The following is a 72,089-nucleotide window of genomic DNA, read 5'->3' on the forward strand; positions in this document are numbered from 1 at the left end:
AGAATCTTTAAAGACGAATTATTAACTCACTGCCACACTAAGTAAGACACATTTTTTCAAGTCTCATTCATTTTGGAAATATTTCTATTAATAGTGAAATTGATTACTGAGATACAAAGAATAATATGAAATGCTAAAAGACAACTCCATTATCTACCCAACCATAAGTTGTATAGCAATACCAAGAGAAATATTTTACTGAAAAACTGTACCGAATGAAATAAAATATCAATGTAAATGCAAAATGTTGTGCTGAATTATTCAGATTTAATGTATGAATTCTAAAGTTAAATAATTTTGTATGTTAAAATCTGACTATAACATAATGAACAAAGAAATAAAAACAAAATGTGTACACAATTGGTTATTTATCCCCTTTTCTTTTAATTAAATATTTTTCTCTCAGAGACACCTCAATTTTTCCACTTTTTTCCTTAAAGATCCCTTCATTTTAGAAAGGTAGTAGCAATATTCCAAAACCCATGTTTTCTTTAGCAAACGGAAGCTTTCCTTGAATCCCTAAAGAAATATAGATCTTAAACTTGTATCAGATTACCCCCCAAAATTACAAAAATATATATTTATATGTTTGCTGTAGTAATTTGTCTTTGTAATGCTGATGAGGCCCAGAGCTGTCTTCTGTATCTTTGATAAACTTGCCTGCTCCATTATCTGGTTAAGAAAAATCTCATGTAAAATGGCCTATTTGAGAAATGCTGAACTTCTGCATGGGAAGCGGAAAAATCTCTACTTGACATATTTACACAGTCACACAAAATATTGTGTTTCAATATACTAAGGATCAGAATTCAGAGATCGAAGTCACAAATATCCTTGTGGAGCCATGGCTCAGTCTTCAATTATTTGAAACAATTTCACTGAGATTTCCTGCTTTACTGTTTAAGAGCTTTACCAGTTAAAGATTAGGAAATTCCCACCCTTAGGATAGTTTGAACAGCTCTCCTTTTTTTGTTGGGGAGCTTTAATACATTTTTCTAGGGAGAAAGCCCCCAGGAAAGACCCACTAGATAAATACAACATAAGTACTTGCTCATTCTGTTCTACAGTGACAAGCAGCAAATAACAGCTGCAAATCTTCAGTGATAGAGGTTTGATGAAAGACTTCAGCCAAAAAAATCCCCATAAAACATAACAGATCCTTCCACTTACACAAGCTGATATTTGTTTAATATCAAAGTTCTTTTTCATCTCACTGAACATAAATGTTCCTTTAAAATCTACATGCAGCTGACTTGCTAAATTTCTGTCGGGCCAGTGGGAACTCTATTCACAAGACCACATTCTTCATCCTCACCATCTCTTTCTAGAAGAGAACACATAAGGAACATGACCAGCAGGTTTGTACGCAAAAACCTCAGACAGGCTAAAATCAGAATTAAAGAAGTACAGCAGACTACAGTGACTGTGACTTTATACACATACTTTTACTATTTTGGCAGTCTTACTTGGAATCTAGATAGGCAAAAATACCCCAAACCAAACATAACAGCTGGACCCTTCACTGCTGTTTGAAATATTTTCTCTTTGTTTTCACTTATGCGGAGCAAACTCTAAAACAACAGCTATCTTCTTTTTAGCACTTCCTTCCAAAGGCATGAGTTGCTCTTAGATTCATGCTCTTAGAGGTGAGACAATATATTTCTTCCACCCTCCAGTTGTCTTCTCTCAAATGGTAACTGAAAAGTCAAAGATTTTAAAAAACCCTTCTGAGCTACAGACTTCATTTCAGGCCTATGGCACTGTGTTTAATGGTCAAAGGGACGACGTGCAATACATCCTTAAATACACACAATCCACAGTGCTTTATTCTGTAGCCATTTTATTCTACTTTTGGGACTCACTTTCCCTGTTGTGTCAGTCTGTATGTAAATAACCACCTTTATATTGTTTTGTCAATCAAATGAAAATGAATATTGAGGAGGAAAAACGTAATTTGTTCTATTAGGCTGCCGTTTTCTTTGGAATGTCTGCTTTTGTCAGTGTGTTGCACTGATAGTGGATACTGCCTCTAGAAGGTTATGATCTCTTAGGGCACATATCTATTGCTTTCTAAATACCAGCCAGAGCTTGCACGCAACAGCGCTTCTGTGCATCTGCCTTGCCTGGACATATGCCTACATTCAGACTTGAGCTTTAGGCAGTCTTTGGGGCACACTTCAAATAAGAATCATGACTCTGAGTTGGGTTTAAATGTCTACGCAACTCAGAGGTTGAACATTGCCTGATCTACAGGCCTTTAGCCTGCAATACTAACACACCCTTCGAGGCTCTCACAGATGTGGCTGGTGCCATGCAGTCAAGCTTATTTGTAAAAGAGTATTAATATTGCAGTGTAAATTTATCTCCATAGGCTTCCAGAGAGAACGAGTTAGTCATGTTCACATGGTTAACATAGGTGTGGATGCTGCCTTACACTCCAGTTCAAGTAAAGTGCCTAGCAGGTAAGCAGATCTCAGAAACTGTTGTAAGTGTGCAGTTAACCTACCGTATCACATAAATTAAGGAAACGGTCAGAAAATAACTGATTCTGAGAAAACATTAAAAAACAACAACAACACAACAGAAAAGCCCCAACACTCTATTGCAATGGTTTGTGGTAATCTAACACGAATATTAGATTCCTACAGAAAGGGACATTTTCATATCCAGATGTGTTTCACTAGCTGTAAAATGTATGTATGATGTCAATCTCCACTGGTTACTTCACACCCAGATTGTGAAGCTCTTTCCCCTCCAGAAAATGGAATGTATGCAAAAGATTTCCTAGGTTTGAATGACTGACTTCGCTACCAAAGGCAAGAAAATGGATAAACAGCTTTCAAAGGGTCACAGAATATAATGCAATAGAGGGAACTAACTGTGCTCCCAAAGAACTGCTGGGAATTGAGTAGGGGATGGAGCTGGGAGTACTGAGATGAGATGACACAGGGACAGGGTATGGAGTGACAAGATGAAACAAGAGGAAGAAAGCAGGGTTGAGAGCAGAGAGGTTACTCTTGTTCTCTCCTTGTCTTGCTGAAAGGCAGAGGGAAAGCAGCAAAATCTCAGAAGTCTTAGATTCTAGCTGCATTTATTTTTATGCTCAACAGATTCTAGCCGTTCTTTTCCATTCACACATCACCCCTCATGCCATCACCAGCTCTTCATGTTCCCAGTGCAGCACATGTGCTCTGGGAAAGAAAAAAATTCAAGTGTTGAGGTGGAAGTGAGGGAGAGTGAGGGAGAACACTAAGGCCCCTTTCACAGTTGCTGCAGTAGATTGAATCAGCCCCTGAGCTCTTATGCAGATGTCAAGCGCCATGCCATGGTGATGGATTTGCTGCCCATACCACATTTTTCAGGGAAAATGCACATCAGTTGCAGAGGGAAACCCTTGCTAATCATGATGAGTATGGTGTACCCCAATTATCCAAAGGAATGTGGGTGTTCAGATAACTGGTCCCCAAGCATATTCTATAGTGCATACCTGCAATTTGAAGACTGTTTCACAACGTACTCTCAGATCAAGGACAAAGGGTATGTTGAAAAAAAATGCAGAAATTTTAGTGGTAGATAACAATCAACCATTATACTCCAGAAGTCAAGAAATGCTGAATGGAATATAATCTCTCTAAACTCTACCTTGGAAGAAACCTCCAAAACCACAGACCACAGCTCTATCCCTTGTATAGTGGTCAGCTGTACTAATCTAATGCAGACCTTATCCAGTTGTAGAAACCTAGCTAGGGAGTTCAGTTTCTGTGTATATATTTTTCCTTTTTGTGTGGTTTCTCTGAACTTCAGACATTTTTCCAAGTTACAAATCAGACTGAGTCTCATGGAACTCAGTTGTGATGCTCAGGTGCAGATCTGTTTTATGTGAATAGACCTCCTAAAGCTTGCTACCAAATTCCATTCTTCAGAGGTCTGGGAGAGGTGCTCTGTATGCAAAGTGCATGTACTACCTGCTCTGATACTTTTCTCTGCCTGAGACTTAGTTTCTCTTTTTTTTGCAGTTCAGATTCCTGCAACAGCACTGCCAAACATAAAGTCTAAGCCTGTGCTTTTCTTTCAGGCCGTCCTGCAATTTCCTCATTAAAGTACATGCCAAATATACGGCTGTGCTAGGGGAAAGTTTTCTGACTTCTGCAACTATGAGGGTGTGAAGCAGGCAAAAAGTCAATGTGAAATTTCACCAAATGAAGAAGTTGTACCAAAACTGCACCAAAGGAGAAGCAGACAAAAACTGTAATGTGTCCGTTGGTCAGAAATGTCATGCCTGACGTACACAAGGAATAGAGAGCTGGAGATGCAAAAACTAGACAACTCTATTCCTACTGCTTCTGTTTCCAATGACTGTGAAGACTCTTAGGGAATATTATCAAGGACATGAGCAACACTGCAGCTGTCATTTTCCACTCACTTTTGAGGGAGAAAAGGCTTTAGAAATTTTCTGCTGAAGTTAATCTTCACACTACTTTCACAACATGAACGTGCAAGGACCTGATTGATTTTAGCAAAAGATAGCTAAAACCAGAACAATGAAGAGCCTTGAAAAACTGTGTAATGGAAAAAAACTAAGCACTAGAGACTGTGCCCAGTCCTCTGCCCATACTATAAGTCTTCGCTTCCTAGGGAAAACAAACAAACAAACAAACAAACAAACCCATTAATAAGAACAATATTCTGGTGCCAGTTCACAACGCCAAGCACACTCACTACGTTCTCTATTTTATTCATTATACACATGAAATATCAGTGGTGAACTCTTATATTGTGAGTGGATGTTAATGCAAAAATCATAATCTCTTTGTTCTCTGACACTAAGCCTACTATTTTTCACAGCTGTTGACATTCTTTATTATTGACACCTGCAAGAACAGCATCCTCACTCCTACTTGGTTGCATTTAAAAATGATGTTTGCATGAGTTTTTGTAATTATTTCAAGAGCAATATACAGAGATTTTGGGGTCTCATTTATTAAAAAGAAGGGAGGTTAACCCAAAATTCAGGCAATAAAATAGAAAACTCATAGTAGGTAAAAGGGCGTGTGCCCATGTGGGTGGGTTTGAAAAAGTAAGGAAGCCAGAAGGACACAATAAAGAGAGAGAATCCTATTTCTCTGAAGTTGGAAATGAACACCTGTCTCTCAGCAACTGAATCAGGCAGAATTTTTAGGAGCAAATCCAGACCTAGGTCACCCTGTTGCTTCAAAATTAATTCATGGGATACAAAGGGGTACGTTTTCAACACAGGAAGACAGCTGTACTCCTTTAATTTAAATTCTCTGCCCCCAAGACTGAAAAGCATATATATCCTTTGTATTCAGCATCTAAGTACCTGAGTGACAAACAAAAGCTGTTAGATTTGCAGACAGTTTTTGCCAAATACTCAATATTGGGGCAAGAATCAGGCAAGTCTAATAAGAAAAGAGAACTGAATGAAAAATAAATTTATTTAAAAACCAAAAACACACAAATGGTGATTCCCACCTTTTCTGTATCCAAGCACTATTTGAGGAAATTGGTTGTGCTTCACTGAATTCAGTCCTTTATCTCTCTCCCTCGATCCTTTGTGCACTATTCTACCTTTAGAACACACAATTTGGGTGCCTGCAGAAAACACTTGGAATGTTTGGCTTACTGACTCCAGAGTGGGATATGAAGTGAGGTGTCTGATGCCTTCTGTGCTGGACCTTAGTGCCATGGAACATAACCAAAACAGCTGCAGCTCCTGCTAGTCCTTTACTACGGCAGAGTGAGTGTGGCACTGTGTTTTCAGACTTGCCTCATCATGTTTTCTGGATTGTAGGATGGTATTCCCTCTTATTCTGAATTCACAGCCTGAAAACTTTTGTTCTATTCTGAATTCATTAAGTGACCAGGCCTTACACTACCCTTATAGCATGATAGTGTTATCAGAGGTAACACAGTTGATGCTCTTCCTGCTTCAGAATATACTTCATAGGTTAGCACTAATAATGGCAAGATTACGTGTTTCAGTCATGTATGGGCCAATCTGATGCTTTTTTCCACCACTTCTGTCTGGACATGCAGAAAAGTCAAGGAAGCGGACAGAGCCTTGTCTCTTCAGGGGTAATTTCTGCCATTCCCTCTCTGCTAGGAAGTCCACACTCTTAGAAAAGCTCTGTTAGTGAATCACAAAAGCAAAACCAGTGCTGGTTTTAAAAGAAAAAGATTGCTGTTACATTTTATAGACAATTCAGTGCAGCAGTCATGTGTTCCACATCTTTTGAGAATGTCTGCTGGGACTGCTGCAGAAGGAATGAATAACTTGTGAATAATTTCTTGGCTTGGGGGACTGAACCGTGCTGGAAGGACATCAGGTGTCTGAAACAGTGGAGCTATGTTACTCTTGTGCCCTTCTCAGCAAAACGTGTGAACCTAGGCTTCTTGCAGCAAGCAGCTTTGATACCTCACTCAAAATTGATCACAGATAAGGGAGTATTATTAGCTGAATGGGCTGCTAAAGAATCTTTCTGTTGATTCGTGAAGGTCCCCAAAGTGCTACAATCTGACCAGGAGGTAAAGAATGACTACAGAACCTGCTATAGTTAACATGGTAAGCCAGAGAAAACTTTCCAAAAAGTAACCATGGTTAATGACATCTCCAGACTGCCACTTTGTACATCGAGTTTGAATACACAAACCGTATCTAGAATAAGAGTTAGGGCCACCTTGATTAAGCAAAGACTATGACCCTTCCTCTTTTTCCTTTTTTATTTTTTTTTTCCATTCCTCTGTGGAACTGAGCTCGGTAGCTGTCAAGATTCATAAGCAAAAACTGTACAATCTCTAGCAAAGAAGGTGTAAGAGAGATTTTGTTTTACTAATGTGCATCATCAGTTAATCATTTCATGGACTACTACTGCCATCGTGTGTTGATAAATAGTAACATTGATACTATACCAAAGCCTGACATTAAGGGTAGATGTGACTTGTTTATATTTGTAAGCTTAATCCTATGCACATTGTTTTCTTTTCATCTTTAATGAAAGCTGAAGAAATGGGAAACTTTCAAGAGAAAAACACAGAAACATTGTGAGGATTTTTTTTAAAATCAGCCTAGATAATTTTTTGAAAAGGAAAAAAAATCCTTTTTGTAAGCAATACTGCAAACAAATATTTTATCATTTAAAAAAATATTCTACTATTTTTATTATTTTATATTTAAATAAATAGACCAGAAATGCTATCAGAAAAATTTATGTTTCAGGGAATAATACTATACAGATCCTCTAATCAGTAAATATGAAAATTCAGGGTCCTTGGTGACAACTCTTAGAAAAATATGGACCCAGATTCTGGTCTAAATGCGGATTTGCATCACTTACTACGAAACCATAAGCCCGAAAGCCTGTTCTGACACCATCAGTGGATGGAGAGAGGGGCTAAAACAATAAATCCCCACTTCTTCCAAGCTACACAAGCCTTGTGAACTTCCACAGAGACAAATAGCCACAAAAAAATCAAGCCTCGTCTTTGTGTGGTGAGGAGGACACACCACCTCTTTTTCCATAAGTGTATTGTATAACACCTGTCTTCAACCTAGATGTCTTTTATAAAGCTTTTTCTCTCAACCACAGCAGACAAAATCATTTATTTATTCTGTACCCCAGGAAGCCAAGAAAAGGGATGTCACAAATAACACGTGGCTGATGTAAATATAGTATCCATAGAAAATGAATCTTGAGATAGGTCTGCTATCCATCTTGCTATCTTTCACAATAAAAGGACAAGAATTAATTTCAATAGGTGATGTGAAGGACTGGATGCAGGATTTTGAGTCAGGAGAGAGAGAAGGGATTTTTGGCAGTGCTGAGTTTCTGTGCGAAATTATGAAAGTTACTTAGTCCCTCTGCGTCTTCCTCTGCCACATGGCCAGAATAACATTCACTCACTTTTAAGAGGTGCTTTGAGGCAAGCAAAAATTAGGATGGACTAACATTAAAACTAAACCTGGTCTGGGGCCTGGGCTTATGGAGGATGAAGGCGCAGATGTGTGCTGTCCCCTCTGGTGACTGAGGGTGAGGTCACAAAGGCTGGTGCCTTTGTCACAGGCAGCACCCTTGTGTCACAAACATGCCCCACTGGTTCCATCAAGCAGGGTGGCAAGGCAGTCTTTCACTTTGCCCCCAGACCACCTCAGACGAAGACCCTCTGCAGGACAGCAGGATATCAGCATGAAGTGGGCAAATTACAAGCGTCCCTCCCAGGCCTCCCAGTTAAACATCCCCCACAGGGACAGTAATTCTGCCCTCATTTCAGAGCCAGACCCCCACAGAAGAGGAGACCACACCTGGAACAGTCCACCCAGCCATGCCACGCTGTCGGCTTCAGTCAATCCTGGGCAGCATGAGGAGGCACGGCAAGGTGAGGGCAGTGGCAGCAGTCAAGGCCAGCAGCAGCAGGTGCTCGTGGATGATGTGGCCTGCTTGCTCTGGCAGCACAACAGGGCTGGCCGGGGAAGAAGACGACAGCAGCGACGGCAGCGCAGGGGAAAATGGTATTTTAACAGACATGATGAGCTAAGGCAACAGGAGAGAGAGAAAGACCTCACAGAGCCAGACCCCTGTGCATCCTCCTCAAACAGCTCCAGGAGGAAGGGTGGCCAGTGCAGATCTTCTGTGCACAGACTACAGCGTGTGCAGCCTAGGGAGGCACGCTGGCAGGTTCACTGCCGGAGAAGGAAGCAACAACAACAGCAATGCACTGAGCCCCTCCACCAAGACCAGGCAGGTGGGCAGAGCAACGGTGGCCAAGAGCAAGCATTGTTCTGGAATGTGAAGAAGCACTGTTTGGTCACCACATTGCACGTGCCAGCGGCAACACTGCGAGAAGCAGGAAAACGCCTCCGCCCCATGAACATGGCAGGGTACTGCCTGCCAGGGATGTGTGCACCCCACAACACCAGCCAGTACATCATGGACCAGCATGAGTACACATGGAGAAATGAAGAGGAAGCAGCAGTGGTGATGTCCAGAGGAAGTGGTAATCATAGCACTGAAGGTAAGGATCTCCCTCGCACAGCCCAGGAGGATGAAGGCACTTCAACAGAAGAGGAAGAGGAGGAGAGCACACAGCCTGCCCACCAAAACTAGAAGTGCCAACATGATATCTACTGTGAAACCTAAAACGGAGTAGCAGCACAAGGAAAGCAACTGACTTGTAACATCGTCAGCTATTGCCACGGGTTGAGGCTGGGCCGGCCACTAATGAATGACAGACACTCTCTATTAACCCCTCTCCCCTCTCAAAAGGGAAAAGGAGAGAGAACAAGGGAGAGAGACCTTACAATTTGGAAAAGAAAACTAAAACAGCTTTAATGAAACAATAACAATAAAAGAAAAGGTAATAATAAGGAAATAATGAAATATATACAATATGTACAAATATATACAAATAGATACAAAACCAATACCGAACACAACTCCCCTCACCCTGATGACGATATGTCACCACCACGCTGCAGGGCTGGCATTGGGGCAGTCCCAGGAGCTGGACTCAGACACTGGGTTCGGGGATGCATGGATCAGGATTGATGACAGAACAACAGACAGAGCCCTCCTCAGATGTCGGCCATCGAAGAAGAGAGATTGACCCTCATGTTCTCTCAGCGTTATGCTGAATATGATGTATATGGAATATTCTGTTGGTCAGGTTTGGGTCACCTGTCCGGTTCGCTCCTCCCTGCAGGTGAGACCTTTTTATGTGCTTGCAACCCTTTTCTCTTACAGTATCCCAACACGGAGTGTAAGATTCAGCAGTGACCTTGGTCGCTATAAGAACAAGTATAAGCAAGGGCCTTTCTGCAGACCATTCCTTGGTACGAACTATAAACATGAGGCCTTATCACTACTAGAAGCAGTCACTGTCTGGAAAAACATGCTGCTGTTTCAGAGAGTGCAGTTAGTTAGAAGAGACTTAACTGAAAAGTTAAAGCACTAAAACAGGATTAGTTCTGGTTTAGCCCAAACCAGGACAGCTATCAAGAGCAGGCAAGCTCTTGATATTCAGCTCCTTAAATAAATATATATCTGCACTTCTAACCCTGCTGCCTATATCCTAGTGATTCACATACACTGAGATAGGGCTGGCAGAATAAGAACCAGAAAAGGTTAGCATTGCATATGCCAAAGTGGTCAAAACTGCTATCCCAGAGATTTATCTTTTAGAGACCCTGTGTTCCCCTCAGGTATGTATGTCCCATTCAGGAGGGCTTTTAAGTACATTGCTGTGATATACTGAAAACAGAAGGCCTTACTAGATGATTAAAACCAAAAAAAACCCTGCAAGATATATTTTGGCACACATTAGAATGGAGGTTTTTTTTGGACATTAGAAAAAAGAAAGAGTAGTTGGTAGACAAATATACTTTTTGATACAAACAGATGCTACAACCTGCTTGTCCATGGCTTAAGTGTGTATTTGCATTTATATATGTAAGCAAAATAAATGCAGCTCAAAAATAGGAGAAAAAGAACAAAAAAACCCATTTGGGGCACTGCAGCCCAGTCACAGACCATGCACCCTGACCTGTCACAAATGCTTGTAGCATTTTCCCTTTATCAAAGGTTGGGAAGACAAAGAGGTTTGGTGACATGCCCTAGCTTAATTTTTCAAGGTGACTGAAACTATAGCCATGGGAACTATCATAAATATGCTAGTATTTCTATCTCATGTTGAAAGAATCATATATGTCTACTAGCCATCATAACAGAAAAGCAGTAGTCAAAAACTCTTGGCTTAAAAGGCTGCTGATGAGAGAATGATGCTGATGTGGGCTAGGGGTTTAAAAGGAGGAGAAGTCAAAATTGAGTTAATGGGAAAGGCTGTGTTTCTGACCTTTATATTTGCAGACAAACAAAGATAAAATGAGGTGACATAAGCCTTTTCTAACTTTGGTCTAAGTTGAGACAAGGTCTAAAACTCAGCTTGTTGTAGAAGTATTAAATTTTTTGTGTTTCTAGTGAAACAACCCACTAAAAACCAAAAAGAAAAATAAAATCAATATTAAATACAATTTTGCTGTAGATGCCAATATGCTTTCTGTGTAAAACAACTATCTATAAGTATATAGTTGTATACATAAATATACATATTTAAATTTCTTTAATATCTTATGTAGAATTAAGTGGCCATTTAGATCTGTTGATCTTTTTTTTTCCCTTTGGATTCTTTTCTCCAACTAATTGTGTAAAAACCCCAAATTCTCTTACTGAAGTTCACCTCATAATGCTCTAATGGTTTTTCCTCTTTCTCCTTCGCACTCTGCTTCAGCACTAGTTAATAGAAACCCTCACAAAACATTAGAACTCGAACATTTAGCAGTATGCAAATTTCTTATTTGGCAGAAATCCTCATTTTTAGCTCCCATATCTTGACCTAGCTCATGAGATTATATCATGGACTGTAATGCGATAGGATTGTGGAGAGACAGAGGCAGTAAAGCAAGAAGGATTGACATGTCATAAACTAACTAGCAGAAACTGCTACTACCTATTAGACTTCTCAAACCCTTACCCAATTGAAAACCCCGTTACTAAATTTATTCCTAAATCAGTGTAATTTTCAATATTTTTAGTGCCTGAAAGAACGATTTGAAACTTTGCTAATCACGAAGAAAACAATTTGAATAAGTGTAAGGTTTGTAGCCTCATTATAGTATCTGGTTTTGGTATATTTCTGCCTTTGAAAGGCCATAAAAACTTGATAAACCTTTCAGGCTTGTCAAAAGGGATCTAGATAGATTAGAGCATTGGGCTATGATTAATGGGATGAAATTTAACAAGTATAAATGCTGAATTCTGCATCTGGGTCAGACTAACACCAAGCACAAGTATAAGCTGGGAGAGGAGTGGCTGGAGATCAGCCCTGCAGAAAGGGGTCTGGGGGTGCTGGTCGACATCAGGCTCAGCATGAGTCAGCAGTGTGCCCTGGCAGCCCAGAGGGCAAACTGCATCCTGGGGTGCATCAAACACAGCATAACCAGCCGGTCAAAAGTGGTGGTTATCCCGCTGTATTCAGTGTTGGTGCAGCCTCACCCAAGTACCGTGTGCCGTTCTGGGCCCCACAATTTAACATTGATGTGAAGATCCTTGAATGTGTCCAGAGGAGGGCAACAAAGCTGGTGACTTCAGAAGTTCTTGTAATCTGGCAACAAATTCAGAAAAATTCCAAGCTTTGGATATCTGATTGTTTTGTCTATTCCATCTGCTTTTGTGATATAATCAGGAAAAGCAGCTCTATGGTATTGCTCAATAATATGGCAGAGCATGGTTTAAATATTGAATTTCTGACTAAAATGCTTCCAGGGAAAAAAGCATATTGCACTTTTAACAGTTTCATCTTCTGACAACAGAAGCTACAGTTGTTAGACGAGTGCTGCTCATTAATTCCATTTTATGTCAAGAGTGCAAGGAAAATTTTGGTTTTCAATTTACTGGTTTGGATGGAAGAAAGAAAAAAAGAAAGTGGAAGATATTCTTACAACATTAAAGAGCCTGGGCAAATTCTGCTAAAGGGATTATGTAGAATGGTGTCTCAAGAGGGTATGAGCCAGCCATAGGGAACTCACAGTAAAAAACAATAGCTGAGAGAAAATATCAGCTGCTTCTTCCCTCCCCACCTCATTTGTTTTCTTGTTGTTGTTTTTGGTTTTGTTTTTTTTTTAATGTGGGCTAATATAGCAAAATAATCTGCTCTAAAGTGCTTTTGCAGGTAAGAGACTGAAGAAAGACTAAATTTATGGCAACATTTTGAACCGTTCTTGTTTATCAAACTACATTTTGCATTTAAGATAATTTCTCCATACAACCAGTGTCTAATAATTTCAAGCTGACTCTTAAATGTGTCACATCAACAGAATGAGAATGTGAATTATTTATGAATAAGAATAACATTTCTTAAACCTCCCAAATAACACTTCTTAATGCTTCCCAAAATACCTCCTGAAACACGAATTTATTGTGAACTGTGTCTGAATAAGTATTTCTGATGACATCTGAAGGTACATAAAGATCAGCCTGGCATTGACATTTACACTGAAAAGATCATTACATAAAAATCTAAATCACTAATATTTTTACTGTACATAATTAAATATATACTCCATTTTGTAAATGAGGCCAACAGGGTATTGCTATGAATGCCATTAATGGCACTCCGCAGATCTGCCAATATCTCTTTATTGTACATTAATGAAGCAGCAAGACTGTCTTTACCATTTCTTATTTCCTGATAGTGGTGCTGGAAAACAAAATCCTGGTCTTCGTTTCCAGAATGTGACATTGACAGAACTAGTTATGACCTCCTGTTCCTTCTTCCTGGGAGTGTATCATGCAAGCAGCACAACTATGCAGCCTCTCCTCCTTTCCAAGGTCTCACATGCCAGAAACAACAAATCTGACTGAACGGTGTTTCATTTTAGGTATTTCATGTAAATAGTGACCAAAAATAAGTGGAGAACAACCTTGCAGCCACTAATTTAGCATATTACCTCGAAAGATCTGGATTCCTATCTGTGGTCCAGTGTGTCATTTATGGTATAATAAAGTTGTATAGAGTCAAGAGAATGGATTAAAGCAACAATAAGAATGGACACTCAGGTGTCCTGGATCCTGAGTAAGTATTGAAATCATTGAGCTATTAAATAGTGAGGTAACAGTATCATCCCCACCTTCAGAAACTTTGAGAACATCATCTTTGAATCTTTGTTGTGTAACTGTAATAGAAATTGAGCACATACTGTTTCTAGGAGAGGGTTTGGAACAGATGTATTAACATGAAACAGCTATGACTGCATAGGTTATTGACAGGTTCAGAGACATAGTAAGCTAACTCTTGGGAAAGGCTAGAACATCACCAGGCATAATTCAGCTAAGCACAATGTCTCCCTCACAGGCAGTTTATCCTACAGCTCTGATGTCACAGAGACTCCTGAAGTCTCGTTGCTGCTGTTGGCTTGATCTCTTGGATACCCCACTGTGACAAGTGAATGACTCTATATTGGTTGTGAGGATGGGCACCTGAAGGACCCTTCAGGTCTCTTGAGAAAACTGCTAAAGAAAATGGAACAGGACTATTGAGAGAGCCTTTTAAAGAGAACCAGTGGGATGCACTCATGCTTGTTCCACTTTCACGCTACACTCATACAAAAAAAAGCTGTTGAGAGAAAGTCAGACAAAGGTAGGTCTGCAGACATGGTTATAATGGACAAAGTCCAGTGAAGGGCCAGGAAGATTGTTAAGGGATTGGAGCATCTGACACATTGTGAGTTGACAAGAGAGCTGCGACTGCTCAGCTTGGAGAAGGGAAGGCTGAGGGGAATCTTAAGGAAGCGTATAAAAGCCTAATGAGGGGAATAAAGAAGAATGTCAAACTCTTCTCAGTGGTGCCCAGTGAACAGACAAGAAACAATGGGCACAAATTGAAATACAAGCACTTCCATTTAAATATGAGAAATACTGACCACCCCAGTGAGGGTGGTCAGGCGCTAGGACAGATTGCCCAGAAAGGTTGCAGAGTCTCCATCTCTGGATCTTCAGTACCTGACTGGGCATGGTCCTATAGCAGACCTTGTTCTGAGCAGGAGGGTTTGACTCAGCAATCTCCAAAGGGACCTCCCAACCTCAGCCGTCGTCTGATTCTGTAAGCAGTTTATCTCAGTTGTGTGTTTCTCCTTTGGCAACATGAAGTAGCTGTTGATCGTTATTCTAATAAGTGATCTTACTGAAAACACAGGGCCATACCATTAATGATTGTATAATAATGCTCCTTTACATTTCCCATCCTAGTGATCGTGAATAAACTTTTCAAAAAGCAATAAAATTCCTGTAGGGATTATAGTTTAAATGGGAGGTGTGGCTTAGAATATAAATCTGAAACGGAAACATTAAACAGTACTTGTAACTGTTTCTGTATTAAGCCACATAAATTTAAGAAATTGCAAGGTTATAGATATGCTTAAAAGAAATCCAAACAATGTAATTATTTTTTTTTTTTCAATTGAGACATCCACATGATTTATATTCTATTATGTATCCATATTATTGCAAAAATACAAAAATGTAACATCCTTCAAAATGCATGAAATCTAATCTGGGACTGAAAAGGACTAGGCTGATTATCATTCTGTCCTGACTGCTATTATTTTTACATCAGAACAGAGATTTGGGCCCCTTGTTTTGACAGGTCCTTAGGAGATGAGTATATAGTATTTGAAAATTATATAGTTGTTTACAAAGACTGCAATTAAATTACTTTCTGATCCCAGCCTTCTCCATCCAGGAGCTCTTAATCCATGGTAAGCACTTTCTCTAAAGCCAGCTGTCCAGTATTCCATTTCTTATTTGGATCCTTTTCTCAGTCTTCTCCTCTAACATTCCCAGACTAAGCAGCTCAACATTTTCCCTGTTCCCATCTCACTCCCACTGTAATCCTTCATCTACACTAGAAAACTAAAATGCTCAAGGCACTGTTGTGCAGCTCTCTATACCATTAATGTGGAGCCTGGCATCATTTTGGCCTGAATGAACCAGTGCTCTTCCAGGCAATACCTAGAGTTAGCATGGGCTGGAGACCACTCAAAGTCAGCAGTCCGGATGTGGTTATCTTATTTCAGGTGGGAAGGGATCTGAGCTGTATAGAAAAAAGATATTTCCGTGTCAGTTGGCCTCAAGGCTGGAGAGGCCCATTTTATCTATGAATATATAAATGCAGCTTCAGAGTCTTTTTTTTTTTTTTTTTTTTTTTCCCAATCTGTATCTTTCCTTTCCTTGTTTGATCCATCTTTTTTCTCCTTTAGGTTCAAATTAAATATTTTCTCCTTGGTAGAGGCACAAGGTCACATAGAACAGTAGCAAGCTTCCTACTCGGAGATTAGACCCCAACTCCAACTCAGACTGCAATAGATCAGAGCTGCCCAAATACTTTTGAATCCCTTCCAACCCTACACTGGAGTACAGGCTGGTGTATGTGCCGCTGTGGATAGCACCTGTGCGCTTAGAGCAGGTGGAATCCTCAGTCAGTCAAACTGCAAAACCTTCACAAGTCTGCTATAGTCATAACTAAACTGCACCTTCTTTTAAGATTCATAAATGGAAGGAAAATGAGTGACTATTTTTTTCATTCACAACAGAAGAGATGTCCTAAAACAAAACCCATTCTTTAGTTCAACATCAAGTTCCTGTTCTAAAGTACAGGAGCTTGAAAAAGAAGGACCATAAGGATTTTTAAAAGGTACATGACACCTTTTCATAGTCTTGTTCGCAGAAATAGACAAAATAAATTTGATGAAAAGCTTTCCAGAAGTTAAACCTGAAGAAGATATCCAACACGGAAAATTTCAGTCCTATGTTCAATCAGTTACAAACATCAGAAGATGGGGAATTATAGTGAGAATTACCATTAACAATAGACAGTGCTTGAAATTATGAACTAGTGAATTATCAACAAAAACTGCACACATGTGAAGTAATTGTTCCCCCATGAAATTACACCTGAATAAAAACATATTCTGAAGAACACAATGGTATACAAGATGGAATAAACAACTTTGGTCTGTGCCAAGTTTTTCATACCTAAACCTGAGATGGAAATCATCCCACCTAACTTTAGACATCTACAATGTCAGCTGTCCCCTCCAGGGCTTTAAGAACAGGGTCCAGACACAAAAGAAAAGAAAAATGAGCTTCAGCCCTGCAAGTGCAAGAAAAATTCTCTAGGTCACACTGAACTCAGCCCCATGCCTCATCCACAGCATGGCTCGTTTTAGCCCTGAGAGCAAAAGGTGATTTTGAGGCATTACACACTTCAAATTGGAGCAACATTAATGGCAGAGTAATGCATGTATTATGGAGGTATTAACAGGATACATTATTTATGCAACCACTACTGAAGATGCCCATGGAAAATTTTGGTCATCTAGGTAAGAACAAGCCATATAGACCCACGAGTTATGACGTTTTTCAGTCAGAGGACTGTCCAGGCTATGATAGTTATGACAAATCTCAGATCCCAGCACTGCACTGTTTCTTCAAATCTGTGGCTTAAATTACCTACTTCTGTTTTAAAATCCTTTTGAATGTGAAAAATCTGAATGGAAATTCTGAAGTAATTATGGAGCCAGCATGATGACACAACAGAGGAGGGTGCATTAATGAAATTAAATAATTAAATGTGCCGGGTTTTGGTTTTGATTTGTTTTGTGTTTTGTTTTGTTTTGTTTTCCTTTTTCTGTAAATGTACAAACATTCTCCTTCCCAGCCCCCTACATTTTGCCATTGCTTTTCAGAAAAAGTTGTGCCCGAGTCACCGGCAACGGGCTGGCGAGCCGGGGCTGGTCCCGGCCGTCCCCGTCCCCGTCCCCGTCCCCGTCCCCGTCCCCGTCCCCGTCCCCGTCCCCGTCCCTGTCCCCGTCCCGTCCCCATCCCGGCGGCGCTGCGCGCAGGGGAACGCCGGGCCCCGGGGGGCGGGGGGAGGTGAGGGGGGGGGGGGGGGGGGGGGGGCGGTGCGGCCGGCGGCAGCGAGGCGGAGGCGGCGCTGGGGAGCAGATTGTTCCCGCTCCTTCTCCCAGCTCCAGCAGAACCTCTTCTCCCTGCCTCTTCCTCGCAGCTCGGCTGCGGGTCTTTTCCAGCCGCGGCACAATCCCAGGGCGTTCCGAAAGCTGCGGAATAAGGGAGTAGAGGCATTTCAGCATCGTTAGTGTAACAGGTGTTTTTCACGAAGAAAGTGGCAGGCCTTCTGCAGAACAAGGTTTTATTTGTGATTGTAGCTTTTTGTCAGATCCAAGCTTTCATTCCTTGCACTGACACCCTTCTCTGTTCAGAAGAGCTTTTTGAGCCATGTAGCCTGAAAAAAAAAAAAAAACAAAAAAAACAAAAAAACAAAACAACAACAAAAAAAAAAACCCAAACAAACCCCAAACAGATTACAACTTCAAGATATCCTTTAGGTTTCCCTGACAAATGACACCTGGGCACTAAGACACTGCATTATGTGGGCATCAAAGGGACAGTCCTCTTAGGACAAGACCTAAACAGTTTAATAGCCTTAATAGTTTGATATTTAAGAGCCAAAATAGTTCAGGAAAGCATGAATAATGTGCTCACAGCCATGTAAATCCGGGTTTTGTCCCCACTCCAGTCCTGGAATGTTGAATGACGATGATAAGTGAGTTGCCAAACTACTTTGAACTTTGATTTTTCTATGGGTAAAATAGTGATCTTTTACTTGATGTTACCAGATATCTCAGTGTGTTTAACCCATTATTAAACTGCTTAAAATGCTCTAGATGCACACTGCATAAGAAAGACGAGTGTCTTTGTATCCTGTGGTCATCGCAGATCTTATTTGAGGTGGGGACTATTTTTAACTGTTACTAAGAAGAAAGAACTGAAAAACAGGAGAAAAAGCTGATTTCAGCCCCAAAGAGGATTGAAGGTTGTGAGTGGGAGGAGAAAATTTTTAAGCCAGTAAAAACTCCTGGGAAGTGAAAAGCATCAACCCCCTGAATCTCACTGCTGGTGGGAGTAGTAGAAGTAGCTTTCCATCTGCTCAGCTCTAGTATGCAGAGCTAGTCAGAGTCCAACAGAGCATTTTCCTGCTTGAAAACACAGTTTGTCAAAATTGAAACACAGTTCAAGTTCACACTGACAAATGGTCATTGTTTAAAAAATAACAATGTTGGCAGAGGGGAGATTCTGCAAAAAGCAAAATGGAACATATTTTGGTTTTGTTTCCAAATAATTTTTCATTTCTATTAACATGGTTTTGGGAAAACTGAATTATCTATACATGGTAAGACCTGGATCAAGTTACATCATATACCCCAAAAGACTGCTCAAAATGACCATGATATTTCACTGCCATGTTTTCTGGATATACCACGAAGAGTGTATAAAGACTACTTTGGGAATGTTTTAAAGACTTAAAAAAAAATAATCCACTCTGACTTTTTAATGTCATTGCCTTTATAGAATAGCACTTGAGAGCACAAAACCATGCTGAATATGAGGCACAGTGATGATTTTATGTCCATAGGCTGAAAGAAAACAGAGATTTGTTTATAGAGGTGCCTATATTTGATGCAATATGCCACTGAATTTGGCAAAGCTGCACACAAGTAAAAGTGTTACTATTCTAGAACTGAATCTTCTCCCTTTTAGGCTCAGTAAAATAGGGGTGTCTCTACTCTTAAATGTAGAAGAAAACCAACTCATAATCAATTGTCTGAGGAGACAGAGGCATATTGAAATACAACAATGTTTCAGAAAAAGATGGTGCTTGGCCAGAAAACTTGCAAGCTTGTGGACGATTCATGAGGACTTCATGCACTGGAGAGTAAAAAAAAACCCAATAAAAACTATCTGTTCTCCTCAGAAGTCTTTCTTTTCATAATTTTGTTTCTTTTGTAGGTAATCAAGCTCATGCAAACTTTTTAAAGGTTAGCAAATTGTCCAGTTTGTTGTAGATTTTCAGCAGAATGGAAGGTGCAAAAAAATTCTGCTCCTCCTCCTATTTCAGTGACCCCACTGGGAGGCCCTCTAACTGCCTGGGGAACTAAACTGCCTGACTGTTTATATTTTATCTTCTCTCGTCCTTACCGCCCAGCCCATTATAACAGGTAGCTAAGTAACTTGTTAGATAAATTACGACAACCCAAAACATACCAAGCTTAATTCTCAGGCTGTTTTACTAAGGTTGTCATTTAAATCAGTGGAACTCTATCACTTCATACAAGATATACATCTCATCCATGTTATTTAAAATCCAGGGAGATTTATTTTGAACTTGTTTTCACCAACTTTCTCTGCTGCCTTGCCTAATTATCAAAGAGATGTCTTGCCTCTAGAGAGAAAGTAATTTAATATGTTTTTCTAGTTGCTACAGTAGCTGAGTCATAATACACGGTTTGTGAAATTACATCCTTTCTTTGGTGATAGGCAATAAGATAGAGGGAGCTGCATGAATTAGTGTGTATGTAGGAGAGATTCAGAGAAGAGACGGATTTTGGCAGGGTAAAGTCTACTTTTAATCCACAGAAGTATCTCTAGTGTAGAAAAGAGGAGTAAAAAACCCACTGGCAAACTAATGGCTTTGGCAGAACATTTCTCCTGAAAACACGCACCAGTGCGACTTGTCTCTAAAAACATCCCTCAGATAATATATTAAAATAAAGTAGCTTCTAAGTACTTCTTGTGCATTTTTACATCCCTAAGCATGTACTTTGCAAAATCATGTTTTAAAAAACAGGATTTCTTTAACAAGAAGGTGGCTAATTAGAACAGCCTTGTCCAGAAATTACATAACTGCTGTAATATACCAAAAAAAATCTTCAAGGGGATTTTTTTCTGTTGTTTTGAATAAATACCTATACTGATTAAGGTAGCTATCTTGGCCAAACAAGCATCCAGTTTTTAGGTTAATTGACTATAAATCTCTCCATTATTTGAAAATATTTTACGGCTAAAATTCATTCATTCAGTGCTCAGAATGAGAGTTTGCCAGGGCAGATTTCTCTTTGGATTATCATTTTAGTGAGAATAATTCTTTTTAAAATTAGGATTATATGATGGATCTGTTTTTAACTCAAGAGAAAAAATAAAAATAATAATAATTTTAAAAGTCTTTTAAAAATAATAAAAAGAGAAAGGAAGATACCAAATAAGATGAGCAGCCTTGTAACATGTCAGAATAAAGTTAAGTGCCTTGGAGAAGGAATTAAGACAGCAATCAAACAGAAGGCACAACTGAAGAAAGCCCTGCGACTGGAGGGCCTTCTAATGCAGCACATGTTCCTACCAGTCAGCGTTTCCTTTGAAAGGCTGGAACACCCTTGTTTGCTCTTTAGTGACAGATTAAGCACAGATGGTAATTCAACAGTCTTGTCTGCGCTTGTTGGCCCAGAGAACGTGACCTGCATCTGTTTTAAGCAACAGACTAATGTGTTTGCTCAAGACAGCAGCAGGCATTGCTGAGTAATCCTTGGATGCACATAAGAGCCTTTTTTCTTGCCTCTGAGACTTTTCCAACATGGAAGAGCAGGTGTTCGTATGTGCTCATTCTAGGATGAAATATGGCTTTCTGGAACACTGCTGATATTTCTATTTTGACAGATTTTTGTGGAGAACGTGAAAATGAGCACACTGTGTTTCAGAGAAAGGTTAGTGGAGTGCTATGCCACAAAAAATTTGTTCTTAATATGTCAAGGCAGCAGGCCATGATTCAAATGTGCATTTAAAATAAAAATCAAAATATTTGTCACAAGTCTAAGAGTATTTACTATATAGATGTATAGCATTTTCTGCAGACCAAAATTTTTTGTGAAGCAAACACAAATCTACATATAGCAAGTTTGTCATCTATATTGCTACCTCTAGCAGTAGAGGTATGGGTGCAAGCTGGAGCACAGGAAGTTCCACATTAACATAAGGAAAAACATTTTCACTATGAGGGTGACAGAGCACTGGAACAGGCTGCCCAGAGAGGTTGTGGAGTCTCCTTCTCTGGAGATATTCAAAACCCACCTGGATGTGTTCCTGTGTGACCTACTGTAAGTGGTCCTGCTCTGGCAGGGGGTTGGACTAGATGATCTTTCAAGGTCCCTTCCAACCCCTAACATTCTGTGATTCTGTGATTCTGTGATTCTGTGATAGTGCTTTACAATGAGAACAGGATATAAATTCTACTATTTTAAGGAACTAAGAACAGGAGGATTTGGAGGTAAAATATGAAATAATTTCTTGATACTCTCCTGGTTTGAGCTAAAACAGCTAATTCTGTTCAGTGATTTTACTTATCAGTTAAGTCTCTTCTAAGTAACTGCACTTTCTGAAATCAACACCATGTTTTTCCAGACAGTGTCTGCTTCCAGTAGTGATAGTGCTTGATGTTTATCGTTAATACCAAGGAATGGTAAGCAGAAAGGCTGTTGCTTATACTTGCTTCTATAGCAACAAGGGCACTGCCAAATCTTGTACCTCATATTGAGATGCCATAAGTGAAAAGCTCACAAGTACTTAAAAAGGCTGCATCTGCAGGGAGGAGTGAGCCAGACAGGTGACCCCAGACTGACCAACTAAGTATTCCATCCCATACACATCATATTCAGTATAAAGCTGAGGGATCACAAGGGCTAAGTCCTCTTCTTTGGTGGCCAACATCCCAGGAGGACTCCATCCATTCTTCTGTTTTTCTGTCTTTGATCCTGATCCATGCATTCCTGAATTCAGTTCTCTAATCTAGCTCCTGTTTCTGGTTCCCATCTGCTGCCGAGTCCAGTCAGTGCCAGCCCTGCAACATCAGTGGTGACGTACCATCATCAGGGGGGCTGGCTTCAGTATTAGGTTTATATATATTTGCATATATTTCATTATTTTCTCATTTTTATTACCTTTTCTTTTATTGTTATTGTTTCATTAAAGCTGCTTCAGTTTTCTTTTCCAACTCATAAGTCTCTCTCTCTCCACCTTCTGGGAGGGGAGAGGGATTAATAGAGAGCATCTGTCATTTGTTAGCGGTCAGCCCAGCCTTAACCCGTGATAGATACAAAAATACTGAAGCACGTCCTCACACTGTAATGAATGTTTCGGTACACAATACCCCTAAAAACTAGATATATAATATTTGTCTTAAGTTCCAGCACTAGAAACTTACAGTTTTGTGAAAAAATCAATAATTTTTCCAAGAGATGGTAGCTGATCAGGTAATATTTTATTTTCTGAAATCAAAATCTAGAGCCAAGTGGCAAGACGCAATGAAAACCACTAAAGAAAATCCCTGACCACTTTTTCTGTTTTCTTTGGAAATGATTTTTAGGAAAAAAAAAAAGTAACTTGCTCTTCAATAAAAAGTGTCAGAAAATTAAAACTACCTGACGATAAATTTTAAGATGACATCATTAAATAAGTAACTTCTTTTAAAGAAATACAAATAATAGTCACTGAAAGTATCTGCATTATCATTCTATTAATGATACTCAAGGGCTTAAAAATGAATCAAACAATATCCACCCAATAAATACCATTACTTTCAACAGTTGGATATGCTTGGATTTTTTTTTTTTTTAATACAAAGACAAAAATGAAGAACTAGTGGGGGCATATATCAACCTTTTTGCTTTTTATGTGTTAGCCAAATTAAGGGGTAGCATTATCATGACAGAGATTTTTTGAACTGGAACTACTGTTTGAGTTGACAAAGCTACTAAGAACTATTTTCCTGCCAATTTAAAACCTGTATTCCATTCCACCCCATGGAGTTTAATTTACTTTTTATTACTTTAAAAAAAACCCTCTGTTAGACATTATGTGAAAAATAACAGCTTGCTCTAGCACACGATTTTTGCAATGGTGCTGTATACATTACCGATGTGTGTATCAGGGATATTCTTACCTAATACAAACTGTCATATCCAATCAAGTCAACATTGCCAGAACTATTTATTTCACCTGAGGACCTGGATTCCACAGAGGTTTCTATTTTCAAGGTATTTGTAAACAATGCCACACGAAATACATTGACTAGATGTTAGAGTTTTAAGAAAGACTGCTATTTCTCTAACTACCAAACCAAGCTCACTGAAAAAAACCAAACAGCAGCACTTACCAGAACTACCACAATCGTGATAAATGCAGACAAAAAAAAAGTTTTGTCATGAACACAAATTAAATAAATTCTGGTTGAAACCAAGTTGGTAGGAACCTGCATATTGGTGTCACTAGCTTCTGGGCACACCAGGCTTGCCAAAATAAAATGCTTTGAAACATTCAATTTTCTGCTCCTCCCCTGCTATTCTTTTCAAGCCTGCACTGCACATCAGTGACCGTGTTTATAATACAGGAGATATCCAGGACAAGCAATAGGTTGTGAGTAATCCCTCCCAACTACATACTTTGCCTGACCCCAGCCAGCAGCATTCCCTAAGCTAGGATAGATGCTCAAGGAGGCCTGTCTGCAACAGACATGTCCAGGACCTGTTGCCCAGCACCTGCAGACCTGCCCTGCAAACCTGCTGGTCTGGTCCTCCACTAAGCCTGTCACTATCCATGGTGGTCCTGAGTCTCATGGTAGAGCAATATGAGGAGGGTCAGGCTGGGATGTGTGTATGTTGAGGTGAGGCCATTTATCATTGCCAGAAGACCTCCCACAACTTCCACAGATCTGTCAGATTGCCCTGGCACTGAGACAGCAAGACATGTAACTATTTGCAACACCACAATCTCTCCTTGTGCAGGATATTATGACCCTGACATAGCAGGATCTGGCACTTGCTGTCACAAAGCAAGAAACAAGAATCCAGGGTTGTGCTATAGCTGGCAGTTTTCTACCTGTTAGGGCTTCGCATTCAGAGACAGCTGTCAGTGGCCAGCTACATTTTTGCATTGTAACCCTTCCCTAAGATGAGATTTATGATAGTGCACAGAAGCCCATTTCTGAAGCCTTCAGCATTTGGAATTAAGAAACCTAGAAAACATAGGAGGCAAAATTAAGACTAAGAGAAATGTGGGCTCATTGCTCAATGAGATGGGGTCCTGGTTACACAGAACTCAGGACATGTAGAAGATGGAAGTACTGAATACCTTCTTTGCCTCAGTCTGTACTAGCAAGACTGGCCTTCAAGAATCCCAGGTTCCAGAGACCAGAGGGAAATGTTAGAGCAAGAAAGATGTACACTTGGTGGAAGAGGATCAGGTCAGGGAATACTTAAGCAAACTGAGCATACATAAGTCCGTGGGCCCTGATGGGATGTACCCAGAAATACTAGAGCAGCTGACTGGTGATTGCAAGGCCACTCTCAATAATCTTTGATTCATCATGGAGGCTGAGAGAAGTACCTGAAGTCTGGAGGAAAGTAAATGTCACCTCTATCTTCAAGAAGGGTAAGAAATAGAACCTAGTGAACTACAGGCTGATCAGCCTCACCTTTATCCCTGGGAAGGTAATTCTGGAAACTATTTCCAGGCACATTAAGAATGAGAAAATGACCAGAAGTAGTCAGCATAGCTTCACCAAGGGGAAGTCATGGATGGGTGAGCAAACACTGAGGTGAAAACTGGTTGAATGGCTGGCCCCAGAGTGTGGTGAACAGTGGCGCAAAGTCTAGTTGGAGGCCAGTAGCAGGGTGTGCCCCAAGATCAATGTGGGATCCAGTCTGGTTTACCATATTCATTAATGATATGGATGACAGGGCAGAGTGTGCTCTCAGTAAGTTTGCAGGCAACACCAAATTAGGAGGAGTGGCTGATATGCCAGAGGGTTGTGCTGCGATCCAGAGGGACCTCAACAGGCTGGCGAAATGGGCTGCCAGGAGCCTCATGAAGTGCAAAGTCCTGCGCCTAGGGAAGACACACCCCATGAACTGACAGGTGCCAGGACCACCCAGCAGGAAAGCAGCTTGGCAGAAAAGGACCTGGGGGTCCTGGTGGACACCATGTCGAATGTGAGCAAGCAATGTGCCCTTGTGGCAAAGGTGGCAAATGATATCACCAGCTGCACTAGAGAAATTATTGCCAGCAGGTCAAGAGAGAAAGGATCCTTCCCCTTTATTCAGTGCTGTGAGGCCAGCCGTGGAGTACTGTGTCCAGTTCTAAGCTCCTCAGTACAAGACAGACATGGGCACACTGAAGAAACTTCAACGAAGGTCCACAAGGATGATTAAGAGACTAGAGCACCTCACATATGAGGAAAGGCTCAGAAAGCTGGGAGTGTTCAGCCTGGAGAAGAGAAGGCTTGCCAGGGAATCTTATCAATGCATATAAAAAACCGAGGGGCAGGTGCAAAGAGGATGCAGCCAGACTGTTTTCAGTGATGCCCAGTGACAGGACCAGAGGCAACAGAGGAGGTTCCCTCTGAACACCAGGAAACACTTTTTTACTCTGAGGGTGACAGAGCACTGGCACAGGTTACCCAGGGAGGTTGTGGAGTCTCCCACCTTGGAGATATTTAAAAGCCATCTAGATCTGGTCCTGGACAACTGGCTGTAGATTGCCGTGCTTGAGCAGGTGGTGTGGACAAGATGACCTCTGGAAATCTCTTTCAACCTCAACTATTCTGTTATCCTGATTCTGTGAAAGATGTTCTCTCCCCTTAGCATTCAGATCTTGCTTAAACCCTGCAGAGGTGCAAACAGGAAAAATAAATACACATAAAATATGCAGGAGAGGAAAAGAAAATCCAGGCAGGTAATGTTGACAGATATCTATTCAACATACACAAACTGAAAGTGCAGTAAGTTTTAATTACTTCAGTTCAGGAGAACAAAAATAAACATTGGTAAGTATGTTGTCCTTCCAACTAAGTACAACTTGAGAAATAAAGTATTAAAAGACTTTTTTAAAAAATAAACCAAAACAATCAAATGAGGAGACATATGGGGGTAGTCAAATAATAAATGTGAAAAATATTAGAAGTTAAATTCCTGAAACTACTGGATATTTTAAAAGGAATATTCAGTTCAAAGCTACCCACATCTTGAGCATCTTCTCTTCTATTTCTCAACAATTTGGGACTATGGAGAAAACTGGATTATAGCAGTGCTATCTTGACTTTGCTGAAATAACAACACTGGATATTTTCAAGGATCTTTCCTTCAAAACTCTGATCCTTCCCTTTCCTGCTACTCTCTTGACAGTACTGGTTTCTCTGTAGCTTTTGTCCTCAAGTACAGCATTCTACAACATTTAATCTTGTACAAATAGATTTGGTCTCAATCTTGCTCTTTTTCTTTAAAGAGTGTCTGAAAGATTCATAGGTGTGCTTGTTGGGTTGTATCCAAATACTTATCTTCAACCATAGCATAAGAACACTCACGATTTTATAGTTGCTATAAGTATTTCACTTGAGACACATATAAGCTATATCTATAGTAATAAATTAAAGAGTATAAAGAGATATTCCCAGGCCCTGAAGCGACCAGTTTATAAAGCTAAATTGTTAGAAAAGGTCCTGTTGTGATTCGGCCCAAGTCAGCTAGCACTGCTCCAAATACCTCCTGAGTGCTATTCAGCGGTTAACATGGGCTGGATACTGTACTCAGGTGCTTACAAGGATGAGATGCTTAGAAGGTAAAAGAGTTTGGTAGTACAGAGGATGGTCCTAAATACATTCAGCTCATTAGTACAGTTGGTTACTGATGTCTATGGTCTTTCCATCAGCTATAGTCTGTAAGCTTGATACATAGCCTGAAAGCCAGACTTTCCATCAATACTCAAGCACTTTGTCAATTACTTTTCTCTTAGTTTTATCACAGAAAAAATTGAAGTAGTCAAATCTCATGACTGACAAAAAAATATTAAATTCAGGCTCACACAGACCAACACAAACATCTTATGCAACCTTTTCTTTACCCCTTAAACAAATCAGAGGCTTTTTGTATGACTGTCTCAAACTATCACTTTTCAGCTTCAAGATCAATATCCTAAGTAAAAAAGCATGTATAGAATTTAGCATAAAGATTAAGACACCTAAATGTTATGCTCACACACTGGGGTTCAAACGCTCAGTGTAATTTATATCTCCTCAGTGCAATGACAGCTTACACACCTTGCTCAATGTAGGTCTGAAAGTCTGCTTAAAGATTGCTGCATTAGGTGCCATAATCTACAAACTGAATCTCATTTCCTCCTATATCACTAAAAAACCAAACTAAATCCTACAACTAATTTAGGTTTTTTTTTTCTTTAGTACTATGGAGATGTAACAATTTTTATTTACTGAACATAGCTGAACGAGTCCCACTAAGCAACCACTAAAAAGTGCATCTATGAATGAAAGCTCAAACATAAACAAAGCTAAAAATAAAGGTCTTTCCTCTATTTTAATATGGCAATCAGTAATGACTTTGTCATTTTCCCATTGCAAACTCTAGTTACTTTAGTGTTTCATTTTGGTTTTGATTTCTGTTCAAAGATATTCTGTTGACATTTTGGAGTATCTCAATCGATCTTCCTGATACAGATCAAGCCTGACAGAAAAGCAATTGATTTTTGGTCTCATCATTAAAATACTTTCCTTCTTTTTCTTATTACTCTAAAGTATTGGTTCATGAGATAGATATGGCTTTAAACGCACACTTCAGAAAAACAGTGAATATTAGTAGCTCATTAGTTCCACTGTATCTTCAGAGAGATCTGAAGTATCTTTACAGATAATTCATGTGATATTGTGCCATAGATTTTTCTTACTGCACCTGCCTGTATTAAAGAATAAAATATCAGCTACCACTGGAACTTGTCCCAGTGTAGCTTGAAACATCAACCAACACATCAGCAAGGACTGCAACTTGAACTGTACATATATAATGACAGAAAAATATCCATTTTTCTTTCTACAATAAGTTTCGTATGGGTTTATTAAAGAGAGAAATTTTATAATGTTGCCGTAAAAAAAAAAAAATGCTATAGAAGATGTATATCCCATATACAGACTTTATGGTTTGATGGTGCGCAGACTTAAGAAAGAATGTTAACACAGAAAAAAGCAGTAAACTGCTTTTATTACCAAACAAAAGAATTACTATTGACAGTACTTAATGTGATAAATACTATGTATGTTATAAAACCTAGTCAGAACAATGGACTATTTTAATGCAATTCTTTTTCCTTAGAATCAGATGCTTTCAGCTTTTATACGAAGAGATTGCTAAATACAAGTGTATTTTTCAGGAATGCCAGGGAAAGGGGTTTAAGACAGTCACCAACAGGAGACAGCTGAAGAGAAGACAAGCATCAGCACTACTTCAATCCAATTAAATAGGTAAAGCATGAATCTCTGATATTTCTTCCTAAGGTTCACAGTAATCGATTTAGCTTTCCAGCCTGTCAAGCAAGAAAGGTATTTATCTAAGATGGTCCAGCAGTAATAGCACATGATCTTGGCCAAGAGATTTGAAAGTTTCCATATACCATTTTCAAAATTACACCACAAGGGTAATCACTTTCAGTCCTCAGTCACAGAACTGCCTCCTTCACTGTCTCTTTGCATATAAATCAGAATTCGCTGGTCTAAACCTCTACTTAGTCACAAAATGCAACTGCCACACACTCCTATTGTATTCATATGGCTTAAGAAGATTTGTCTCTTCAGAAAATACCTAAAAAATTAAACAATCTTAAGTACTGCACTGTCAGTATGAAGGCTGTAGCAACTGCAGTCCCAAATCTACAGATACACATGCAAATTCTGAGTTATTTCATTACAGGTTCCTCCAGAAGATCTGCCTCTCTACCCTCATGAGACCCCACCTGGAATACTGCGTCGAGCTCTGAAGCCCTCAACACAAGAAAAACATGGGACACTTGGATCAAGTCCACAGGAGGGCTACCAAGATGGTCAGAGGTTTGGAACACCTTTCCTATGAGGGCAGGCTGAGAGAGTTGGGCCTGTTCAGCCTGGAAAAGAGAAGGCTCCGCGTAGATCTTATAGCAGCCTTCTGGTACCTGAAGGGGGCCTACAAGAAGGCTGGGGAGGGACTTTTTACTAGGTCACGCAGATGAGGGGTAATGATTGGAAGCTGGGAGAGGGCAGGTTTAGATTAGATACAAGGAAGAAGTTCTGCACCCTGAGGGTGGTGAGACACTGAAACAGGTTGCCTAAGGAAGTTGTGGATGCTCCATCTCTAGAAGCGTTCAAGATCAGGTTGGATGGAGGCTTGAGCAACCTCGTCTAGTGGGAAGTGCCCCTGCCGTAGCAGGGGGGTTGGAACTAGATGATCTTTGAGGTTGCTTCCAACCCAAAATATTCTATGATTCTATGATGATCTGTGAAAAGTGAAAAACAGCATTGACCTTAGCCTACCCAAAAGAGTAACACCCCTAGGTGACTGTGTTCTGTGCTATTAATGATTAAAAGGAAAGAAAAAGGGAAAATTATTCATCATTTTTCACCACTGCAAAATCTGGTGGTCAGCAATTTAAGACGCATCATGTAAGATACTGAGCATCCCTGCACTGTCCTTTATAACCCATGTTTCTGTGCTCTCTTACTTTCTTTGACTGAGAGCCATCACTTCTCATCACATCCCTTGACTACCTTAAGAATAGGGCTTAAATGACACAAATATCAAGCAGTTTCCTCAGAGTTAAATGGATTTAGTCCCTGTTTTTTTGCTGAGTGCTTGTTGGCATCTCGATATGTATCGTGACTAGAAAAAGCAAATTAAAGCAGAACTGATGACTTGCTTAATACATAGACTTATACTTCCCAGAAGCCAAACAAAAGGAGGCATTTTCAACTTAGATATAGAGGGGAAAAACAGTGAGTAGCTTAAGAACCTTGAAAAGCATCTCCTTTTTGACCCCCTGTATTTTTAGAAAGGCATCTACTTCCAGTGTACAGGCAGCAATTCTCCAGCAGCACTGAGAGCGGCCTTTTACAGCACTATCTCCTAATTCAGGGGCATTACCCTGTGCTGCTACACAAAAGGTTTTGAGAATAGTTGATATTTCTAGTTCGTGGCAATAGGTTTTTTTAAAAGTTGTGTAGGCAAACTAAAATGATTTCTCTTATCTTCCAACGTGCTTGACACCTTTTAAACCTTTTTTCACCTTTTCTCCCACATTTTCCACTTGTAAATGAAAAACCTTCAGAACCAACTCATTCTAAAGACAACAACAACAAAAAGGCTATGATATTTCCAAAATTTTCCATAGTCCAATTCTTTTAGCTGATCCTGAAACAGTGTGATCTTCACTGTCTGAGAGAGAAACATGCTGCCTGACCTTGTAGTTTTCCCCCTGTCTGACGGAGAAGATATACCTACTTCCTTTTCCAAACCATTCCCCAAATTAAATGGAAATATGTAAAGACCTATAATGTCTGACAAATTTACTTTTGAATTAAAAAATGTGCTTTGTAGAAATGTATTACATATAAATTAGTGCTTGGCCTTTTAATTTTTTCTAATAATAGCAGAAATAACACCAGGACCTTTCAGTACACTTAGATGGCATATGGTTGTTCAAAAGCAATCTCACTTGGCTGACTGTATCTACTTTTAGCTGTAGGGTTTTTTTTTGTTCTAGTCTTTCTTGCTTATAATTATGAAATGCATTAACGCACCTCTTTTCCATATTCTGGTATCCTCTCTAGGAAATCATGATGTTCAGGCGTTATAAAATTTATCTATAAAAGAGATTTTGTAGAGCTGGGAGTTAATCTCATATTTCCAATAATATGTGTATGTTTAAAACTTCTCTAAAGTTTCTCATTTCTGCATGACTTTCTTGTAGTGTACTAAATGAGGATACCATGGTAGCTGTGGCTGCTAGCTAATAAGATGATTATTTTTATCATCTGCAGTAGTTAATTGGAATGGGTCATGTACCTGTAGGCAATCAAAAAAAGGAATCAAAAGGACCGAATTAATCAGGTTAGAATTTAAAATGTCTGCAGGAAGATTCTTTTCAGTACCAGAAGCCAGCTTTGAAGAAAGTATCACATGAAATAAATACAACTCTTTGGAGAAGGAAAAAAACAATTTTTGGTCTAAAACCTGAACTACAAAAGGAAAATCTTGTAGGAAGAATATTTAAGGCTTTTATTGACAAAGTTACAATTCCAGTTCCCTTCCTTTCTTACTGAAAACTGTTTTTTCTGCCTAGTATATATGTCTGAAATAAATTAGACCAATAGGAGACATGCCAAGTCTTGGATTTCACACCAAATGCTTTACATAATAGAAGACCTTTTCAAAATAACAGTCTTGACTGCAGAGTTTTTTATTTTAACTAGCTCTGATGATCCTTAGACTTACATTTAAATTTCTGCTTGCATTCTAACAAAATGAAAGGTAGATTCATAGGAAGAGAAATTATTCAATTAGACCTTCCATCTCTATATTCCCACTGCATTTGAGAAATAACAACAAGAAGATGACTCAGTACTGTTGTGAAGTGGAGGATGACTTACCTTTTTGAAGAATATTTTCCAGCATAGAAGCAGTGTTTTATTTTCCAGTAAATTATTTATTAGAGGTCAGTTTCATAGCTTCTCAGAGAAGAGCTGGATATTAGCTTCATAAACACAAGTTTTGGGCTGTTTTCTCTTCTCCCATCCTCCTTATTTCAGGGACTCAAGGTGCTCTATTTCTCTTCTAGCTGGGAGAGCTGTATGTACTTCCATTGCTGTTTCTCCACAAGACGAGCTCCTTGTATACCTTCCTTTCTCCTGGTCTTCATTTCCTTTCAGCCAGCATGCAAGTGCTTCAGGATATCAGTATTTTAAACTATTCTAGAAATCATGGAGGTGGAGGGGAAAAGACAATACTCTTGTGTTGAAAGATAATAACTCCAAAACAGGAGAGCTGGTTCTAGTCTGGTAGTTTGACACAAGAGACTTGACCACCAGACACAGCTAGGATCCACATAAGCCACTTCTGAGAGAGCAGGCATCTCACCTGCTGTAATCTCTGCTAATTAATTGTAACTCAGGAATTTATAGTATCAATATGCTTGAACAGCAGTTGTATATATAGCTCTGAGCTTCTCCTCTACATGGCAGCCACTTCTTTTCTCAAAAACTGTAATGTCCTCTACTGTGCTGTCTGCTACAGATTTTATTGTGGAAATGCTGTGCTAAGTCTGAAGAAGCTTTGCTTTCTATCTTCCATGACAGTATCTGTTTCTAAATCTTTCCTCAACATGTACTGCAGAACTCTCTTCTGGGGAGCCAGCTGCTCCCTTTTTGCCTGGGATAGAGTTCTTGAGCAGCTATTTCTAATAATCTGCTTGTCACAGTAGCGGGTACTTAAAACCTGCATTTATATTTTCTGGGTGGCTGCTTAACTCAGGAATGTTTATGCTCTATCACAAGCTCCATGCATGTCTCATGAGTCTCTGTGGTTTCCTAATTTCCGGTAAATAGACGTGCCCACAGATGTCTTGTTCATTCCTTAGGATGTTGTTGATCAGTCGTGTTGTTCAAAAATCACCATGCTACTGTCTGAAACGTTAACATTTGATGTGCAGGACCTTACTTTCTTTAGCCAGTTCTTTCAAGTGCCGTACTACACCTAATATTGGTCAGAAAGCAGTATCAGGGGTGAGTCATTAAGTCTTTGACCATCAGTAAAAGCAATCAGTCGTTCAACCCTTAGAGAAAGAATCTACGTGTTTGCTAGCTGAATGAAACTGATTTAAAAAAACAGACTTAGTGACCATAGATAAGTGGATAGGAAGGCCACATTAATAAGTGTTCTGGTTTTATTTCTGAAATTATATTTAGAAGTTAAGGGTGAAACTCTGGTTCACTGAAATCAGTGGCCAAGGCTCCAGTTAATTTCACTGAGGACAAGTTTTACACGTTATCCCTGCAGCAAATTCAGTCTGAAATAGGCATGCAGACGTTTGCAAAAGCTGAACCACCAAAGGTTAACCTTCATTGTCAAATCACAAACATGTCTGAGCATGTGCTCAGAAGCCTACTCAGGTCACAGGCAGCACTGAAACTCAAATGGAAAAATGCTAAGGAGTATTTTAGACACATTGCAGAAGAATTTTTTAATGATGAAAGTAAAGAACAGAAATATATATTACAAAGCAGAGAAAAGTGAAGTAAGGAAGAAGCAGGATTTGAGGCAGTATAAGTTGATAGGATGTAACCCTATTAACAAGTCCACTAGATAAAGTTTGAAACTGAAGACTGAGTCACCACCTTCACATATTCATGCTGTGTCAGTTTAAAGTGTCACCCTTCCCTGCCCCCCTAGGTTTCTGTTCTGTTCTTCCTGGAAGCAAAAGGGAAGAAGGTTCTCTCTTAGCTACCGTACTTCATAGACTAGTCTATCAACATGAAATAGATTTATTGGTGATTTAAAACAACATGTCAGCCTGTGGTCTAGAGTGGCTAAGCAGTAGCAGCAGAAGGATGGAAAGACATCCGGATCCAATAATGTGCTAAGTCTCCACAAATGAAACGTTAGAGCTTGTGAGTCAAAGCCCTGAGGAGACATGTCTGCAAGTGTGTTCCAGTCACATGGCTCCTCCAGTCACGGACAGAGTGAATTAAATGCTTGGGGATATATGAAGGCCATCACTAACATGAGTACTTTGTATGTAAGAAGTTTGAGAGCAATGGGTTGTTCAAAGATGGAGTTTGAAGTCATAGCTACCTACCTGAGACAAACACACATTTTGAGTTTCTGCTATGCAGTGGTGCTGTAGCAAGGACATCTGGATAGACCAGAGCTGGACAGCAAAGAACATGCCAACCAAGTCCAAATTAGATATTTTTTTCCTCACAAAAGATGGATGTAGCTGATGAGATGCCCTGAGATTGAAAAGAAAAAACCATGCTAACGGACGAGAGGCATGGGATTTTGCACACATACTCAAATGCTGATATGTCTCATAGTTAACACACACTCAGTGATGCACTGTTGCTTGTGTATTGAGATCAGACATGGTCCAGGGTTAAGCCTGTTGCAAACCAAATCTGGGGCACTGTTTAGACTGGTGATCTAAAGCGTGGACCATTTGTGGCCAAGTTGTCACACAGCACTGACTTCATGCAGGCTTACTGAGACACAAAATTGAAAATAAAACTGTCCTACTGCATAGTTCTGGTTAACGCAGAAAGGAGGGCTGTGATCAACTATTTTTTAATTTTTTTTTTTTTTTTTTTTTTTGCTTTCCATCGGAGAAAGAGCTGAGATTATCTTTCTTTAGTCACACAAATTAAATAGTTTCTAATTGATCCTCCAGGGCACTGACAGCACTTTCAACCAGTCAGGGAAATGGAAAAAACAGTGTTGATTTGCTATAGAAAGAAAAGATTCAGCTTTCAAATTCATCGCAGACAGTATCAAAAGATGTTTGTAGACAGGCAGGGGAGCACAAAGTTTGTACCAGCTGCAATTAAAAGTTCACAGAAGGTTTGCTAGAGCTAATTCCTGAATGCTGAGCAGACATGAATCAGAGCTGCAAGGTGCTTGACATTTTGATAGTGTGTTTCGCAGACCTTTAATGAATATAGAAAGCTACAGAGCAAATGGTGGAATAATGAATACATAAAACCACAAAGCAAATGAAGGAATTTTGTTGAAGAACAGAGTCACATAGATATCAGGAGACAACCATTATACGTGCCCTCCAAGAATAATGGAAAGAAATGATCAGATGTACAGAGGGATGTTGCCTGGATTTAAAAATAGTGATTTTTTGTAAGAAATCACACACGTAATGGCATATTTTAAAGATGGGAACTTTCCTATGGAGAGGCATTCAGTGCCTGATTTTGATGATCCCATGAAAAAAATTATTTAAAATTTTTCAATACAAACATGAATCTGAATAGATTATCTTTTTGGGACAACACTGCCCGATTAGACAGACCCCCACTGGAGCACCACTACGCTTTCATGGCTGGTGAAGAAAGACAGAGAACAGATGGGAAGGAAGAGCAAAGGAGAAGATTGCAGTAAGTTGTCATTATCACCTATCATAGTTTATGGGTAGTGTAATGGTCTAAACAGATTGATAACTACATATTCCTCCCAACTGTCGGAAGTAGCAGATTGGATATCGCTGTCCACGTCTCAGAGGTACAGTGGAGGCCACGTGGGTGCTCACAGTTCATGTGCCATGCTACCATCAACTGACATGGCATATGACAGCTGGCGGCCAGTGGTACCCTGTGGTGACCATCAGCTGTTCCCCGGAGACCCTCTCATCCCAGACCTGCCAGCAGGCACCACGACGGCCTCAGGGTCCTGGAGCAATCTTGAGATGACGGTGAAGGCAAGGTTGGCCAACAAAGGAAAGGTTCCTGCAAGTGCTGAGATGTAAGATTTGGAGATCTTTCTCTCTGCCAAACATTTGTTCATCTCTTAAAGAAAGGTTAGGGAAAAAAAAAGGAATGATCATGGTGGAAAGGCTTTGTTTCAAATGCGCCCTTCTCCCTGCACTTTCCCCACTGCAAGATCATAAATGTTTTCAGTAGCGCAGTGGAAGCGGAAATTTGATGTCCCAAAATATACAAAGGGAAGGAGATACTGAATGCTAAACCCGTGTGACTGTCCTTCCCTGACTCTGCAGAGACTGAGGACAGTGAGGGAATTATAATTGACCTTGCACTGATGCAATTTTATTAGTGACGCCTCCGGTGGAAGCTTTAATTCCAGGAAGAGACTGGAGAGGTGGGACGGTCATTCATCTAGGTGTAACATCTACATTCAGGACAAAATGCACCCTTTTGCCAAGAAACGCTAGTTTTATTTATAGAGAATTCTAATATACTGGCCGCAATCAGCTCTCTGAAAAGGGTCAGCGTGAGTTCTAGGCTTGCAGTTCCGCTAAAATATCTGCATCTCGTCCTTCAAATTGGAATAAATAAAACTTGTGGTAATGTGCTTTCGAATGTATCATACTGTGTAGCTAGTAAGACACTGGAGGTAGGTGATTTTTTCCTTTGTTGTGCTATGAAAGGTTTCCATGTTAACAGAACAATCAGAGGTTTTTTAAGTCATAAATTGGCATTTCTAAGCTGTTCAGTGTGGGTGAACACTGTCACTACTGCGATTTTTCTTCTGCAGAGACTGCGCAATGAATAAATACATGCTGATTTCTAACATCCCCCTCCTCCTTGAATCTAACATCTGTCACTGAATGAATCAGGGAAGTCAAGCACCGTTGCCTTCCTCTTAATCCTTTGACATGTCTAGAGCTCACATACTCCCAGTCATCAGCTGAATTCGTTAGATATTCTTTTAGAGATTTTTTGATCACAGAATTTCATTCCTGTAGCAGAAGCTTGCTTTATTAATAATAATAATAATAACAATAATGACAAAGGTATGAGCAGCATTAACCCCACAAGCCAAAAGAACAAAGAAATGAAAGTACTAACTGATGATCGAGCACGAGTTTTTCAGGTGTGAAGAGCTGATGAAACATCTGACTAGTATTAACAGGGATATTCCATCACAGTGGTTTAGAAATGGAAAAAAGCTAATTCAGTGAGTGTGCTCTCAGGATTCAATTTCACTGCAAAATCAAATCAGTTCTGATCCAACTCTTAATCAATAAATAATCCTGAGAGATCAGTGTTATGACTTGGTGCAAATCTCCTTTTTTGGCCAACATGAGAAGAAACATGGAATTGATATCCTATTGAGCACTGCAGTAATGGAAGTATCATTTAAAAGCACTGACTAGAACAGAAAGAATATACAAGATAGTAAGTCACCTTTAGAAATGTGTAAATAAGTATTTTGCAAGCTAGGACAGCTCTTTTCTCTCTGAAGTCACAGCAAACTTTGATGCTTTCCCTCACACACTTTAGTTACCACTAAGCCACCCGAGACAAAAGAAACAGGTAATTCTTCCTAGCTTGGGCTTCCTCAGGCTCCTGGCAGAACCTGTGACCCTGTGGAGGGAGAAGCCTATGCTGGAGCAAGTTTGCTAGCAGGAAGCAAGTGCACTCCATTGGGCAGTAAGGAATTTTCTTCCAGGTCAGCCACTATGGGTGAGTTGGCAGAGAAGAAGGTCAGCCTTACCTGGAAAAGAGACTTTCTTCTACAGAGCACAGGGCTCTAATGCAGATATCTAAACTGGGCTAGCAGGACACAGGGTCTGGATTGAACAATGTCCTTTGTTGGCCTTTCATGTTTTCTCCACAACAGCAGACACTGTGCCTGCCCTTGTATTCAGGCTGCCTGAAGAAGGCATCTGCTTCCTTTTTTTGATCAGGCAGGCTGTAGCAGGTACCTACCACAATTGCACCATGCCAGTTTGTTCTCTCATCCTTAGCCCCTGCCAGCCTTCCACATCTTTCCCAGCTCATGATTTTAACAGTTCTGAGCCATGATGGTACACTCACTCCCAGCCTTTCCCTTGTTCATGTCCTTACAAGTTACGGGTTATGTTAGATTTTTCAGGGAGCAGTCATGCTTTTGCATGAACAGTTTGGACAACCCATTTCTGTCCAGCAGCAGATGTGCCCCCATTAGGTTTTGACTTTTGCTTACAGCTACTTTCTTTCTTAATATGAAAGTATTTTGTAACAGATGGCGGAGAGCTGGGACAAGGAGAGTGGATCTGGGTGTATTGAGTGTCCAGCATTGAGCTGGGGAGAGAGGGAGGAGGGAAGGGGTACGCAGAGGGTAAGAGTAGGGTCTGTGTGCTTTGAGTGAGCACAGACAGTGTCACCTGGAGAGACCAGAGATCTGGCTGTGAGGACCCTGCGGGACAGGGACTGTAGGTCTTGGGATCTTGACAGTCCAACAGAAAGCAGAAAAGGCAAGGTCACTCTCTGAATAAAGCATTTCTGACAAAAGCCTAAGGATGGGGGATAGGGCCCCTGAGGGGTAGGTGAGAAGGGGCCAGCACAGCAGCTCTTGGCTTAGTACAGGGAGGGAGGTTTTCACAGTGGTGGTATCCTTGCTGCAGACCCTGATCAGGCAACTTTTCTCCCTGTCTCCTCTGCCCTTACCAATTTCACTGCCCTGAGCCATGGCAACTGCTTATACAGAAACTTTCTGCCCAGCCTGTTCCCCTTCCCTTTGTCTCTTATCATCTCCTAGTGAAGCAGCAGACAAGGAAACCCACACAACAAAAGCATAAAAGGTTACAGAGGATCAGGGAAGACGTAATTTGAGTAACAATGGACCATGGATTGTGTGCCACTGGGCAATGAGTGAGTGAAGCAGGAAAGCATTAGAGGATTCAGGAAGGTATGAAGACACCCTAGATCCTTTTGGACAAGGGAGGTAAATAGATGATACCAAGTTATATTAGGAATCCATTACTCTTTAACCTTACCATTGGATTTATTACAGTACAAGAAGGCTTGCTGTATAATCACACCCCCATTCCACTCTGTCCATTCCTGGATGCTCAGCACATTCGCAGCCTTCACCAGTGAAGGAGCAGGCAATGTCTGACACACAAGTGTCACTTTTGATGCCTCATCTGCTAGCAAAGGATGCAGAGGGCTGTGCATACACACACCAGAGAAACTGGTTCTCACAGTTTAGGTAGAAAGGCTCACCTGGGTAGAAAGGTATATATACAGTGCATGGCGGCGAGGTATATTTTGAAAAATTCAGGAATGGTGGTATCAGGTCTGTTACACCATGTTTGCTGTCTTGCTACCTGAGATCAGAGCTTTAGATTTGACATAAACTGTACATAAGCTTCTACACATGCTCTTAGTGTTCAACTACCTGTGGGTTTCATGTTAAACCATTTGGGGGCAATATGTACAAAGGGGACCTTTAGTAAAAGGAAATTCTCACCAAAGACAGAAGTGTAAGTATCAGGGGAGAACTACCATTAATGCAACATCCCAACTTCACTCCTGCAAGTTTTGGATTTGGCCAGTGTTCATAGGCCAGGAAGCATTTCCTACCTTCTTAATCTGGTGCATTGCTTGTTCTCTACATTAGAGAAAATAACGTTTTAAAGCAGTTTCTGTCAGTCTCTTCTCCAAGGTTTATGAAGAAAGCTCCCAGCTCCATCCCTTCGTTTTTCTAGCAGTGGCTAGCTTCCCCACTTGCAATAGCTAAAATTCAATATTTCTTCCAGCAGAAAATATTTTGTCGCAGAGCGGACAAGATGCTCAATGGCCTTGGGCCCAGTGTCTCAAATGTTCTAATACACAAAAGATGATTTTCCTAATTTGATGCAAACATATTTCCAGTTAGTTCCACAGCATATTCGAAGTATCTATGGTATTTTTGGTTGTTTGATTTTTTTGGAGTTGTGTCACAAAATGTACTGTGGCAAATGTACCGTCCTGGTCATGGTACAAGATATAGTCATAACTGTGGATCATGTTGGTATTTCTGACTTTTATAAAGTAAAATCAGTCTCTTTTATTTATTGAAGTTATTTTGTAAAATTTTCCTCTCAAAAATGAGACAATAAGAAATCTCTGCAAGTTATTTCTTTAAACCTGGATTTGTCTTCTAAAATAATTGTTCCTCACAGAAGATCTGCTTATCAGACAGTGTCAGTCATCCTTTTATTATTAAAAAAAAAAAAAAAATTCCTTAGCACCTCTGCATTATTTTCTTCATGTTGATGTTCTCTGCATGTATTTTAAGTTTTTCTTCTTCTGTTATCTCAGAATCTACTCTTTCTTTTTAACTTTACTAACACAGTTCCATCTCACTCTCCCGTGATCTCTTTATTCTTTCTTTTTTCCTTCATTCCATATACAGTCCAAATACCTCATTCTCAGTTCTTAAGTATATTCATGGTGCTATCCTTACCTAAATCTTTGCTTCCAGTTAACACAGTTTGCTTTTGTACTTCTTTTTTACAACTTTTTGCCTTCATCCATTAATGTTAAGCCCTTTCCTCCATTCTCCTGTTGGTATCTGGAACATCTTTTTACTTCTAATGTGTCTATCTCCTCTGTCTGTGTCTAGTGCAAACTGTGGGACATGCCCCAGTGTACCTAAAATTACATTTTATTTTGAATTTATCAGTAATCTGGGTGAAGCAAATTTTTAATCTGTGTATATATGCATTACAATAGCACCTTGGCACAGTCACATGCAGCCTGGTTTTCTCAGATATTGAACAAATTGCACTTCAAGTTTTTCCTCCACGCTTGTTAGTTATAAAGAATCTAGCCATGTCGCTCAACTGTAAATTAGAAGTAAATTGTCATTTCCTGTCATAGTGAAAAAAATGTAGGGTACAATTTTCTGTTACCTTCAGGTCACTTGAAAATCATAGCTTTTAACAACTTCCTTAGCAAAGTCCATAAGAGAGAAACTCATGTCCGTGAAAATGCAGAGTTTCAGATGAAAAAGCCCTTTAAACAAATTATTTTCAGGAGACTTTCTTCATTTTCTTCAAAAGACAATAATACCTTGGGACTCTTTCCGATGTCTTCATTTGTGTAGTCATTGACAAACTGAGAGAAAGTAGGGGTTATCACACCTCATTTCTTCACCTTGCTGACAGCAAATGGAGGAGGCCTTCCTCTCTGCGAGACCTGGTTTTGCTGAGGCATACAGATGGGATGAGCACAACGCTGTACTAAAAATTTAACATACTGAATAGCAGAGGGAGGCAGAAGTAGCATAAGAAGTTTGACTAGCAAAAAATTGGCTTTTCGACTGGCAATGAGACCAGTGAGATCAGTTTTATTCAAGAAATCTGTATTAGCATAAATATATTCCCTTTCTGGTTAAACAAATTGGGGTTTTTTCCTCTCCTTCTTCCCAAGCTAAAAACCATGGCCACAGTCAATTTCCTCAACTTCACTGAAATGCTTTATAAACAACTGCAGGAGAAAAATACAGCTTTAGAACATATTTCTTTAAATACTACTGGCTAGTTAGTGGCACTTCAGGGACTAAACCAAGTAATAAAGAAAATAACCTCATGTGAATTGTCTGTTTACTAAGAACATGGTTACTGAGAGTCAACCTAGAACAACTTAGTATGTGCTGTTTTCACTAATGTTTAGTGTCACTGGATGTGCTCTTCTTTTCTGTGCTCTAAATTATTTCTGAAATAATTATTTCATAAATGATAGATAACTCCATTGACTGATAAAAGACTATACAGGTCTTTGACAAAATCTTGTACAGGTAACTCCTGACCTTTATTTTATCAGTGTTTAATGTTCAATGCTTCCGGTTGCATTTCTGAAATGTATTGTTTTTTGAAGACTAATCCCCACATTTCAAACCTTCCCAGTGACCAATCTACTGTCTTACAGTTAGCTAGGCATGTTCCTTCCATGCTATGGTGAGCTGAATCACCACAGCAATCTTTCTTCCATTTACTCTTACTTCTATATTGAGTGACCCTTTATTCTTTTCCATAAACTTGTCAGAAAGTTGTGTTATGAAAAAGAAGAAAAACACACTGCCTAAGAATTTTGAGCCATTTTGTGATATGTTTATGGTAACATCTCAGATATGAACGAGTTACTGAAGACACATCCAAGGACAACACCAACAACTATTAATGCACCATTCTGTGACTTACTATTGGACCTTTTTTCCTGGAGCAAGCAAGACACTGTGCTTTTTTAATACATGAGTTATGAAAGTTTGCACCAGCTGATTGTATTTTAGAATGTTTCACAGTATACTATTAGGCCCTCATTTAGTAAACATTCTTCATGTACATCTTACCTTTTGGGAATTGTAACTTATAACATATTTCATACCTGTTCTGAAATACTTGAGAAACATATATTGAAGATAACATAATTCTGACAGTTTTACCCTGAAACTACAATGTCTAAGGCTGCTTTGAAAAAGAAAAATAAATTCCTTGTCTGACTAGAGGATTAGGATAGGCTTATGGAATGACATCTGCTTGACAGAGGAGATACCAATGAATCAGATGTAAAAGTCATTCTTTTCTGAAGCTGGTGCATTGAAAATATGACATAAAACACGTATAAAAATAAATGACTAGGTATAAAAAGCTACATGAGTGCTTAAGTTGTATTTTGATGCTGAAGTGCTAAAGAATAGTTCCAATGTTCCCAGAGACCCTTGATATATGCCTTAGAGAATATATATATCTTTACCCCCCACAATGAACCATAGTTTATGTCAATTATTTTGTAAACTAACTTTCTAGTTTGATTTAAACACACACATGTGTACCAATGAGAATTCAACAAGAACATGTGTTTATAAGTCATTGCATCTGCAATGTTGAGATTGACTGCTTTTTATTTTGATACTTTTTCATTTGTGCTTCTAGAATCAAACTCATTAACTGTCATATATAACTATGATTTTAATAGTGCTCAGACTGGAAAATCTATGTGTTTTTGTGACATAATCAATAGCAAATACTCATAGTATCTACATAGTGAAAATATAATACTTGACTCTGCCAACACACAGTGTTTCAGTCTTCAAACTTACATATACCTATTCTTAACTTCACTTGTTTGTCAAGTACTTCTGAGTTCACATCTTGATGAAATTATATGAAAATTCTTAATTTCCATGAAAACAATGTTTGCAGGATGAAGTCTGGAAGGATCTAGATAATAAATGTATGTCTTATTAATTTTATTTTGCTGTTGTTCTGGAGATAAATTAACCTGAAGGATAAGATAATGTATCATTGAAATATATGCTATACTTCCTGTATGCAATATACAAATGTTGAAAATGCAGTTCTCATGTATTATCTTATATTTGCTCATATCAACCTACCTATTAGCAGGAGTGTTGATCCGCACCCAAACTAAGCAACAGATTTGAAATTGATGTCTGCATTCACAAACTAATAGACAGAAACTAATTAAAGAAGTAGGGTGTACATAAAAATAAGGTATCACACTCATAACACATGCGCAGGATCTTAGAAATTTTAACATTTTAAGCACAATATTTTTAAGAGCTGCATTTTTATGAGGAAGAAACAAAAATCTGTGGGATTTTCTACCTCTTTTTAGAAAAAAAAATATTTTATAGTCAATTCATACAGCTTATTAACAAGAGAAATAGTAATTCTCATCATACAAAGAATTCTCACTAACAGATGAGTTGGGTAGTGCTGCATGTTACAAAATCCTCTGTGTATTTCTGACCCCCTGGCTTTATCAAGTCTTTCCTGACAACTGATTTACATGGTGATTTTATGATCTTAAGATATGACTGGTAAGAATAATGCGATTCCTATTTTGTCTTCACTCTATGTTGATGTGAAAATGTAAAGTCAAGTTTGCAGAAAGGAGTTTTTAACAAACTAAACCATGACAGTCTCCTATTTTTCCCTTTTCAGAAGAAAAAAATTGTTCTCTCTGCTTTGATGCACAGAGAAGATTTGAATATGTTCACTTAACCAAGTGGAATAAATATCACAAAACTTGTGGAACAGCTGTATCTTTTTTTGTTAGTGTGATAATTCTATTGTCAGTCTTAAGGTTTAACCTATCCATCATGAAAGCACATTTCTGGTATTTTGAAATAAATGGTGGAACAAGGAGAATCAGAGGAGAAGGAAGAGACAATACGTAAGAGCGTTTTGCATAAAATTATTCACATATACTCTTTTTCATCCCATCTAACTTTACACATCTAATTGATCTGCCTAAGATCCTGGCATAGTCATTATAAAGTGAATGGAGGGAGATGATCAACATACATAAAATTAGATGGGTATCTTATTTGACTAGATAATGGAGTTATGGACAATATACTTTGAGTTTGGGTTCTCATTTGAGTACCTGAAGCTACAGAGGGTCAAGCAGATGCTGCAGGTCAGACCTGCAATGAATTAAATAGAGACTCCTATTATATTTAGTGGAGAGGGTCCTTAAATGCGTTAAATTTTAATTTACTGCTTTTTTTTGAATGCTTAATCAGAAATAGGAACACTGGGTTAAAAAAAAAAAAAAATACTGGTGAAGAAGTGTTTAATCCTAATTTTTTTAGTAATCTTTTGCCACCTCTGGATGAGGGTGAGGAATTCAAACTGGGAATTTTCCACCTACTTTTAAACAGATTTTCCTCCTTATATATTCATGTTTGAGATTTATATATATATGTGGCTGTCCTTTCAACTCTCAAGTGTATGTTGTTCAGTGAAGACAGACATGGCAATTATCCAATTGTCAAAAATAGGGTTTGCTGGATCAGGCACGTTCTCAATTGTCTGTGTTGTTTCAAGACTTAAATGTAGTTTACTGGGTTCCATATAGGAGCTACAACTTGAGTGAGTGTTTCTAAATTTATTTAAAATAACAATGATCTTCTCATAGACATGCCAATTCTGCAAACACGTCTCATATTCTTTACGCACAGCAAAGCTGGTTTGAGTGGCGCCTGACTTGAGTCCGGGAGTTCCAGCAAACACAGATATTACTTGATAGTGTAACTTTTGGGGGAGAACATATGCATATGTAAAGTTTCAGGAAGACATATTTGGAGAGACTCTTGCCAAAAAGAATTATTTTCATATCATGATCAAAACAGCACTGTGTTTGACTTCTGTGATTTGGGACCACTTTGTCTTATATACTCTGCTGTTTCTCTGTTAAATGAGCAATATTGTTACTGAGGCCAGACAGGGACACAGTAATTAATAGTCTGTGTTTGTAAACTTAATCCTTGACATAGGCTAATCACAATTCATGTCTCCAGTCTTAGAATGCAGACTATTTGATGTCATTCCATGTCACACCTTTGTATAAGCACTGTCAAACCTTGCTTGGCAAGGATAAAAGGGCCTAGGAGAAACAGACATCCCACATCTTGGTACAGAGTGAAAGCATTTTATGAAAGGAGAAATGCTGACCACTGGTACAGTTCTTAATAAATTTAAAAAATGTGTTTTGCAAAAGAAGGTCCATGGTAATACATATAAGCAGGCATTTTTCCAAGTCACTCATCTGTTTCATGATGAGGGGCAACACTTGTCAAATTAGCATTAAGTTTGACCTATTTGGAGATTCTATTGCATTTTCACAAGACGTATCTAGTGCAGTTTCAAAACTGCAGTGAAATTAGCTTTTTTTCACAAGGAGTTAATGGAGGGGGCTGTAGGTGAAAATCCAGCCCCAATGGAAATGGAAACGGAATAGCAACGCCTGTGTTATGAAATGTGGGGTAAATCATTCTGTCTGATAATAATGCAGAAAAAAAGCTATGTTCCAGGTCTTCTCTAGTAAAAACCTGCCTAGCTCTACACAGCCTTTGAGAAATATTTTGAAGACTTAACTGGTGCCAGTCCCCGTGAGGAGTGAACAGCACTTGTAGATGTTGAACAAAGGCACTCTTTAAGGCTCTGAAGCAATGAATAGCTACTCAAATGCTTACTCAACTCACATGGATAGTCAAAGGACTCCCACATGTCAGAAGGGAAGCAGGTGCACAACTCTCTGTGAGTCTGGGTTTAATTCCGCTAAATTATTTTTTTTTCCTTTTCTCTACAATGTAATGTCATTAAGTTCATTTTATCATATTGTCTATTATTTCAGTGTTAATTTCACCAGAACGTAATTCTGATATGAACTTCACATCTCATTGTTAGGAAATTAACACCTTTTGACCTATATATTGTATTTAATTGTGTGGGCAACTGTTGCAAGAGAAAATATAAAGATCTTGAAAATAACATATTGGCTGAAGTGAAAAAAGTGACAAGAATAAAGACGTGATAGCTTTCTCCTGTTAAAGTATTGAACAGTGCTGGTGCTGTTATTCATGCCTTTGATCCATTCAGATGTTCACAGATAAATAACATTTTGTTTCACACAGGTGCATTGTTAGTTTCTTTATTAGTGAAGACAAAGTTATGTCTCGTGCTCCTTATTTCTTATCTATTAATAAATTTATGTTAATTTTAATCAGATTTGTCTGGCTTAAAGCCCATCTGAATGCAAATCTACCTGCATATATATGAAATAAAAACCACCCAAAAATACTGTTTCCAAAGTATTTAAGAAAATGCCACCAAAAAGAAAGTAATCTGTATAAACCTTACACTTACCAGTGAACATTTATTTGTGCACGAAAGTCCCTGTGAGGTCAAAGGATTTCTCTGCATAGGTATAACAATACTGTTGTAAAGACTAAGCAATGACCAAAACAATATCTAAATATGATGTCTGCATGTTTTGTCTAGTTCTAAAATATAGGCATCTATTTTTAGGTGGTCATCTAATCTTCTTCAACAATGAGTGTACAGGAACAGATAGATGTCATCACATTCGAGACACTTATATACAGATGGACTAAAGTTTCCCATCCTCTCTTCATTTATTTTAGAGGGAGTATGATAACTATTGAGATGGTTTAGGAGCAATGGATCACCTGCAATGAATATTAAAGACAAACTTTTTATTCTTGTGCAATTTTACCAAATGACAGCAAAGTAAAAGCATCTTGTTACTGACTTCAGAGTAACAAGAATGTTGTAGTGAATGAGCTTGGAAGCTAACTGTCTTTCTATTCCCACACAAATATACACAGAAGTACAGTAATAATACACTGACACAGTGCTCTTTCAGCCACTATTAAGAGATACATTGAACATCTTGCCTTCCCAGATCTTGCAAATTTCCAAGGAATATTCTGTGTTATTACTTCTTATAACTAATTACAAGCTTGAGGCTTAAAAATCTAATATGGCGGTTACTGGTCAGCTACTTAGAAAAAACAACTTCTTTATTCTCTTGCTTTATAACTAATGAATGAAGTAAATGGAATTGTTACGTCCTGCTGGTTCCACACTAAGAATTCAGGACTGTTGGGGAACACTATTCTTGAATAACCTAATTAAAAGACTTAGTCAATTTCTTGCAAGTTTCATTTGCAAAATAAACATAGTGACCTGCATTAAATATGGAAAAGTGCTGTGAATTCCCATTTCCTCAGAAAGAGCTTTCTGAGATACAGTTGCTATGGCATCCTTCACAGAATCACAGAATCACACAGAATCACAGAATGTTAGGGGTTGGAAGGGATCGCGAAAGATCATCTAGTCCAACCTCCCTGCCAGAGCAGGACCACTTAGAGCAGGTCACACAGGAACACATCCAGGTGGGTTTTGAACATCTCCAGAGAAGGAGACTCCACAACCTCTCTGGGCAGCCTGTTCCAGTGCTCTGTCACCCTCATAGTGAAAAAGTTTTTCCTTATGTTAATTTGGAACCTACTATGCTCCACCTCGCACCCGTTGCCCCTTGTCCTGTCATTGGACATCACCGAGAAGAGGCTGGCTCCATCCTCCTGGCACTCACCCTTTATGTATTTATGAACATTAATGAGGTTACTCCTCAGTCTCCTGTTCTCCAAGCTAAAGAGACCCAGCTCCCTCAGCCTTTCATCACAAGCGAGATGTTCCACCCCCTTAATTACCTTTGTGGCTCTGTGCTGGACTCTTTCAAGCAGTTCCTTGTCCTCCTTGAACTGAGAGGCCCAGAGCTGGACACAATACTCCAGATGCTGTCTCACCAGGGCAGAGTAGAGTGGGGAGGAGAACCTCTCTCAATCTACTGACCACACGCCTTCTGATACACCCCAGGATGCCGTTGGCCTTCTTGGCCATGAGGGCACATTGCTGGCTCATGGTCATCCTGCTGTCCACCAGGACCCCCAGGTCCCTTTCCCCTACACTGCTCTCTGACAGTATAACCAACCCATACTGGTACATGGGGTTGTTCTTACCCAGATGCAAGACTCTACACTTGCCCTTGTTGTATTTCATTAAATTTCTCCCCTTACTTCATTCCCACAACTGCAGGAGATTCAACAAAATCCTTATGCGTCCAAGCAGGTGCTTTGATTTTGGAATTGCTCATATGCTTTACATTAGACATCTGCTGAAAAGCCTTGCTGAACAAGACCTGCTGTCTCATTTTGCTTATCTTTTCAGTTTGCAAGAAGAACTATATAATAAATGTTCTTTGTACAAACAGTTCTCAAGCCAAGTTTCTGTTTTATGGGCTGGATATAGGCTGGATTTTGTTGTTACTAACCATGTTGTTTACAGAGTAAATAGCTCTGTGTGAACCTTGTGCTAGGACAACATGATGGCTCAGAATGTATTAGAAATTCAGAATTCCTGTACTCATATGAAATTCTTGTAGAAAAACACAGTATCACAGAAACTAATCCCATGATTTTGAAAGACAAAGTATTCATTAACAGTAGCAAATTAAAGTGCATCTGCTTTCAAAAAAATAAATTTTTTGAGGATGTATTTTTGTTTCAGCTTTCTGTGTGTTTGTTCAGAGTATGGTCATACAACAGTTGTGATGTCTAAGCTGGGAATAAGGAATGGGAAAGAGAAATGAAGGGCAGAGGCAGTAACCAGAGAAGGAAGGCATCAAGGTAATGTTGCTGCAGGTAATTTTGTGACATCACAAACTAAGGCTACAGAAAACCTAAAAATGTTACTGAGTCTATTCTTTTCTTCAAAATAGGATCGTGGTTGGCAGACATTTGTCTAAGTTATTTTTTAAAGACTTGAAATGGTAGAGAGTTCAGGATTGGTCTGTGCAATCTCTTCCTATGATTATCTTTCTCTTCATATATATATAAAGAAAAATTAATATACCTAAAATGCTAGTACTATAATTATTACTACTGTTAATAACAATCATTATTCCAATTACTTTGACTGCAAGAGTTTTATTTTTAAAATAAGCATGAGCATTAGAACAGGGAACACTGTTAATTTTTGATACATAATTAGTGGTATATAAACTATAGTGATCCATTCCAATTGTATAAACAAGTATTTACTCTACAAAATACATATATAATAATTAGATAGTACTCATTAATAACCTGTATATTTTCTAGATATTTTTATTTCATTTGCTATAAAACCCCAAAATTATATAATTCGGCTAAAGCCTCATAGACAAGTATCATGGGCTTTAGAATAATGTCATGCCACCCAAGACAAGCCATTTGCATCTTGCCTTAAAGCATATATATATTCTTACTGCATTGGAGACCGATTCCTTTCAACTGCACTCTCTGTTTTTGATTACAATTCTTCAGTAGTAAATGCTATTTCTTAATCTTCTCACTGGTATTGGCTACAGCTACTGTGGCAGTAACAGGAGCTTTCATCCTTCTTTGTGTTTCTTTGTGTGAAGAGAAGCCACATATCTGAAGGAAATGTCCAACCAATAAATCGTGGCATCATGTGATAAGCTACAAAACCAGGTGAGAAATTATGCCATGTCTCATTGCTAAGGACAGTAGTTAGGCTTATGCCAAGAAAATCTCTATCCCATAATGTTACTGATGCATTCTGGCTACAGATTTTGAAAAAAAAATCTTTCGCGTGAGGGTTTTGGCATTCCCTGTGAGCAATTCAGCCCTACTAGTGTACATATCATCCCTGTCAGCACTGAGGAAATAAGGACTGTCTATATTAACATATCTTTTAAAGAATTGCTAATATCTCTGAAGCTCCCAGAAGCATGGGAGAATTCAATATGTCAATATGTTTTACTAGGTGGCAATTGCTTGATAACTGGCTATCTGTAAGTTTGTTGCTTAAACAATCGTTAACAGGACTGTCCTGTAGATCAGAAACTTAGGATACCCAGGGATCGCTGACACTCTACAGAGTGAGTGTAGAAACAAGGTTGGTTTTCCAAGCAAACACCATAAATCTACTAGCTGCTGGGTGCCTGTCAATTTGAAGAACTGGCTATGACAGAATCACTTTTGTGTATATAGAAATACATGAAACTTGGAAAACATTACTTTTTTGAACTAAGATTCAGTTAACTTACAAGAGTACATCGGAAATTATGGATTTAAAAAAGGAATTATTGGCTAAATTTTAAGGATTTTTTTGACATTATCATAATGATCAGATTGGGATTTATAGGACTAAAAAAAGGCTGTTTTGAGGAATATGATCTATATGACTTTGCCAGCTATTACTTTTATGACACAGCTAGGAAATGAATTGGTGAAAAGGAACATATAACAATAATTGTTTATTGCAAATAGATTTAATTTACAATTTTCACCAAACCAACATCCACTTTCTACTTCCCCTTTGTAATTCTATATATTCTTTTCTTCCCAATAGATCTCAGTTTGCACTGTACTTGACACAGGCTAACAGGCAAGGTCTCTTTTGCTATAGGTGGCAGCACTAGCTTATTATAAATGTTGATGGGCTTCCCTCTCTTGAAGAGATATAAGGATACTTGGGCAGCATATGGTTTCTATTTAAACTAATTGTGTCTAAAATTCAGAGATCCAAAATACAACCAACCTTTTTCTGATAGGGAAGATAGTTGTACTGTTTCCCTCATGTACATTCTCTAATGCCCAGTTAGTGGTGATTAGACTGAAATCATAGCTGCAGTCTTGGATAGATTACTTCTAAAAAATAAGCCAATTCATAAAAAATCCACTGAAAATTAGAGCATTTGTGGGCTTGTGGAACAATTTGCTTTTCTAATGAGAAACTCTTCTGAACTTATGCAGCATCAGTTTCTAGAATATTGAAATTTTGCCATGCTAATACAGATGCTCTTTAAGGATTTGCTGGGTTTTCTTCTGGAGTTCAATGTTATGCTATCACTGCAGTTCTTCAGGTCAATACTCCAAACAAATTCTATTGAAGAAATAAAATTTCTGGTCCTTTTTCTTTTTTCACTTCAAGTTTTGTTACAACAACACAACCTTTCTGCTGAGTGTCCTTACCTAGTCACCTGTGAAAGGCTCTTCATGTTATTGGAAGCTATTTTCATGTAATAGAGGAATTAGCTTTTTGACTGTCATTATCCTATACTATCCACATTCCTACGTTCCTCCTTAGATATTTTAAATAAGAAATACACTGGAATCTTTAACTTTCAATAACTAAAAGTCATTCTGGAATACATACTCCACCACACTGGTGGCTACTGTTTTATGAGCATTCAATGGGAAATAATTCCTCTTACTAGCTTTGATGATGCTTTACAAGACTGGAGAGAGAAATGTGTGACCACCAAAGAAAAACAGAAAAATTCTGGGGAGCATGCCTTTCCTGAGTCACTGCTTGACAGAGAAGGAAAAAAAATAAAAATTTAGTTGCCAGACATTGGCTTCCATCATGATTTATAGGGCTGTTAATTTCCATTATTTTTCTGCATGAAACTGGGATTTTCTGTAAAACACACACATTAATATGTTTGCACGCTGCTATTCTTTCATATGTAACACATATGAACGTCACATTTCTGTGCCTGAAATAGATGCTGTACTACACACTAGCAAACCTACGCCAGAGTATGACATTGTTGTCACAAAATTTGCTATAAAAAGGTGTAAGAGAAGACTATAGAGCTAAAAGCAAAAGTTTTCAAAATTAAATGCTAGTTATTAGACCTCTTGTGTTCTTTGTCATGGCTTGGCTGGGATAGAATCATAGACCAGCCATGCTAGGCAGGCCGTTAGCAGTTTTGAGTCAGCCAAGGCAGCTGACCGGAGTGAGCTACAGGTCTAGCCCATACCAGAGTATGCCATCATTATAAAGGGGGACGTTTTGCTTATTAAAAAAAAAAACAACAAAAAAAACACAAGCAGAAACTTTAGGAGTTCATTCTTCACCTGAAGATCTGCAACTTTTCATGCAAAACAGTGGCCAATTTTAGTTTTAAAGAGGATGGGCTTTTTTTTTTTTTACTGCGTATATATGTGGTGCATGCAAGTTTTGCTGTTAAAATCTCAAATGAAGAAATTCTTTAAATACATTCTGGTTTACTGTAGTTCTTGCCAAAATTCTCCTTTGCAGCTTTGTTCCAGGCTGCTGCTAGATAAATCTTTATCTTGCCTTCTTTCCAAGGATCTATGCTGTATCAGCTACACCCACTTTCCTAAACCACTTGACTTTGCCTGCTACCGTGACGGCTCTTTTAATCACTGTCTCTCTCTCAAGCTTGAAGCAGCTTTTATCCTCCAGAAAGTTTAGACATTCTTTTCTTTTTTCCTCTATATTTGTCCTAAAAATCCATCTCCAATCCCCTCTGCTATAGCAATTACTTTGAAAAAAAACAAAACCCAGGAGTTAAATTTAGAAAATTGTCATTAAGATTAGCTAGGGCTTTACTTAGGAAAGCAGGGTGTTGGGAAGAGATGAAATAGAGCACTGCCAATAATCAGTTCATTAAAAGCTGACTGAAAACTGCACTAGGACTAACATGAAATTGCGTTTTGTGTCACAAGTGAAAATACGCTGACTCTCATTCTAGTATGTCATTCTCTTACAGATAATTTTTTTCAGCCTCAGTCCTTTCATCCAGGAGCTCTGTAGAACTTGTTCTGTGCACAATTGGGCAAAATTTAATGCTGGAGAAATGATAATAAGTTGATTCCTCTTGCCTTTATACTTATTCTTGTTGAGGCTACAAACACATTGAAGCAATGTACCTAATATCTCCTATTTCTCAGTAAACTGCTATTCAGATTTAAAGTACTGTAAAGATCATAATCCTATGGAGATCCACTTAAAGTGATTCTTCAAAGAAAAACTGCTGAGGCTTTATTTTCACAAACCATACAAAAACCACATGTAAGCAACTTCCTTCTCTTGCCCACATTTCTTCTTTCTCATGTAGCATCTCCTCATAGGCTGGAGTTCACCCCTTTTGTGATCACATGTGTCCATATCACCTTGTACATATTTCTAGATGACTTGGAGAGAGGGATCTCTGCCTCCCGTAGGGAACTGCGTATCATAATTCTCCTTCATAGCAAGTACTAAGACTGGAAAATGACCCTCTGTTGCTGCTCTTGCTTATGTGTCAAAGAAGGAGGACCACTTTTTACCCCTATTGCAAGATGGGAGTCATCTGAGACCTGCTGGGTGCCCTGTATAATGTTGCTTTACCCATATCAAAAATTATAGTTCTTGTCTCACTAAATTTCTGAAATTTCAGTGAGAAGCCTTATTCATAGCAAAGATAATAGTAAAACTTTTATTTTCTTCAGTAGAGCCAGAATATTACCCTGTATCAAAAACACCCTGGAAAATCAATGGTTTGTTTAGTAGGGAGAAACGAACTTTCCTAGGCTGATGATCACTGTGTAGGAAACAGATCCCTTAAGAGACTTGGCTTGCAATGCAACAGCACTGGAGCTTTTCAGTTACGAACAGTAGTTAATTCAAGTGTAATGGTAGCCAGAGTTAGAATGCTTCTTTCTTGGTCCCTTCCAAGATCTTTCTTCTCATATTTGTTAACCTTCCTGGTGTTATATTAAATATTTATCATTGTGATAAGCTTCAACCCACTGTTTCATTAATCATCACCTACAAGCAGTAATCTTGACCACTGTAAAGATTTTTTTGTTCTGCTCACTTTCACAATGAATGTAGAGAAAGGGAGTTCTTGTATTTTTATAATACAACATAAAGTGTAATACAGTATACTGAGTTAACCTTTCAATATAACCTTGACATTTGTCTTCCCAGCCTTGCTGTTTGTTATCTGTCCTCAAAGGTTTAACACCTTTCCCAGGATACTTCACTTGGGAGTGGGGTACAGATAAATAATAGGCTAGCATGTTTATTTCATATGGATTAATCTAAATAAGATGGGCGAACTGCTGAGATTCCTGAATTTTTTTAGTAGGTCTGCAAGGGCTATACAGTCAATGTGGTAAAGAAGAAGATAGTCAAGATTAAGCAATTAGACATTTTGATCAGCTGTTGAGATCGACAAGACTCATCTGAAAAACCGTCATGAAAGGAAAGAGGTTTCACTACCCACTTCAGAGAGACTAGATGGTCACTGATGAGAAGGGGGAATAAGGGAAGAGTGAGGCACAGCTAAGGAGGGTAATTTTGTACATCTGAGAAGACGTCTTGACAAAGCCTCGTACAAGACTATAGTGAGGAAAACAAAGAGGAGGGTGTGTAGTTTTTCTCCTCTGTATTTTTCTTCTGGCTGTAATTGTGAAAACAGTAGTAAAAATTGTTGAGACCCTTGGCTTTCATGAGCTTCAATTACTCGGTATCCTTGGAGACCTGTATTGTAAATCATAGTAATCACATGCCTGGACTTCTGGAAAGGGAATGTGCTCAGGGTATATGTCTGGAAGAGAGGCATTAGTCCTTGGACCTTGGCAGTCAGATTAGAAATTCCTAGTCATCAAGACTGATGTTAAGCAGTTGACCTTCACGACACCATATTTAAAAGCCCAGACAGATTCAGTGATTGGACTTCACTGTGACTTAAAAAGTTTGAAAATTCATGTGTACAGTGAGAGAGGGAGCCAAACAGCAGCCTCCTGAATGATCAACAAAGGCTGCTCAATGAGGGCATGGACAAAACAATGCAGTCAGATACCTTTAAAGCAAAGCACAATAGGAACATTATTTTAGAGTGAAAAGCAGCTGTGTAGCTCAAGACAAAATAAAGCCCTTAAGCTTTGGGCAGACACCAAAGACCCCAAAAATGATTCATTTTTGTATTGTCTTCATTTTCTTCACTGTAAACCCAGCCTGTCTTTCAGCTGCAGCTATTTTAGAAATAATCGCCTCACATAAATCTCTTCCTAGTGTCTGGTTTTGCTCCTCTCCTTCCCCTTCTGCAGAACCATAGAGAAGACTTTGATCAACTCATCATGTAAAATAAACCCACATGGTTATTCTTGTGATCACCAGCTAATACAAACTTATATTTTCAGTATCAGGTATTATCTTCTTTTATGACATTACACCTTTTCCTTCTGTCTACCTGTCATTTATCAGGGGCAGTTTTGGTGATAATACAAAGTGATGGAAAGCAGTCAAGCTGAAAGATCATAATCAAGTGTAAATGATAAAAAAAGTGTTTACAGTAAGGCAGTGGTTGCATGGCCTTTGTAACTTGTTACATTTCTCTCTCGTGTCAGTGTGATGTATCTTGTTTCAATGGTAATGTGCAGGAACTGTGAGGGCTTGGGCTCCTGGGGGCTGGGTTGCTAGGGGATGCTGGGCAGAGTCATTTAGGCCTGGTCATGCCCTCAGGGCCCTGGAAGGTAAGCAAGATCAGGCTATAGATCCAGCTAAAACTTAAACTGGCCATAGAAAGAAAAAGAAAAAAAGAAAACAAACAGTACTTTTCAAGTGATTATGTTCCCATAATCTTGGTCCTTGTGTTTATACAACTTTGAAATTTGTTTTCTGAATTATTGCTGTTGCTGCAACATGTACATACATATACTGCATACAAATACACAGTTGAAACATATTTCACTTGGGCCTGCAAGTCATGTACTTTTGTGTCCCGAAAAGGATAAATACAGTGATGTTATCATATATAGGCGCTAAACTTCAAAAGCCCAAGAGTCTGGAAGTGCCACCTAGTAGTCTGATTCTTTATGCTTAAAAAATAAACATGAAAAATAACTTTGTCAAGCAGATTCTCATGAGTGCCTTACAGGAACAGACTTTCTCCTGTATTTCAGTGTTTTCTGGTTTAATTGCTCAGAAAATTCAGTGACAGAATCGTTTCCACTGTATGTCTGCCTGTGGCTCTTTCCTAAAAGCAGAAAATGATGCAAAGACACCTAAATGACAGATAAACAAAAACTCAAACCGTGCACAAATTTCTCTGACCTCTGGAATGGTTTAGGGTTACTCTTATGTTAACTGTGTGGCTTTTCCTTGCCCAGGTGGTAATTCCTTTAAAAGCTGTTAATGTGAAATAAAGAACCAGCAGGCCATTTTAGTTTATGGTGAGGAATTTTCAAGGTAAATATCAGAGCTATTTGTACAAGCTAAGCAAATATTAGAATATATAAGAAGAAACAAACCCAAGGGAATAAAAGTTAATGTCATGAACCATTACAAATCTGGAGAGAATAATGAGGTAGGATCTACAAAAACTAGTTAAAGCTAAAAATCCTTTGAATGTCTTTTGTTGGAACCTAATTAGCTTAGGCTCTTTCAGAAACACTCAGGAAACTGTCATCAAGCTATTGTAAAGAAGAACAAAGAGTTAAAAATGTCATTAGAATGAAAAGAAAAATAAAATTCAAAGTGCTAGTTCAAAGTCTAACTTATTAATAGAGTGTCCATGACCCAGACTTCACCAAATTCTCCATTTTTACTAAGTCACTAAAAGCTGTGCTTCAGAGTTGTGTTTATCTTGAGAGTAGGTGACAGCTGCAGACATACAAGTAAGAAAGGCGCTGTGAGTATTTAAAGCTTTTATGTCATCACTGTTATTGTCTTTCTCAAATAATTATACCTTACATTCCCCTCGACATTTGCAGACTGGGTTTTGAGTCAGCTGCGGAAGGGACTGTAACCACAGAACCCTTTTGTGACTTGACCAGGCATATTTTAAGGCTTCAGGATGCAGTCATCAGCATCGCCTTTGAAATGACAATTTGAGGGGCCAGAGATTGCACTTAAGATAGTACTGTATTTTATGCTGTAGCTGTATATTCAGGATTTTGTAAATGCTAAGTAGGTGTCTGTATTTGCATCCACACGTGAGTCATACAGACAGAGCAGCGCACAGCATGCATACTCAAAGCAGACTTTGCCAGTAGAGCTCACGGTCACAGCAGGCATCCCATTGCTTGCTCTCAGTACTGAACGATTTTGCATTTGAACAGAAAAAACTGGATTTGGTCCCTTGCTCCACCAGCCCAAGGTGACAGAGCTTAGGATTTAGGCTGCAACCGAAGGTACTGGGCTGAGACTTAGAGGCCAGTGTCACTGTCCTCACAGAAGCTATTCTCAGACAGGGGTCTCAGAGCAAGCCCAGACTGCCCAGAAGGAAGGCATCATCACAACCTGCCCTGGAGAAAAAGCCTTGCTTTGTGTCATTCTTACAGAGCTGGGATTGAATTGAGCTGCCTTTTGTATTAGGACAGGGTAGGACCAGCACATACCTCTGTCCTTTCCTGGATTTAACTCCCTCCATAGGACAACTCAGATTCTGGACTTGTAGGCATTCCTTCCCTTTGTGTTTTGGTGAGTGAATTTACATACTTCCTTTATATTGACGCAGCTTCAATAAAGGAAAAGAGATCTTCAGTTGATTTAAAGGGTGGACTTAAGTGTGGCCAGTTCTCAGCGGACAAAGGTGGCAGTTATGGCTATAGTAAACTATGCATGGTGGCCAAAAAACCACAGGTATTTTGTCTGGTTTTGGGTGCTGGAAAACCAAGCTGACTGTCACTGCAGCTGAGGGAGCAGCCAGCACGTGTGCTCTGGCAGCAGCTATGAGAGAGGAGATAGGAGACCCTTTCAGGAGCATAAGTCATTGTCTTAATTTCTCCACCCATGTATCTGCAGACACTGATTGTAAAGATCTTACTTCCTCCATTCTCTTCTGCTTCCTGGGTACAGAAAGCCAGCCTTTTGCAGATGGCAACATTTAGCTCTGCATGCTCTTTTGGGAAGCCTCGGACTACCTCTGAATTTGTTATTGTTGCCATATAAATGACTGGTCTAAAATGTTATCTTGGCTCACTGAGTATAACAGAAGTAAGCCATTCCAGAGCTTCTATCCAGATCCCCATCCTGGGGATACTCTGTGGGCTATCCTGTCCCAGGTTCATAGAATCACAGAGTAATTTAGGTCAAAAGGGACCTGCAGAAGTCATACAGTTGGACACCCAACTCAAAGTAGGATTGGTGTTGAAGTTAGGTCTAGTTGCTGTGGGCCTTGTCCAACAGAATTTTGCGTATCTCCAAGATGGTATCTAAACCACGCAGAAGGAAAGTGTTATTCTCTGTCCTGTGTTTAGAGGGATCTTAGACAACTGCCTCAGACTGTATGCTAACTTTCAATTAGCTGAAACGAGATAAGAAAAAATCCATTCCAGATTTCAAACTATTGTCTTGTACTCCCCTTTCTGTCTGAGGCTGTGACCCTGAGGGTAAAGAATGAAAATATGAGGCGGAAAAGCAAATTTAGGATCCCCATCAGGGTTTGGTGTTTCGCTTTAGTTCTGCCTCAGTTGTGAAAGGCAAGTTTTCAGCCACAGTTAGCACTTCCCAGTGCTTTACTCTGGTTGGCTTCCATTTCAGTGTGTGAGATTTGTGGATTGCCATTTTCAAGAATCTGCTTCTCCTGATTCCCCTTATGTAAAGGGCCTGGACACTTAATTCAGGGATCAGGATTCTGCTCAGAGGCATTACAGCACTAATCTGCAGAGATGCTGACATCTTATTATATCTAACCCTTGACTATGGAAGATTACAGTCTTCAATTCTTAGATATCTATTTGAAATGATACCTAAGTTTTATCAGGACCTCAAACAGCTTTACATTGCTACTATTGTTTTATTATTTCAAGAATTTTTTAAAAGAAGTTCTAGTGCTATGAGAATGTAGTTTATTCCCTATTGATGGGTGGTTTGCATCTCTACCAAAGCTCAAGCAAGCATTAGAATGATTATTTTCCACTAATCTATTCCTTTAACTTTAAAGTAATTAGCTGAGTTGGGCAGCAAAATAGAACATTTCCTACAAAAGTGGGTAAATGGACTCTATGTAAGTGCAAAAGCTGATTACTTTGATATAAAGAGGGCCATTATTCTTTGCACCTCTGGAAAGCTGCCTAACTTGAAAGCCTTATAATCTGATTTTCATAAATCCTATTTAACACATTATTATTTTCTTTTTAAAAAGGAGCACCTAAAGCTATATGACTCTTCTCTGATGTTACCTCTTCTTTTTCATAACAGAATCCCACATCCCTAGTTATGCATAATTTGTGTAATTGTCTCCAAAATTCTATATTAAATCTAATTTTTTTTACATTAATTTTCAATCAGGAACAATTAGAATCAAATGGCATATACTTTACATTTTTACAATCATACTGACTCATATTTGTGTCAGAACTTAAGGTTCTTTCTCCAGAGAAAATCCAATTCTTCTCTTCCAACAACTCATGCCTCAATAAGATTTCAGTAAGTTTAATCTTTGACCTGAAGGGAAGTATGATGAAAAAGAAAGAGAGAAACTGATTAACAGTTCATTTTGGCAAGGTCCAGTGAACTGTGTTGTAATCAAGACACAAAGGACAGTCAAGGCAGAAAAAACACACATTAGAAATAGAGATGATATGAAGTTCAAAAGGAGCAATTTTTTCCAGCTGAAGAAATTTTATCCGATCAGAAATCCATCCTGAAAAACAGTTTCCAGCTCATAACTCCCAGAGCTGCTTTATCCAGCTGTATTTTTAATATAATAAGCAAATGCGTTTCCCCTGTTTAAATTTGGTATTACTATATTCCAATGAAAATTAATGCCAGCAAGTCTCCCTTTATATTCGATATAAAAGTGCTTTGCTGGGAGACTTCTGTATAGGACTCACAGGGTCTTCTAGCCCACCATCTTGTCTGGTTTGCCTTTGTCACAGGGTTCATATAATCTCACATATAAATATAGCAAGCTTCACCTTGAAAAGAGTAGACCCTCTGGAGCAGGGATACTTCTCTGTTTGAAGGCTATAGGAAAACTTGTCTCGTCTTTAGCTTCATTCTTCTTTCCAAATCTCCTTATTGGTATTTGTTGTGCCAATATTGTTCTTGTGACACATTAATTTTCTCTCCCTGGTGTTTACCTTGCCTGCAGTATTTTTCTCAAAGTAAGCAAGCATTGCTTTTCTAGGCATGTGGCTGTGAATCTATTTCTTTTGCCTGGCTAATTAAGTGGGCACTCGCACGGCACTTTGTCTACACTAACATGATCTATCAGAGACTTATTGGCAACAGACTATCTTAGCTTGGGCACTCTGTTAGACACCATCCACTGCAGAGATGGAGACAGACAGAGAAAGAGACACAGAGAGGCAGAGGGACAGACTTCAGCTGCCAAGTTTGGAGAATGAGCAGAAGACCTCTGGTCTTTACCTCTCTTCACATGGTCAAAGTCACCTCTTCTACACCTTCCTTCCCCCTACCCTCCTCCTGGTTTTTACGCTTATTTCAGAAAAAATTCTCAGACTGATCCCTAGTTTATTTTTACGCCCATTTGTGCACAAATTTGTGCCTGTGCCCAGAAAACCAGAAAGGAATTTCTCCTAGAAGAAAAGAACAGAACAGTTACGCAGTGATGTTCTGAAGCAAGGTCTGGGTTTGGGCGCAAAAAGTGACTCTTAAAGGTATTACTTTAGAGGTGATAGTGTTTGTTACTGTTCCCAGCCTCCACATGATTTTACAGCAGTTTCCTCACACTGTACATCTTCTTGTTGTACAGGCAGAAAATTTTGTCAGAGTAATCCATGCATTAGAGAGGACTTCTCATGAGCTGAAGACCACAGATGTCCGGGAACATATTAGAAGATGGAGTTGTAGATAGGTTCCCGAAAAATAATAATAATAAAAAAGACTGGGGTAGAGATTCTCCTCTAGGTTCTTATGACTTCTGAAATACCCTGACTACTAGCGTGGCTGGCACAGAGGACCACCCAAATGGCTAGCACACAGGACCTATGCTTCTGTGCAGTCACAATGCCTTCTTGTTCCTTCCAGTCCATAGCCAAGCAGTTGCTCTTCTATAGGTACTGACTAAGAATTTGTCATTGCCCTTTATTTAGACCTAATTATTGAATAAAAAGAAAATACAACCATTATCAAATTACAGTCCTGTTTTTAACTCTACTTTTTAAACTTCAAGTTTGGGGGTTTTTGGGTTATTTTCAATCCACTTCCCTGCTCATGCTAAAGATGAAGGTAGATTTTTTGTTAACACTAGTTCCAAGTGGGTTGGGAAATGTCTGGTTTTATCATAGCAGATGTTTCACTATTTGTCTTCCTAATGTGGAATGGTGGAGTAGAAGATTAAACTCCTGCATGGTGAAAATAAGAAGTTAAAAGTCCAAAGGGTGAAGGGTCTGGGAAAACGTACACTTATCGATTTGAACACATGAAATTTGAGTGGCTGCATTCAGCAGCATCATGTCCTTTAATCAGCAGACTAAAAAGATGGCTACTCCCTTTTACAGCCTGCTTCCCATAATACCTCTTTACTTAAGGAGCCTCAGCATTCCCTGTTCACTTCATTCACCTGTTAGAAAGAACTCAATTGTTCACATAAGGAAAGTAACTTATGAAGATAAATTTGTGATTTAATTGAGAAAAGCAAGTGGAAAATTCATCAAAGTAAATTTGAAATGAAAAAAACCCTCCCCAACTCTGAAATGCTTACCTTTCAGAAAGAGAGGTGAATAATCTTTCTTGATCTTGAAGAAACAGGTAGTTTGTATAGCAGTCATGCCTATACTCATCTTCTTCAGTGAGATGATTTCAGAACAAAAAAAGCATTTGTCTTTCTCCCACTACTTTTTTCTACCTACAGGTATTTAGTGCCTCCTCCATTTGCTGTCTATTTAGTGACATTCATCTAGTCACTCCAGTTCTTTAATGTTAATTTCCTTTTAATCAAATCAGCCCATATGTCAATTATTTATCAATTCTTTTAATTTTCTTCTGAGCTCCTTCTAACTTTTAATTTTTTTCAATTAAGGGAATTTTTGTAGGAGGCTTAAAATAATTACACTTGTATTCACCAGTTATGTTCCCAATTAGCAATGATTCCTTTTCAAAGGTCTGTGGATGACATGCTGCTGAGTATAACAGCTTTCACATTTAATAAGAAAAACGAGTCACTAAAGTTTAACAGGGTATTTACATGGTATTTTATGGCTTGGCTTTATTTTTGTTTTGTTTTGTTTTGTTGTGGTTTTTTTTTAATATGATATCAGAGCATACTTTATTTCTATTTTCCAATCAGCTGTAGTAACTGTAACACCTGGACTTGCATATGCTTGCGCAAGATAACAATTTTATTTCTGTGACTTAAGCTATTAAGTGCATATATTTGTACCTTGGAAAATTTAGATATATACTACCAAGTTTTATGACAAATATTTGAAAAAAAATGTGGAATACAAATTTATATACAGTGTTCTGTTTTCTTTAAAAAAAGGTGCTTATTTCTCAGAATATTGTTTTACTTTGATGCTTAAATGTGTATTATAAAAGACAAAACCACTGGAATAGGTTGCCTAAAGAAGTTGTGGCTGCCCTCTCTCTGGCAGTGTTCAAGGCCAGGTTGGATGGGACTTTGAGCAACCTGGTCTAGTGAAAAGTGTCCCTGCCCATGGCAGGGAGGTTGGACTAGATTATCTTTGAGGTTGCTTCCAACCCAAACCATTCTACGAGTCTATGATTCTTAACAAATCTGTTTAAAGGGAAAGGACTGTAAGACTCTCACCTGAAATATTTACCTTTAATCTGAGCTTGTCTTTACCTTCCTGCTGTTGAAATTAAGTCTTTATTTCCTAGATTATTTTTTTTCCTCTATGCACATATTTAAACCTTGAGATCAGCCTTTTCTAAGCAGTCTGACTCCAGATATGTCTCCCTTCAGGTCATGCATTTCAATGCAATTGCATTCTTGTGGTTAAGGTCTGGAAACCCAGTAGTTTTTTCACCACTTTTCTTGTATTTGGGATGCAGTGTATAGCTGAACACAGATTTCTGGACTAATCCAAAAGCAAAATAGCTTCTCCATTGTTTGTTAGTAACTGCCTATAAATTCAAGGCTTAGCTGAGCCCTTTTGCTCCTGCGTTGCATTAGGAGCTCCTGCTCAGATGACTATGAACCATCCCAGGATATTTTCCTGGACAGAGTCTGTGGGGGTGCCCGTGCTTGGAAAAATGATATGGATAACAATGCCTGCTAACATGGGAATGACAATGTGTGTGAATGGAATACCCAAAACTGTCTGAGGGGATGTTTTCCCAAACCAGATTACACTGAAGAGCAAGACGACCATCAGCCAGATTAAAAAGTAACCGGGAAATTACCAAACAAACAAAAAAGTCAGCTTGAAAAGAAGCTTTAAAGGAAGCCCAAAAATTTTTAACAGTGGAGAGAGACCTTGAAGTGGCAACAGCAGTAGTCAAACTCTGGTGCTGCCAGAAGTGGACCCACCACCATTTCAATCTATCTAGGCCAGACAGGGCTTCCTCTCTGCTGAACACCAGAAGCAGCACTCCCGACAGTTGACCAAAAGTATGAGTGAGACAACAAGGAACCCACACCAGGGGTGTGCATATGTGAAGTCGTGGGGGGCTTTCTGGCTGCCATGTCCATTAGTGGATGGTAGGGAGCGTCTATACAGAAAAAGCCAAAGCATTCACATGTCCAAGAGGATGTGTTGTTTTTCCTTTTTACAAAAGGTCCAGTCCTTTGCCCTTTTTATTATTAATTTTGAGTCAGTTGTCAAACATTTAAAGATACAAGTTTGTATAGATTCTAGGAAAACAAAACCAAACAAAAGCTACAGTATAAAATACGAGAGTTTATCATTTTTTTCCTTTGAATGTCAAACTTCTGAAAGATTCCAAAATAGACTGCCACTTGGCAAGAAAGCAGCGATGTATTAGCTCGTCTAAAGTTAGTAAGCATGACTGTAACTGCATCCCTAATCCCACTACATGAATTCCTGCTCTCCATTATGTGAACTCTGCTTCCTCTGTTTTTCATGATTTCTTTTTTTCTTCCTTGTATGCCTGGACAGCATTCTCACAGTGACTTTTCATCCCTTCCTCACAAAATGGCTGCAAATGCAGATGTTCTGCAAAGCCTCCCATCTGTAGGGATCTCAGGGCAGATTCTCAACTGCTGTAAATTGCCTGAGTACCACTTAAGTATGTAGGACTTCACTGATTCACACCATCTGGCCCTTTGAGCCACTCTGTGTTTATTTGCATAATTGAACATATTGTTTCAGGCTCATGCTGTTTAACTGTAAGATTTCCTGGCCAGAGGCACTCATAACAGCGTACTGTACAGTTCTGAATAAACTTAAAGAGCTATATAAATAATGATAGTGATTGTCCATTTTCTTTTACCACTTCCTAAGCCTACCTCCAAAGAGCAGAGCCTTCTGTAGCTGAAGTTAGGTAGAACAGATTTTGTGCAAATTCCTGGAAAAACTAGTAGCACATGCTTTCTCAGACTTAGTGCCTAACCTAGACTCTCTAGACAACCATCAATACTCTTAAGACCAACACTGAAGTTGTTGCATCGTTTTGTTATACTTCATGCTTTGCTGTTATCTTTCCTATTCAACTTGGTTAAATCATTGTTTTACTAGACTGTGTCACCTTCGGTATCTTTCCTTTTCCTAAAGGGCATCAGAAAGGTTTTACTATCCAGTACAAAATTCAAGAAGTAGCCCATTACCATTAGCTGATAGAGTGAACAACCTCCACTCTAGATCTAGAGATCAGCATCATTCCTTGTGCATTTTTTTATCAGGTGAACAAAAGGAAAAAGTATCAAAGAGAGTTGGATTATAGGTTCTTACTTGGCTTATCGTTTCTTTGCCTTCTTAAATGAGGACAAAGCAGCACTGTTAACCTATGCAAAGAGAAAAAATTATAAAATCTGGGCGATCTCTCTTCTTTTTACTGCAGAAAATTCCTGTGTTGTTTATTGCTTATCGTTCTAGGAGAAATGAAAGTACTGAACATATGCCACTGTCTTATTCTCTTTTACTTGGTAACCAGAAATACTCCACTTTCTCCTCTCATCATAGCATTCTGTGTATGAGTGTCTGATTGGGACCAGGAATGGGAAACATTGCAGGAGGAAACCTCATGGTCCTTATAGTCACTTCATACATTCCTAGGAGGCAGCTGGTCAGACTCCAAACTGTTCTCCACATGAAGGTTTAAAACCCACAGTTCCTCAATTCCCTAATCATTGGCCTGAAGGAGTAGAGGTATTTTCTTTGTCTTCTAAATGTGTTCATAGAGCTGCAACTCAGCTATTACTATGCATATTCTACTCAGAAGAGTGCTTTGCTGTTTCACAATGTCTTCATAGACTTTCATTTGCTCCCTCCTAACAGAAATATTTCCTTTTTCTGACTATAACTTATGTAAACATCCTGGGATTTTTTATTTTGCTTCTATTGGTTAAAAACTATTTTTTGTGTGGCTTCCTGTGAGGTATCCTGAACCTTGAATTTCTGCATTCTTTTCTCTGTAATGTCTGTGACAACATATGATGCCATAACAAAAGCAATTTCACATTGCACTGTGTCAATCAGACTGATGATACAGTCATGAGAATCAGCAAGTTTATCCTCAATCTATTTTGCTAGAAGTTTCAAAAATATCTTTTATATCAAAGGCATAGAAGACATATATAACATCTGGGGATCAATGTGTTATGAAGGGAAATAACAAGATCTATGTAAAGTAAGAATGCTACTGTTTCACATCTAAATGTTTTGCAGAAATCAAATTTATTCTGTTAATATTATGTAAGGTATTGTAGTACTATTTAAAATACTGCAGTATTTGATATCTACAGTGTTATGGTGTTTAAAACTAAAACTGATTTTCTGGTAATACATATTTATATGTACATATGTATTTTAAATATTTATTTTGGGATAATTGCAAGATAGGAAAAATCAGAGCAATACAAAATGATTTATAGATAAAACTGAAATAAATTTCAAAACAAAGTTTTCTGAACTTTTTAAATTGAAGTATTGCATAAGTTATGATAAAATTTTCCATAATTTTCCCAAAAGAACCCTACAAATCACCAGAGATAAAAATGGTGATTTTGAGGGAAGGGTGTTTGCATTTTGTTTCTTTGGTTTTGGCGTATTTTTTATTAGGGTAGCAAATTCTTTTAATCCAACAAGTTTGGCAGATGTAGGAGATATTAGTTAAATATTTGGTTTGGTTTGGTTACATTTTTTTGCAACAGTTGTTTTGGCCAAAATATTTTTTCTATGTCAGCCCAGAACTCCATGTTAACACCACAAGTCTTAATACTGTAAGAACGTATGTACTTAACGTGTAATATATGAGTTGTTTTATAGATGTCAATAGAAATTTCTTCATATGGTTTTAGTGTGTAAACTTCTGCAGGACTTCAAGATAGTGAAGAAGGAAAGTTTCTTTCTCAGAAGAATTCATTCAAGTGGAATTAAATTATCCTACATTGTTATTTTCAGGCAGTAACAGGGTAGTATCATACAATTGCATATTCCAGAAAACAGGAACAAAAATGTTCTTCCATCTCTACATAATGAACATTGCACACAGCATGTGACAATTGCATCTTGTTCCTAAAGCTTTTTTTCATATGCCATAATTTTTTAAAATGCCATTTACTGAACATAAATTATTTGTAAACAGTAACCTGTAATTCTGTTCTTTTTCCAGCTGCATCCATTATTAATTTTGGACATAGCTAAAGAATACTGGAGAGAATGCCACTTAAAAGGAGACAAACTCCAGGTGTGTTGTTATTCTTTTTTAGCCCACCTGTTGAATGCACCAGGTATAACAGAGTCCTGCTGCACATATTTCTATTCCTTCTAGTTTTGTTTGTATAGGGAAATAAGAACACAGAAATTATGTTGCCATGGGGTTTGAGTCTTAAGGTAAAATCTCGCTTGGTTAAAAACATTTGGAGCCATGGTTTCAATGGTTTAGTTGTGCCACTAAGTTTTTTATTCTCCTACAAAGACACAGCTCTTCATAATGGGTGCCATAGAAAGACTTCCAGCAACAACTTGGTGTGAAGTGGAAGAAAGAAATGATGGTATTTCTCTATAGTTGCAGTAACCACCACTCTGTGTGTGGGTGTGCCTCTGCAGGTTGCTGTGGAGGATGTTCAGAGCAGGAATCCTTCACATCACTGTCCCCTTTTGGACACCCTGATGCTCAGTATCCATGTCAACATTTTGTTGTGGTAATTCTTTGAATTTTCTTTGTTCAGTGACTCTAATGTTTTCAGACAATACAGACTTTAGGACTGTGGGATTATTGATTGATCCCATCAACTTTTTCGTTAATGAGGCAAGATGTGAATGTCTAAAAAACAGTAGCTGCCTATATAACTCCTTCCAGATACAGTTAGCTGAAGGCCAAGTTGCTGCTTCTCTTTTTCCTGAAGAAGACGAATTAGGATGCGGGTCCTGTATTGTTCAGAGATACCAGTGCCGAACGGGGAGAGAGATGTACAATTTGCTGTTCAAAATCCCACAGCTGTCATTCTCACGGCAAGTGGTGAGGAGAGAGGGAATTCCCAAAATGTCTTCCAATTCCAAGATCAGGCTGCTACAAAGCAAACCAGATTTAGTGCCTAACTGGTAAAACAAATAAAAAGGATATGTCTGCTTTAACATTTTTACTTGAACCTGGAGCACACTAAAGCAAATATCCTGGCTGTCTCCGTTTGCTGGGCTTTGGTTCTTATTGCATGGAGGTCTCAGAGCAGAAAAACTGGATTTCATTTAGGTAAAACAAGCCAGAAGGTGCATTCCCAAATTACATCTAAAGCGCTCCAGCTGCTGAGGACACTCGGTGCATGGGACCAGACTGGAGACAGTTCAAAGCAAAGCATCTTGGAACACATACAGCATGGACATAAGGCCCTCAGCACCATCTGGTGATTTCTGCAGACATGTTCCAAGTATTTCCTAATGAAGATAGAAAAAATGAGAGATCATCTGGACCTCCCCTGTAGCTTGATAGAAAGACTTTTGTTTTATTTTACCCTCTGATTTACTTTCTCATTCAGCAATATGCAATACAGCTGAGGAAATTTTGCCAGGCATTCATACATATTCTTTCTAGATTTCTCTTATTTTTTGACACTAGGAAAGAGAAGATAATATTCAAGTGAAAGACTGGCTGCAAGACCAGTCCAGATTCTGTTCGTAGGTCTGTAAAACTTTCTGGGTGAGGGAGTAACTTGTTTGACAGCAGCAAAGTTTTCGATCTATAAAAAGGATTATAATGCTTGGGAAGATGAATAAATGAATGTTGAAATGACTTTAATAAGAGACATAGTAAGCCCACACAAAATCAAAATTTAAATTTTATATTTATCTTTCCTTGTGCGTATTTAGGCAAACTTGAATAGGGAAATTTCTATCTGCAGAACTGTTAGAAGAAATCAGATGCTTCAGATGACAAGAATTTCAAAGAGAAGAACCACTTCTGTCAGATTATTATGTAGAGAGAATAGTTAGAAGTCCAAAAAATAAGGGATGCTCTGGAACTAACTTTTTAAAAAGAAAACAGTGAATACTGCTTATCTGTTTCACATAACAGTTGTCTACCTTCAGGAACAGATTTTGGGTTCTAAAATCGCATAGCATGGAAGTGCCTATCTCTGTCTTACCTAAGTACTGGAATATTGCAGGATTTCAGGCACAGCTTCTGCTGTATCCTAACTATCATGATGACTGGGACTATTCCAACATGAGGGACCAAAGACTTCCCAGACATGTGACATGTGAGAGGTCTCCTCATAGACAAGTGCAAGCAGTAGGCCACACTCTCCTGTTATGTTGGTGAGACGAAAAGCAGAATTGTTGAAGAAACTAGTTAGCAGGGTGTCTTGGTTTGAAAAGACAGGTGTCTGTGGAGGAAGGCAGGAGCCTCCCTTGAAATGGAGAGTGCAACCCCCTTCCCTCCAAACTATTATAATTTTGAAATTAACGGGCCTTCAGGCAAAGATATGGGGAATAGGAATAACAGTTCTTTACTAATATATATATATATATATATATATATATATATATAACACAAGGCAGGGAAAAACAAACAACCCACTGGTTTACACTGACAGAGTCAGGAATACAACCTGACATCCTGTTAGGGTGGCAGTAGCAGTCCGATAAGATGGTGGCTGCAATCCTCCTGAAGCGATGGGTGTAGTTCTGTGGAAGCAGCAATCAGGTAAAAGAGTCTGGTCTTCCTCCGAAGGTCCAGTGGTCGGCAGGTAGCTCTTGTCCTCTGGAACTCCAGTGGGGGGAAAAGCTCCTCTGGGAATCCAGCGGAAGAAAGGCTGCTAGGGTGTTCAAAATCTCCGTTTTTATTTGGCATGGACTGTTTGGCTCCTTCCCCCCCCCTCCCCGGGCGGAGCATCTCACAATGGGATGGGGAGTCGTGAGGCAGTTCCTTAATGGGCCATTAACAGGAGATAGTCCAGGAGCGAGTTACCGATGGGTCAGGCGATAAGGCATTGTTGTGCCCAGTAACAGGAGATAGTCCAGAGGGGGGAGGCAGGGAGCACCGCCCCACCTGGTCTCAACAGCTCCTGAAGATGGTAATAGAATATATTTTTTTTTCTTTTGGCACATTTTACACTGTAACCCAGGACACAGGGTTTGCATGATGTTGCGTCAGAGGTTATATGCTCCGCAGTACTCAGAGCCTGGCTGAAGGGAGTAGCTGACTGACTGAGGCAGAGATACCTATGCGCAATTATCATGCGGGGGTTTTGATCTTGCTGTGGGCCATGCTTTTGAAAGCTAGGCACAGTGGTGTCCAAAAAGTACGTGTCAAAGATTTTCATGAGACCTAACCCCTAGGCTCTTAAGTAAATCTATCATCTTCGTGAAAAAAAAAAAACCAAAAACATAACCAAAAAAATCCCAAAACTCAAAGCTGAATTTTTGAAACGTTACCAGTTGCTAATGGTTGAAACGCAATTGTGTGTGGGATTTTTCTGGGTGTAGGGTATTTGCACTTTTGAAAAGAAGATGTATCAGTTGCATGATAACATTTGACAAATGTCAAGTTTCTGAAGGTTTCAACATTAAGACCCTCTTAAGAAATTTCTTCTGGGTGGTTTTTTTTTTCTATTACTGAAGGAGTTAAACTGATGTTCTTACTGTGATACCTTTGAACAACACTATTACTTATAAATAGGCTTACCTCTTTTCTCTCCTTTTGTGACTCTGGATATAGTTTTCTCTCTTTGGTAAGCAGTGAGTGTAGTAACATGCTGGAGGCTATACTCTGCTATATCATTTGTATAAATTAGCATACACATGGAAACGTTCAAGACCAGCTCCAGACCTGGAGAAGCCTGGACATACAAGATAGTGTTTTTTGGAAAACTAGTTAGAGTTTTGAAAGTCCTGTCATTAAAAAGTCCTTACTGATGTTGGACAGAATCAGTTCAACTATCTGTCACTCTACAGCTGAGCACATCTAGCTCTGGAATAGGCAGGCAAGAAGGGCAGTAAGAATGTTTTTTTTGCCCTCTGAAGAATATTAAGGCCTTCACCACTTTTTGGGCAAGAAGCTCTTACTTTGTAACTCCAAAGACTGAATATTAACAGTATTTGAGGTGGAATAAAGGCAGAGGTGCTCCACTATCCCCACACATCCACCCACACTTTTCCAACAGTGTTTGAAAGAAGTATCCCTGATACCTAAGATCATCTGGACATGCAACTAGGTGGAATTCAGCATCCTAAAAGGTGTTCAGTTTCCTACTTTGTTTTTGGTAAAGTTCATACAAATCTAACCATATGTTTGTTTCTAGTGGATCTTGAAAATTCCACCCAGACATTAACTCAATCAACGTGTAATAAATTTTAATAAAACTAAATGGCAGACCTTAGCTGATATAAATAAAGATAAATCTTGTCTTTACTGATAGCTAATTTTTAATTTTTTGTCACACAGCTATCCCCTGATTACAAGTTCTGTTTTAAAATATGTATAGTGTTCTGACCTGATGGACTCTAACACACTGTGGCAATCTAGTGTTTTCGCTGAATTTGACACGCAATCGCATCAACATCATCAGCTGAAAATGTGGACTCCTGAAAGACTGTAGTATATTTTAAGTGGCAACATTCACGGGACCATAGCTTAAACATGCACTTGATTTCAAAATTTGGAAAATTTACTTTCCTTACAACCTAAATAAACAATGTTGTGCTGCACTCTATTGTACCTTGTCACAATTAGATGCCTTTATTACCTTGGAAAACCAGGTAGATTCCTACAATAAAAGCCATCTGTCTTTGAGTACTGAAAATCAGTATATATGGAAACTACAGGTCACCGTCCTGGCCTGTGTATAGATTTTGGCTGCCTCGTTTTCTTTGAACAGCAAAGAAGTGAAAGAACCTGTTCTACAGCAAAAAGTATTTCAGTGCCAACACTATTTGTATGAAGTTAAAGCAGCAGACAGCAAAGTTGTGTTCATTTAAACCTTAAAGGAATACTAGACTCATGAAACAGCGTGTAAAGCCTGTTAAAATGGAGGAAGAACTGCAGCTGCTTTTCAGCCAGTCTTACAAAAGAATAATTTTTATATTACCCCAAGTATGATGATCAGAAATATCCCCTTCATTTTCTTCCACAGTGAGAAAGTATTGATGATAGGTTCATGAAAATAAAAAGAGCCTAAATTTTTAATAAGACCCAAAGGATTTTTAATTGTTTAATAAGTTGAAAATAATGTGAAGGAATTATTCAGGTCTTGCACTTTCTTTATATCATACTGTTACTGAAAAAGAGTGAATAGTTTGTATTTTGTTGAAGGAGATTTCTATTTTGTTGGAGGCTTATACTAGATTAATTATCTAAATTAAAAAATTAGACACGCCAGACACACATAATATAATTATCTAATATTTAATCTTGTCATGTAATACCGTTGAAGTATTTAAGGCTGAAATTTCATCAGATCTTTAACAGGATTATCTAAGTATGGGTTGGGACACTAATAGGGAGACCTTCACCACCATGTTTATCCCCAGAAAAAATGTTGGAAGTGTTAATGATTCACTAGGTGTCACTCTTATCTCTATGAAACTGCTGATACAAGACTACCCCAGCATGGCAGGAGACAACATT

Source organism: Leptosomus discolor, chromosome 1, assembly GCF_034619465.1.
Source record: "Leptosomus discolor isolate bLepDis1 chromosome 1, bLepDis1.hap2, whole genome shotgun sequence".
NCBI lineage: Eukaryota > Metazoa > Chordata > Aves > Leptosomiformes > Leptosomidae > Leptosomus > Leptosomus discolor.